Here is a 68,783-nt window from a genome sequence, read left to right on the forward strand (position 1 = left end):
TCAAATACCTTTTCGGTGGACTGGCTAATAATAGTCACATTCAACTGGACTTGTTCTGTAATGTTGAGGATGTTTCCCTGCCCATCAAAGTAGCTTCCTTGGCCCTGACCTCTCTGACGAAGCCCCAGTGGGTGGGGCAAAATGCATCAGAGGGTTGGTATCAGTGGGAGGAATAGTGCCCTATCGTTGGTGTCAGTGGGAGGAATAGTGCCCTATCGTTGGTGTCAGTGGGAGGAATAGTGCCCTATCGTTGGTGTCAGTGGGAGGAATAGTGCCCCATCGTTGGTGTCAGTGGGAGGAATAGTGCCCCATCATTGGTGTCAGTGGGAGGAATAGTGCCCTATCGTTGGTGTCAGTGGGAGGAATAGTGCCCTATCGTTGGTGTCAGTGGGAGGAATAGTGCCCTATCATTGGTATCAGTGGGAGGATTAGAACCATCATTGGTGTCACTGGGAGGAATAGCACCATCATTGGTGTCAGTGGGAGGAAGAGTGCCTCGTTGTCTTTGTCAGTGGCAGGAACTATGCCCCACTGTTGGTAACAGTGAGGGGAATAATGGCCCAAGGGCCAGATAAAAGCAGGCAAAGGGCTAAGGACCACTGCCTTAGACAACCTTGCCTTGTGTCTTGTTTCTAGTGAACCTTGAACTCTTTGCTCCTCCCATGAACTTTTTACTTCAGCCATGCCTTTGCACTTCCTGTTTGCCAGATTATTGTGTTCTCTCCAGCCAATATCTCGCTCTTGTCACTCCTGCTGCCATCCATATCTTCGCTACCACTCGTTACCGACATTTGGCTTGTTCCTCGACTATGCTTTCTCTTCTTGATCCTTACCTTCTATATCTGCTACTAGACCCCGGCTTGCCTTACTTCCTGGTTGGGCGATCCTGAGGACCGTGATCTGGTATGTTAATGTAGCAAAACCCATCTTCACCATCAGGAGCTCTGGTGAACACCGGTTAGTACTTAGACCCCCCGCACCTCAAGTGAGCCCGCCTCATCCGCCAGGGTGGCTTGGTTGTGTACTTATCCCACTGGTTGATGGGAGACTCTCTACTGCTATAGATACTGGTCTCCGAGCCTGACCCCTGACCATGATAAAACCACAGAATAGTGAAGCTTAAATTCTTACAACAAATTGAACAGCATCTGTTTGTGCCAATTAACTTGACTATAAAGCTACTGTATGACTTATCTGTCAGTCTGAGAACTAGGAAAGTACACAGGTGCGCATCCCTAGCATGGGACATTCAGCTTAAGGACTTAAAAAGTAGTGTTGCTGTCACAAAGTGGAAAATAAACTAGGCATTCTTTGGGTGGTTTTATCTTCCATAAATATTTTATTTTATGAGCAGTTTACAAGTAAAAAATAGGAAAAAACTGAAAATATATATGTATATATGAAACAGCTAAGATCTATAATACATACCTCTACCCCGCTCATCTCAGGGACCCCTGTTTTTGGGTAATCACTTTCCCATCTCCACCATTCATCGATAAAATTAGATAAGGGTTGACATTTTTCATCCCCAGAGGATATAAATGTAAAAATGTAAAGCCCAGCTCCAGTCCCAGCAGACCCCTCCCCCACCAAACTTTGAAACACTCATTAAAAAAAAATTCTATCTGTACCATTTTTTTAAGGTTCCTATGGCCAGGTCCTTTGGCCACACAGATCTTCTTCACCTTCCTCTTCCTCAGGCATTGGGTGACTTCAAAAGCTGTGAGAGTGGTGCAAGGTAAAAACATATTGCCTCTAAATGCAGCATTATCCTGGCAGTCCAGGACAGGAGGAGGAACATTGACTCCCTGGGCTCACAGGAAGTGGGATGATTGATGCTGGAAGTAAATAAGTAAAGAGGGGAGGGGGAGAGGCTGCAGAGACACAGACACAAAGGAGAGGGGAGGGGGAGAGGCTGCAGAGACACAGTAATACAGGAGAGGGGAGGGAGAGGCTGCAGAGACACAGTCACACAGGAGAGGGGAGGGGGAGAGGCTGCAGAGACACAGTAATACAGGAGAGGGGAGAGAGAGAGGCTGCAGAGACACAGTCACACAGGAGAGGGGAGGGAGAGGCTGCAGAGACACAGTCACACAGGAGAAGGGAGGGGGAGATGCTGCAGAGACACAGTCACACAGGAGAGGGGAGAGGCTGCAGAGACACAGTCACACAGGAGAGGGGAGGGGGTGGCTGCAGAGACACAGTAATACAGGAGAGGGAAGGGGGAGAGGCTGCAGAGACACAGTCACACAGGAGAGGGGAGGGGGAGAGGCTGCAGAGACACAGTCACACAGGAGAGGGGAGGGGGAGAGGCTGCAGAGACACAGTCACACAGGAGAAGGGAGGGGGAGATGCTGCAGAGACACAGTCACACAGGAGAGGGGAGAGGCTGCAGAGACACAGTCACACAGGAGAGGGGAGGGGGTGGCTGCAGAGACACAGTCACACAGAAGAGGGGAGGGGGAGAGGCTGCAGAGACACAGTCACACAGGAGAGGGGAGGGGGAGAGGCTGCAGAGACACAGTCACACAGGAGATGGGAGGGGGAGATGCTGCAGAGACATAGTCACATAGGAGAGGGGAGAGGCTGCAGAGACAGAGTCACACAGGAGAGGGGAGGGGGAGAGGCTGCAGAGACACAGTCACACAGGAGATGGGAGGGGTAGAGGCTGCAGAGACACAGTCAAACAGGAGAAGGGAGGGGGAGATGCTGCAGAGACACAGTCACACAGGAGAGGGGAGGGGGAGAGGCTGCAGAGACAGAGTCACATAGGAGAAGGGAGGGGGGAGAGGCTGCAGAGACACGGTCACACAGGAGAGGGGAGGGGGAGATGCTGCAGAGACACAGTCACACAGGAGAGGAGAGGGGAGAAGCTGCAGAGACACAGTCACACAGGAGAGGGGAGGGGGAGATGCTGCAGAGACACAGTCAAACAGGAGAAGGGAGGGGGAGATGCTGCAGAGACACAGTAATACAGGAGAGGGAAGGGGGAGAGGCTGCAGAGACACAGTCACACAGGAGAGGGGAGGGGGAGAGGCTGCAGAGACACAGTCACACAGGAGAGGGGAGGGGGAGAGGCTGCAGAGACACAGTCACACAGGAGAAGGGAGGGGGAGATGCTGCAGAGACACAGTCACACAGGAGAGGGGAGAGGCTGCAGAGACACAGTCACACAGGAGAGGGGAGGGGGTGGCTGCAGAGACACAGTCACACAGAAGAGGGGAGGGGGAGAGGCTGCAGAGACACAGTCACACAGGAGAGGGGAGGGGGAGAGGCTGCAGAGACACAGTCACACAGGAGATGGGAGGGGGAGATGCTGCAGAGACATAGTCACATAGGAGAGGGGAGAGGCTGCAGAGACAGAGTCACACAGGAGAGGGGAGGGGGAGAGGCTGCAGAGACACAGTCACACAGGAGATGGGAGGGGTAGAGGCTGCAGAGACACAGTCACGCACGAGAGGGGAGGGGGAGAGGCTGCAGAGACACAGTCAAACAGGAGAAGGGAGGGGGAGATGCTGCAGAGACACAGTCACACAGGAGAGGGGAGGGGGAGAGGCTGCAGAGACAGAGTCACATAGGAGAAGGGAGGGGGGAGAGGCTGCAGAGACACGGTCACACAGGAGAGGGGAGGGGGAGATGCTGCAGAGACACAGTCACACAGGAGAGGAGAGGGGAGAAGCTGCAGAGACACAGTCACACAGGAGAGGGGAGGGGGAGATGCTGCAGAGACACAGTCACACAGGAGAGGGGAGGGGGAGAGGCTGCAGAGACACAGTCACACAGGAGAAGGGAAGGGGAGAGGCTGCAGAGACACAGTCACACAGGAGAGGGGAGGGGGAGATGCTGCAGAGACACAGTAACACAGGAGAGGGGAGGGAGAGGCTGCAGAGACACAGTCACACAGGAGAAGGGAGGGGGAGAGGCTGCAGAGACACAGTAACACAGGAGAGGGGAGGAAGAGAGGCTGCAGAGACACAGTCACACAGGAGAGGGTAGGGGGAGAGGCTGCAGACACACAGTCACACAGGAGAGGGGAGGGGGAGAGGCTGCAGAGACACAGTCAGACAGGAGAGGGGAGGGGGGAGAGGCTGCAGAGACACAGTCACACAGGAGAGGGGAGGATGCAGAGACACAGTCACACAGCAGAGGGGAGGGGGGAGAGGCTGCAGAGACACAGTCACACAGGAGGGGGGAGAGGCTGCAGAGACACAGTCACACAGGAGGGGGGAGAGGCTGCAGAGACACAGTCACACAGGAGGGGGGAGAGGCTGCAGAGACACAGTCACACAGGAGAGGGGAGGGGGAGAGGCTGCAGAGACACAGTCACACAGGAGAGGGGAGGAGGAGAGGCTGCAGAGACACAGTCACACAGGAGGGGGGAGAGGCTGCAGAGACACAGTCACACAGGAGATGGGAGGGGGAGAGGCTGCAGAGACACAGTCACAAAGGAGAGGGGAGAGGCTGCAGAGACACAGTCACACAGGAGGGGGGAGAGGCTGCAGAGACACAGTCACACAGGAGGGGGGAGAGGCTGCAGAGACACAGTCACACAGGAGGGGGGAGAGGCTGCAGAGACACAGTCACACAGGAGAGGGGAGGGGGAGAGGCTGCAGAGACACAGTCACAAAGGAGAGGGGAGAGGCTGCAGAGACACAGTCACACATGAGAGGGGAGGAGGAGAGGATGCAGAGACACAGTCACACATGAGAGGGGAGGAGGGGAGGATGCAGAGACACAGTCACACAGCAGAGGGGAGGGGGGAGAGGCTGCAGAGACACAGTCACACTGAAGAGGGGAGGGGGAGAGGCTGCAGAGACACAGTCACACAGGGGAGGTGAAAGGTAAGGGCCAAGTGCTCACTCCACCTAACAAAATAAGTATCTGTATTTGTGGAAAACCCAGGGTGCTTAAATTAGAAGAGAAAAAAGGTGCTTGCAATTTGCAGATAGTCCCCCATGAGGTACATCACCTACACTCCAGGCTCTCTGGAACTATGTACCTCTCTCTAGCACTGTGATCTCTCAGGTATAGATCAAATTCAGATTTTGTTTTGAACGATTTCCCACAACTTGAGCATGAAAATGGAAATTTCCCCCTATGAGTTCTCATGAGATGATTGAGAAGGTGTGCTTTCTGCTTAAAGCATAACCCGCAGTCTGAACATGAAAAAGGACGCTCACCCGTGTGACCTCCCTGGTGTTTACAAAGGTCTCTTTCCTGACTAAAACATTTCCCACACTCTGAACATGCGAAAGATCCCTCAGGTCTGCTTCGTGTGAAGTCCAGATTCTTTAGGAACAATTTCTCACACTCTGTACATGAAGAGTTCTTTCTGTCCCTATGGGTTCGCTTGTGTTTTACAAGGGTGTCTTTACGGGAGAAACATTTCCCACACTCTAAACATGTAAAAGGTTTCTCACCCGTGTGAACCGGGAGGTGTCTCGTCAGCTGACTTTTGTCTTTAAAATACTTCCCGCACTCACACACAAAAATTTCTCCCATGTGACAGCTCAGATGCTTGGTGAGGTCCCATCTGTCCGTGAAAGATTTATCGCACTTTGGGCAGGGATATACTTCACTGTAGAGTTTTGTATGAGTGAAATTGTATCCATCTGCTGGAAAGAGATTTACTTTTACTTTGGTTAATGTAAAAACTATTTACCTCATTTGTTGGGAACATGATATTATATTGAGGAATGGAGATGGACCTTTCATATGGTGTACAGTATCTCCTCCTCATTTGTTGGGAACATGACATTATATTGAGGAATGGAGATGGACCTTTCATATGGTGTACAGTATCTCCTCCTCATTTGTTGGGAACATGACATTATATTGAGGAATGGAGATGGACCTCTCATATGGTGTACAGTATCTCCTCCTCATTTGTTGGGAACATGACATTATATTGAGGAATGGAGATGGACCTTTCATATGGTGTACAGTATCTCCTCCTCATTTGTTGGGAACATGACATTATATTGAGGAATGGAGATGGACCTTTCATATGGTGTACAGTATCTCTGCCTCATTTGGTGGGAACATGACATTATATTGAGGAATGGAGATGGACCTTTCATATGGTGTACAGTATCTCCTCCTCATTTGTTGGGAACATGACATTATAATGAGGAATGGAGATGGACCTTTCATATGGTGTACAGTATCTCCTCCTCATTTGTTGGGAACATGACGTTATATTGAGGAATGGAGATGGACCTTTCATATGGTGTACAGTATCTCCTCCTCATTTGTTGGGAACATGACGTTATATTGAGGAATGGAGATGGACCTTTCATATGATATTCAGGATTTCCACCTCATTTGTTGGCAACATGATGTCTGAAGATAGCAGACAAGTGTAATTGGAGGATGTGTAGAAAATTCTGACATTCCATTTTCAAATTCTTTTTTACTCAAGTTTAAAATCACTAGTGAGCTCTTCCTCTCAAGCTTTGCTGGCCTATCACTCCCATTCCAGATTCCTCTTACCTGGTGATGTGTTTGGCAGTTGATACTCCATCATGACGTCCTTGTAGAGATCCTTGTGTCCTTCTAAATACTCCCACTCCTCCATGGAGAAATAGACAGTGACATCCTGACACCTTATAGGAACCTGACACACACAATGATACAGTCACCATCCAGACACATCCCTTGTCTGTTACTGGATAATGTCCCAGAATTCCCGGCACCGCTCACCTCTCCTGTCAGCAGCTCAATTATCTTGTTGGTGACTTCTAGAATCTTCAGCATGTTGTTTCTCTCTAAGGTAAAAGAGTTAGGAGGAGGCACTGTGATGGTCACCTGGTCACCAGACTTCACAGGAGGAAAATTCTGTAAAGACCAAAGTTAATGTAAAATTACATTCCCAGAATCCTCCTCATCTGCCTAGTAGGAATTGTGCTTATTTAAGACTTTATTTGTCAAGTCTTTTTTTTAAATACCAAAATCTCTGTATTTTCTACCTTCACGATTAGGTCTATGTAAAAAAGATAAGTCATGTCATTGGACCCTCTGGGAAATCTCCTTACCTCTCCAATCAGAAGGTAGATGATCTCCAAGGACAACTTATGTATTTTCTTATTCAAGTGAATTTTCTTTTTTACACAACTTAAAATCTGCTGATTGTCCATCATGACGTCCTTGTAGAGATCCTTGTGTCGTTCTAAATACTCCCACTCCTCCATGGAGAAATAGACAGTGACATCCTGACACCTTATAGGAACCTGACACACACAATGATACAGTCACCATCCAGACACATCTCTTGTCTGTTACTGGATAATGTCCCAGAATTCCCGGCACCGCTCACCTCTCCTGTCAGCAGCTCCATCATCTTCTTGGTGACTTCTAGAATCTTCTTGCCATTGTTTAGTTTAATCATCAAAGAGCGAGGTGGAGGCACTGTAAAGGTAAGTTGGTCTTCATCCTTCAGAGGAGGAAAAATCTGTATGGAAAAAGCAACTGTGATGTTGGGTTCCTCCTAGAACTGTCCCCATCCCTCTGGTCAAGTCAAAGTTTTATTAAAAGGGATATTATGTGACTCTCCCAGATTCCTCCTCACCTCTCCAGTCAACAGAAAGATGACCTCAAGGGTGAGGTTTATTATCTTCTCAGTCATTTGACTCCACTGCTTCTCCATCCTGCTTGATCTTTGCTATATACAGGGCATATTTCTGTAGATGGATAATTACATGAGATATAAATCAGTAGAAAAAACAGCAGCTCTGGATGGACAGTTGGATAAATGGCTCAATATTTATAATGTATCTGGTCTATAAACCAGAGGCTCTTGATGGACAGTTAGATAAATGGTTCTATATTAAGGATGTATCCACTCTATAAACCAGAGGCTCTGGATGGACAGTTGTAGAAATGGTCCTATATTTAGGATGTATCCGGTCTATAAACCAGAGGCTCTGGATGGACAGTTGTAGAAATGGTCCTATATTTAGGATGTATCTGGTCTATAAACCAGAGGCTCTGGATAGACAGTTGGATAAATGGTTCTATATTTAGGATGTATCTGGTCTATAAACCAGAGGCTCTGGATAGACAGTTGGATAAGTGGCTCTATATTTAAAATGTATCCTGTCTATAAACCAGAGGCTCTAGATGGACACTCGGATAAATAACTCTACATTTAGGATGTATCTGTATGTACTGTACATATTATGACTATATATATATATATATATATATATATATATATATATATATTTTATTAGGTAGAGGACAGACCCAATGGGAAGATAACTGAGCCTAAATATAAAATAATAGCAAAATAAAGTAATATATTTTTTTTTACCTCCTCTGCTGCCAGTTCCAGCAATGTCTTTTCTTTACTTCCTCCCAACTCAACTTTAAACCAGAAATTACTATCTTTATGTTACGTCACTTCCTTTCTCTGTGCGGTCCACTTAAAATACCTGAGCTCTCCATCTTGTGGAGAGTACGATAGTTGCAGGCTTTGTAATTTCTCAGTTTTATCAGTGAGTCCTCTTCTGGCTAATGTTCTAATCTATGTTGACCCTTACATGGATTATAACTGTAGCCTCGAATAAAGAGAAATACCAAAAGAAACCCATAATGTCCTTCTTACCAGACTCTTCTGTCTAAGGAAGTTGTGTTACAGCTTTGTAACTTTATGGGAAAATCATTACTTTTTGCTTCTCTTGTAGCTTTCACTGCTCGTGTTTGAATGAAAACATAAAAAATACAACTTGTAAAAAAATAACTAAATCCAAAAATGGTGAAATCATGGACACGGATGGTTCTCCATTATGATGTGAATAGGTGTCCACAAACATCCTCATGGAGAACACAGTCTCTATCATCCTCAGAGGACATAGCTCTTATCCTCCTCATGAAGAACACAGTTTCTATCATCCTTAGGGAACACTGTCCCTGTCATCCTCATGGAAAACACAGTCCCTATCCTCATGGAAAACACAGTCCCCATCCTCATGGAAAACACAGTCCCCATCCTCATGGAAAACACAGTCCCCATCCTCATGGAGAACACAGTCTATATCATCTACATGAACACAGTCTATTATCCTTGGAGGACATAGCTCCTATCATCCTTGGAGATGATTGTCCCTGTCACCCTCATGGAGAACACAGTCCTCATCCTCATGGAGAACACAGTCACTATCACCCTCATCAAGAACACAGTTTCTATCATCCTCAGAGAACACTGTCCCTGTCATCCTCACGGAGAACACAGTCCTCAACTTCATTGTGAACACAGTCACCATGATCCTCATGGAGAACACAGTCTCTATCAACCTCACGGGAACGCAGTCTCCTCTTATCCTCATGGAGAACACAGTTTCTGTCATCCTCGGAGAACACTGTCCCTGTCAGCTTCATGGCGAACACAGTCCTCATCCTCATGGAGTACACAGTCTCTGTCATACTCATGGAGAACACAGTCCCTATCATCCTCATGGAGAACGCTTTCCTCAGCCTCAAGGAGAACACAGTCACTATCATCCTCATGGAAAACACAGGCTCTAACACACAGGCTCTAACATCCTCATGGAGAACACTGTCCCTATCATCCTCATGAAGAACACAGTCACTATCATCCTTGTGTAGAACACAGTCCTTATCCTCATGGAAAACACAGTCTATGTCATCTTCATGTAGAACACAGTTCCTATCTTCCTCGAAAAGAACAGTTTCTATCATCCTCGAAAAGAATACATTCCCTATCATCTTCATAGAGAACACAGTTCCTATCAACCTTCAAAAAGAACAGTCTCTATCATCCTCATGGTCACCACAGTGTTTTAAAGAGACCAGTCACACCACTGGAGGGACCCTGAACCCCTAGACTGCATGAGCATTTAACCCCCCACTACAAGGGTAGATTTTGGCTAATTGCTGGAGTTGGGCTTAAATATTGATGGTTATTTACCAGAACACTATTATCAGGTATGCTTGACTGATTGGGTTATCCAAGCACCATCTCCCAACCATATATAGGAAAAAAACAAACCATATATAAAGTATTTAAGAAGTATATATAGAGAATATGCCCATGATGATGTTACAGTTTATTTATGATCTGAATATAACCTAACAACTAAAGATTTTAACAAATTATAGAACTACCTACCCTTTCTAGAATAACCATAATCTTTTGTCACATTTTAATAGTTGTGGGTTCCTCTTGAGATATCCCAGACAGTTCCCTCTCCATGCTGGGTGTTAGTTCATATTTTTTAGTTACCCCTTGACCTTACTATGCTTTGCATGTAAACATGGCTAATGCTCCATATGCCTGATTATTATTTCTGAATATGACATTATAGATATCACTTTCTTTGGTAGTCTGTGAAACGCGTTGAGATGGTCACCCTCATCCCACTGCTGGAATCTGTGCAAATGGATTGCAAACATCTTTGAATGCTTCAGAATGGAACAATATGGATACATTTTATTGTAATATTGGGAAAAGGGGGAACAAGAACAGGGAGAAAATGTACTGAATGCATCTGAATTGGCCTTTTACTTATTCCAGCGTCAGCTCCTTCTTCAGTTTATGTGCAAATAAAGAGGTGTAGCACTATCATCAAATTAAACTAAAAGTGTAATTAAATAAAAAAAATCAACATGAAATATATTGTCTCTTGTGTCTTCTTTAACATCCCACGTCCATGAATATGCATTTCTATATTATATCCCCTTCACTCCTCCACCGTCTATGACCAACCACCACCAGTTGTGCTCTCACCTGAAGTATATGATCCTCATAAAATGTTTCTGTCCCCTTTAAATGGGATCCTCTTTTCCTGCAGCCCACTTATACTCCACCTCTCTGATCCAAAGGTATGGCCCCTTTAACCACTTCAATACTGGGCACTTTCACCCCCTTCCTGCCCAGGCCAATTTTCAGCTTTCAGCTCTGTCACACTTTGAATGACCATTGCGTGGCCATGCAGTGCTGCACCCAAACTACATTTTTATAATTTTTGTAATTAAGTTTTAAGTGTAATTATTAAATAAAAAAAATCAACATGAAATATATTGTCTCTTGTGTCTTCTTTAACATACCACATCCATGAATATGCATTTCTATGTTTTAACCCCTTCACTCCTCCACCGTCTGTGACCAACCACCACCAGTTGTGCTCTCACCTGAAGTATATGATCCTCATAAAATGTTTCCATCCTCTTTAAATGGGATCCTCTTTTCCTGCAGCCCACTTATACTCCACCTCTCTGATCCAAAGGTATGGCCCCTTTAACCACTTCAATACCGGGCACTTTCACCCCCTTCCTGCCCAGGCCAATTTTCAGCTTTCAGCGCTTTCACACTTTGAATGACCATGCAGTGGCCATGCAGTGCTGCACCCAAACTAAATTTGTATAACTTTTTTGGAGACAGAGCTTTCTTTTGGTGGTATTTAATCACCACTGGGTGTTTTTTTCGCTAAACAAATTTAAAAAGTCCAAAAATTTTGAAAAAAAACTGTTTTATTAGTTTCTGTTATCAAATTTTATAAATGCTGTAAGTATTTTTTCTCCTTCACTGATGGGCTCTGATAGGCTGCACTGATGAGGTGGCACTAATGGGCACTGATGAGGAGGCAGGCATATGCAGCACTGATGGGCTCTGATAGGCTGCACTTATGAGGTGGCACTAATGAGGAGGCACACATATGCAGCAAGGATGGGCACTGATAGGCAGCACTTGTGGGCACTCATAGTCTCCACTGATGAGGCAGCACTGATGAGGGACTAATATGCAGCACTGATGGGCACTAAAGAGGTGGCACTGATGAGGAGGCATGAATATGCAGCACTGATGGGCACTGATAGGCAGCAGTTATGGGCAGCACTGATGAGGTGGCACTAATGAGGAGGCGTGCATATGCAGCACGGATGGGCACTGATAGGCAGCACTGATAAGCAGCACTTATGGGCAGCACTGATAGTCTGCACTGATGAGGGACTAATATGCAGCACTGATGGGCACTGATAGGTAGCACTGAAGACGTGGCACTAATGGGAACTGATGAGGTGGCATGAATATGCAGCACTGATTGGCACTGATGAGGAAGCACTGATGAGGAGAGACTAATATGCAGCAATGATATGCAGCAGTAATGGGCATTGATAGGCAGCACTAATGGGCACTGATATGCAGCACTAATGGGCACTGATAGGCAGCACTGATGGGCAATTATAGGCACTGATGGATGGCACAAATAGGCAGCACTGATGAAGAGGCACTGACAGGCATCACTGATGGTCACTGATTGACATAAATGATGGGCACTGATTGGCATCACTGATCACTGTAAGGAAAGCCACTTATCGGCTGATAACTAGCACTTCCTATTTACACTGTGGTCACCTGTGATTGGACACAGCTGATCACATGGTAAAGAGCCTACGTCATTGGTTTTGTCCTTATTGCCACGCTGGGCACCCCCGGGGGGCATGTATGAGCTGCTCATTCTGAAGGACGTCATATGACGTCCACGCAGAATGGGAAAGCCACTGCCTGGCTGTCAATTTGCTATAGGCCAGGTGGGGAGTGGTCAAACGGCATTCATCCACCTTCAGGGTCCTTGGCTCTCCTCTCCTCCACATTATAGTGTCACCATAAAAACATTAAGTGCTTTATAATAAAATTAAAAACTTTCCCCCAAAGGAAGTCACATGTCCTGGTGACGAAACACGTCGGGCGGGGCTTTTGGATGACTTCAGCATGGTATTCATGCATACAGGAAGTTCCATACTAGCTACCAGCTGGATGATAGCTATCAATGTAGTCCTTGTGTTGTTATGCCATATTTTGTGGGTACGCTGTTGTACACCCTTGAATTTGGGGTTTTATTTATTTGATGGGTTAGAAATTTGCTTTAATTTGACGATAAAGCACTATGGAGCATTTATTGTTTTTATGGTGGAGGAGGAGAGGAGAGCAGAGGACACTAAAGGTGGATGACTACCATTTAAAGGGACCATAAGTCGAAAAATAGACGTTGAAGAGGGCGGGGGAAATGTTCAACCTGCATGACCCAAGAAATTTCTCAACAATAGATCACCAGGAAATGCTTGGGGCATATTTAAACCCAAGAACAAAATTGTAATATATATTGTAGATGACCGGTCCTTAGATGTGGTGGCTGCATTTTTTTTTTCAGTCTTTTCCCGGGGATCACGTTAGTAACACACTTCCTATCCTAGGGTGACAACGCTCCCTCACTGTACTGTGTCTATGAAGAAGCAGCGTTGTCACCCAAGGACTTCCCCCTCCAACCCTTATCATTGGGTCCTTGTACTTTTCTATGCAATGCAGGCAGATGATGGAAGGCGGGAGGGGGCCAGAAGAGTGCTGTACAGCTCCCTGCCTCAGTACTCCTCTCAGTCCTCATGCAAGCAGTAGGAGGAGTTATGTAAATATCAAAATATGGTGCCTTGAAAAAGTATTCATACCCCTTGAAATTTTCCACATTTTGTCATGTTACAACCAAAAAAAAACTTCAATGGGATTTTATGTGATAGACCAACACAAAGTGGCACATAATTGTGAAGTGGAAGGAAAATGATGAATGGTTTTCAACATTTTTTTACAAATATGTGAAAAGTGTGGGGGGGGGTATTTGTATTCAGCCCCCTTTACTCTGATACCCCTAACTAAAATCTAGTGGAACCAATTGCCTTCAGAAGTCACCTAATTAGTAAATAGAGTCCACCTGTGTGTCATTTAATCTCAGTATAAATACAGCTGTTCTGTGAAGCCCTCAGAGGTTTGTTAGAGAACCTTAGTGAACAAACAGCATCATGAAGGCCAAGGAACACACCAGACAGGTCAGTGATAAAGTTGTGGAGAAGTATAAAGCAGGGTTAGGTTATAAAAAAAATCTCCCAAGCTTTGAACATCTCACGGAGCTCTGTTCAATCCATCATCCGAAAATGGAAAGAGTATGGCACAACTGCAAACCTACCAAGACATGGCCGTCCACCTAAACCAGGGGTCTTCAAAGTACGGCCCTCCAGTTGTTCAAGAACTACAATTCCCATCATGCCTAGTCATGTCTGTGAATGTCAGAGTTTTACAATGCCTCATGGGACGTGTAGTTCTGCAACAGCTGGAGGGCCGTAGTTTGAGGATCCCTGACCTAAACTGACCGGCCGAGCAAGGAGAGCATTCATCAGAGAAGCAGCCAATAGGCCCATGATAACTCTGGAGGAGCTGCAGAGATCCACAGCTCAGGTGGGAGAATCTGTCCACAGGACAACTATTAGTCGTGTTCTCCACAAATCTGCCCTTTATGGAAGAGTGACAAGAAGAAAGACATTGTTGGAAGAAAGTCATAAGAAGTCCTGTTTATGAGAAGCCATGTGGAGGACACAGCGACCATGTGGAAGAAGGTGATCTGGTCAGATAAGACCAAAACTGTTTGGCCTAAAAGAAAAACGCTATGTGTGGCGGAAAACTAACACTGCACATCACCCTGAACACACCATCCCCACCGTGAAACATGGTGGTGGCAGCTTCATGTGGTGGGGATGAGTTTCTTCAGCAGGGACAGGGAAGCTGGTCAGAGTTGATGGGAAGATAGATGGAGACAAATACAGGACAATCTTAGAAGAAAACCTGTTAGAGTCTGCAAAAGACTTGAGACTGGGGCGGAGGTTCACCTTCCAGCAGGACAACGACCCGAAACATACAGCCAGAGCTACAATGGAATGGTTTACATCAAAGCATATTCATGTGTTAGAATGACCCAGTCACAGTCCAGACCTAAATCATATTGAGAATCTGTGGCAAGACTTGAAAATTGCTGTTCACAGACGTTCTCCATCCAATCTGACAGAGCTTGAGATATTTTACAAAGAAGAATGGGCAAAAATGTCCCTCTCTAGATGTGCAAAGCTGGTGGAGACATCCCCAAAAAGACTTGCAGCTGTAATTGCAGTGAAAGGGGGTCCTACAAAGTATTGACTCCGGGGGGCGCCATACAAATGTACCTCCCACACTTTTCACATATTTATTTGTAAAACATTTAGAAAACCATTTATCATTTTCCTTCCACTTCACAATTATGAGCCACTTTGTGTTGGTCTATCACATAAAATCCCAATAAAATACATTTACGTTCTTTTGGTTGTAACATGACAAAATGTGGGAAATCTCAAGGGGTATGAATACTTTTTCAAGGCACTGTACCTTAATGGTTGGAGGTCAGGCTGGAGGAGTGGGCGTTTCCAAAGCGACTGTATTTGCATGCAGACCGCCCCCCCCTTCCCCAGGTAACACCCACATGTGATGCTGGACATGTCTATTCTCTGGTGTAACAAGAGGACTTTATTTAAAAAAAAAAAAACATATTTTCCGCACTCCACACATGATTATGGCGTCTCTCTCGTGTGAATTCTCTCTCCTTTTCCCGAACTATAAAAAGAACGCTCACCCTCAGGTCACTTTACTGCCATTTAAAAAAAATATATCCTTTTTTTTTGTGACAGAAACCATTTCCTTCCCTCTTAACATGAAAAAAACTTGTCCACGTGGGTCCTCTGGTGTCTAAGAAGGTCTCCCCTCTGGGTGAAACCTTTCCCGCACACCGAACACGAATGCGGGCGCACTCCGTTGTGAAACTTCTTGTGCCTGATCAGGCTCTCCTTCCACGTGAAACTCTTCCCGCACTGCGAACACGAAAAAGGCCGCAAGCCAATGTGGTTTCTTTGATGGTTAACGAGGTACCTTTTCTCGTTGAAACGTTTCCCGCACTCTGGACACTTAAAAGGAAGCTCCCCGGTGTGAATTCTCTTGTGCGTAAGGAGGTGCCTTTTCTGACTGTAACTCTTCCCGCACTCTAAACACGAAAACGGCTTCTCTACAGCGCGGACTTTGATATGGGCGTGGGGGACGTGTTCCGAGGGTTCGTTGGCGGGGTGGACTCCCTGAGGTCCTACAAAGTCCGACATCTCGCTCTCCGACCATGGAAAGATCTTCTCAACCATGTCCACGCTTTGAAGCTCCCCACATTCAGATTTGGTTGGTTGCTCCCTTGAGTGGGTTCGCTGGTGTAGGATAAACATACTTCGGAGCGCAAAACCCTTCCCGCACTCCTTACACGTATATGATTTTTTGTCCATGTGGACCTGCAGGTGATTGATGTACGTATCCTTCCGGGGAAAACTTTTCCCACACTCCGCACACAAAAAGGGTTTCTCGCCCGTGTGAACTTTGAGGTGCCTGGTCAAGTGACCTTTCTGCATGAAATACAGGCCGCACTCCGAGCACACGTAAGGCCTCTCCCCCGTGTGGTGCCTCAGATGTCTGGCGAGGTCGCTTTTGTGCAAGAAAGATTTCCTGCACTCCGGGCAGCAGTAGTGCCGCGCCCCCGTGTGATGGATGGAATGTCTCGTGAGATGCGATTTCGAGGCAAAACTTTTCCCGCACTCCAAACACGGGTGGGGAGGCGCTCCGCCGTGAGCTTTTTTGTGGCCGTCGAGGTAGGGTTTTGTGTTGAAACATTTCCCACACTCGCAGCAGGAAAACGGACGCTCTCCCGCATTCGTTCGAGTTGAGGCCGACGTCAAGCCGTTATCGTCCATGGAGTATGGAAATATCTCCTCGATTTTCACTACAACAGCATCGAAATCATCAGGAGAAGGTTCCTCGGGATTATAAGGATCTCGTGTCCCATCTGCTAGGTGAATTCTTGGAAAAATATTCGGGGTAATAGCATGGAACTTATCTAAAGGATACTCAACGTTAGATAGATCTTCTGGTCCATCCACATTACGATCCCCAGGATAAAAATTTGGGGTATCAGTATGGAAATTGTAGGAAGTATCTGTAGGATATGGAGGGTCTACTGATATATCGGCACAGCAAACTATGCGGTGTAAATTTTGAGATGTGGGCTTTACTTCTGGAGAACATTGTATGATCCCGTTATCTATTGTGTTATAGTCTGGAGAGTACGCAAGATGTTCCTCTGAGGTATTCCGAACATTGTGTCCACCTGCTGGAAAGAGATTTTTATAATTATTATAGGAAACACATTAATTGTGTAAATGGTCTGCTCAGGTCTATCAACCAGTACATTAATGAATAATTAGTCACCATTGGGGAATCCTATTGTAGTTGATTCTCACTCCTGCAGACAACTATGAATAATGATGACAATACTGTGAAAAAGAATGGAGATGGACCATTCATATGGTGTACAGCATTTCTACCTCATTAGTTGGGAACATGACGTTCTATTGAGGAATGGAGATGGACCTTTCATATGGTGTACAGTATCTCCTCCTCATTTGTTGGGAACATGACATTATATTGAGGAATGGAGATGGACCTTTCATATGGTGTACAGTATCTCCTCCTCATTTGTTGGAAACATGACATTATATTGAGGAATGGAGATGGACCTTTCATATGGTGTACAGTATCTCCTCCTCATTTGTTGGGAACATGACGTTATATTGAGGAATGGAGATGGACCTTTCATACGGTGTACAGTATCTCCTCCTCATTTGTTGGGAACATGACGTTATATTGAGGAATGGAGATGGACCTTTCATATGGTGTACAGTATCTCCTCCTCATTTGTTGGGAACATGACATTATATTGAGGAATGGAGATGGACCTTTCATATGGTGTACAGTATCTCCACCTCATTTGTTGGAAACATGACGTTATATTGAGGAAAGGAGATGGACCTTTCATATGGTGTACAGTATCTCCACCTCATTTGTTGGAAACATGACGTTATATTGAGGAAAGGAGATGGACCTTTCATATGGTGTACAGTATCTCCTCCTCATTTGTTAGGAACATGACATTATATTGAGGAATGGAGATGGACCTTTCATATGGTGTACAGTATCTCCACCTCATTTGTTGGGAACATGACGTTATATTGAGGAATGGAGATGGACCTTTCATATAGTGTACAGTATCTCCTCCTCATTTGTTGGAAACATGACATTATATTGAGGAATGGAGATGGACCTTTCATATGGTGTACAGTATCTCCTCCTCATTTGTTGGAAACATGACATTATATTTAGGAATGGAGATGGACCTTTCATACGGTGTACAGTATCTCCTCCTCATTTATTGGAAACATGACGTTATATTGAGGAATGGAGATGGACCTTTCATACGGTGTACAGTATCTCCTCCTCATTTGTTGGGAACATGATGTTATATTGAGGAATGGAGATGGACCTTTCATATGGTGTACAGTATCTCCTCCTCATTTGTTGGGAACATGATGTTATATTGAGGAATGGAGATGGACCTTTCTTGTGGTCTACAGTATCTCCTCCTCATTTGTTGGGAACATGACGTTATATTGAGGAATGGAGATGGACCTTTTATATGGTGTACAGTATCTCCACCTCATTTGTTGGGAACATGTGGGTAGAACATGTTGACACACAATTTTCTCAGCTTCACTGGTCTACTATATAAATTACACTGTTCTCTTACCCGGTGATATGAGGGGCGGCTGATTGTCCATCATGACATCCTTGTAGAGATCCTTGTGTCCTTCTAAATACTCCCACTCCTCCATGGAGAAATAGACAGTGACATCCTGACACCTTATAGGAACCTGACACACACAATGATACAGTCACCATCCAGACATATCCCTTGTCTGTTACTGGATAATGTCCCAGAATTCCCAGAATCCTCCTCACCTCTCCTGTCAGAAGCTCCATCATCTTCTTGGTGACTTCTAGGATCTTCTTGTTGCTATATTTCTTAGGTATCTGCGTGTGAGATGGAGGAACTGTGATGGTCACCCGGTCACCAGACTTCACAGGGGGAAAACTCTGTTTAAAGATAAAGTTAATGTGAAATCCCAGAATGCCCATCACCTCGTGTGCTTTAGCGATAGAGATAATATTGCTTATCACGTGACGCTTCCATAGTTCTCCTCACCTCTCCAGTCAGAAGGTAGATGATCTCCAGGGTGAAGTTTAATAACCTCTCAGTCATCTGACTTCTGTCTTCGTCCATCGTCATTGGTGTGGCCACGTGGTCTCCACAGGCAGAGAATCTCAATAGAAGGTTATACACTTAATAGATAAATGGTTCTATATTTAGGATGTATCTGGTCTATAAACCAGGGGTTCTGGATGAACAGTTGGATAAATGGCTCTATATTTAGGATGTATCTGGTCTATAAACCAGAGGCTCTGGATGGACAGTTGGATAAATGGCTCTATATTTAGGATGTATCCGGTCTATAAACCAGAAGCTCTGGATGGACAGTTGGATAAATGGTTCTATATTTAGGATGTATCTGATCTATAAACCAGAGGTTCTGGATGAACAGTTGGATAAATGGCTCTATATTTAGGATGTATCTGGTCTATAAACCAGAGGCTCTGGATAGACAGTTGGATAAATGGCTCTATATTTAGGATGTATCCGGTCTATAAACCAGAGGCTCTGGATGGACAGTTGGATAAATGGTTCTATATTTAGGATGTATAAAGTCTATAAACCAGAGGCTTTGGATGGACAGTTGGATAAATGGTTCTATATTTAGGATGTATCTGGTCTATAAACCAGAGGCTCTGGATGGACAGTTGGATAAATGGTTCTATATTTAGGATGTATCCGGTCTATAAACCAGAGGCTCTGGCTGGACAGTTGGATAAATGGCTCTATATTTAGGATGTATCCGGTCTATAAACCAGAGGCTCTGGCTGGACAGTTGGATAAATGGCTCTATATTTAGGATGTATCCGGTCTATAAACCAGAGGCTCTGGCTGGACAGTTGGATAAATGGCTCTATATTTAGGATGTATCTGGTCTATAAACCAGAGGCTCTGGATGGACGGTTGGATAAATGGTTCTATATTTAGGATGTATCTGGTCTATAAACCAGAGGCTCTGGATGGACAGTTGGATAAATGGTTCTATATTTAGGATGTATCCGGTCTATAAACTATATCAGACATCACAGTGACTATGGAGGAAGAGGACGGAACATGACGGGAGGATTACTGGGTGTAAATAGAAAATAAGATCTTATTACCTCCTCTGCTGCCAGTTCCATCAATGTCTTCTCTCTACTTCCTCCCAATTTACCTCTCGCCCGGAACTTCCTGTTTATTCCTGACATCACTTCCTGTCTGTGTGCGTGCCACTGAGAATGGCCAAGATTGCCATCTTGTGAAAACTGTGATAGCTGCAGATTTCGTTATTTCTCACTAGTCTGACCACTAGATCTGTACATTATTTATATCCATAACTTTAACTAATCAAATATAACATTAGTAACCCATAGTGTCCTTTTTATCGGACGCAGTCTAAAGAGTTTTTCAAACGTTGCAGCTTTTGTTTTGTTTTTTTTAATAGAAGGAAGATTTGTGGTACAGTGTGGGTAAGTTCATGCGAAAGGTATGTAAAAAAGGGAAGGCAAAATTTAAGCAGAATAAAATTCAGCTTTAATTATGATACAAACAAGACATATACATTTTGTTTTACATAAACACCAGATACAAATTATATATAACAGGTAACACATATCCCCTGAACCATTCATTTTAATAGACTTAAAGGATCACTAAAAATATATATATATATTTTTTAAATAACAAACATGTTATACTTACCTCCACTGTGCAGCTCGTTTTGCACAGAGTGGCCCCAAACCTGGTCTTCCGGGGTCCCTTGGCGGCTGCCTCGGCTCCCCCCCCCCCCTGCAAGGACTCAACACCTTCATGCGAGCTCCCTCACATGGTGTTGAGTGCTTGCGGGCGCATTCCCGTGATACAGCCGGCGGCCATAGCCGCTCACAGTATCACTCGGCCACGCCCCCTCCCCCGGCGCGCCACGTCATTGGATGTGATTGACAGCAGCGCGAGCCAATGGCTGCGCTGCTTTCAATCCATCCACTCTAGCCAATCAACGGCCAGGCTGAGCAGTGAAGAGGATGTCCGGGGCGAGCACCGGACTTTGAGGGGTCAGGTAAATAAAACCGGAGGGGGGGGGGGTGGGCGGGTTTGTCAGATGTTTTTTCACCTTAATGCACCTTTACAACCCCTTTAAGGACCCTCGTTTTAGGGTGATTACTTTTCCATTTCCACACCTGCCAACTAAGAAGCAGTAAAGTGCAAGTTTGAGTCAGCGGAGACACAGTCACACAGGAGAGGGGAGGGGGAGAGGCTGCAGAGACACAGTCACACAGGAGAGGGGAGAGGGAGAGGCTGCAGAGACACAGTCACACAGGAGAGGGGAGGAGGAGAGGCTGCAGAGACACAGTCACACAGGAGAGGGGAGGAGGAGAGGCTGCAGAGACACAGTCACACAGGAGAGGGGAGAGGGAGAGGCTGCAGAGACACAGTCACACAGGAGAGGGGAGGAGGAGAGGCTGCAGAGACACAGTCCCAGAGAAGAGGGGAGGGGGAGAGGCTGCAGAGACACAGTCACACAGGAGAGGGGAGGGGGAGAGGCTGCAGAGACACAGTCACACAGGAGAGGGGAGGAGGAGAGGCTGCAGAGACACAGTCACACAGGAGAGGGGAGGAGGAGAGGCTGCAGAGACACAGTCACACAGGAGAGGGGAGGGGGAGAGGCTGCAGAGACACAGTCACACAGGAGAGGGGAGGAGGAGAGGCTGCAGAGACACAGTCACACAGGAGAGGAGAGAGGGAGAGGCTACAGAGACACAGTCACACAGGAGAGGGGAGAGGGGAGAGGGAGAGGCTACAGAGACACAGTCACACAGGAGAGGGGAGGAGGAGAGGCTACAGAGACACAGTCACACAGGAGAGGAGAGAGGGAGAGGCTACAGAGACACAGTCACACAGGAGAGGGGAGGAGGAGAGGCTGCAGAGACAGTCACACAGGAGAGGGGAGGGGGAGAGGCAGCAGAGACACAGTCACACAGGAGAGGGGAGGAGGAGAGGCTGCAGAGACACAGTTGCACAGGATAGGGGAGAGTCTGATTATAGGATTTCCCGCATTCTGAATAAGGAAAAGATAGCTCACCAGTGTGATATGTCTTTTGAACATTTCCCACACTAAATATATGAAAAGGAATGCTCACCCAGATATCTTCTCTAGTGTGAAAAGAGGTTTTGTTGAAACATGGCTATGTCTGCAATGCAATGTGAGATTTCCAATGCCTAATGAAACTATCTTTCCGAGAAAAAGATTTTTCACATTCCGAGCATGAAAAAGGCCGCTCCCCCGTGTGCTTCCTTTGGTGTGTGATAAGGTTTCTTTTATCACGGAAAGATTTCTGGCACTCTGAACATGAATATGGAAACTCATTCGTGTGAATTTTCAGGTGTCTAATAAGGTGCGCTTTCAGCGAGAAACTTTTTCCACACTCCCTGCAAGAATACGGACGCACGCCTGCATGAAATCTTTCATGTCTAATCAGGTTCTGTCTTCTTGTGAAACATTTCCCACACTGCAAACATGAAAAAGGACTCTCGCCCCTGTGAACAAACTGGTGTGTAAGAAGGTCTGCTCTTTCAGCAAAACATTTCCTGCACTCTAAACAACAATACGGCCGCGCTCCAGTGTGAACTTTATTGTGCCTTATTAGACACTCTTTAAATGTGAAACATTTCCCGCACTCTGCGCATGAAAAAGGTTTCTCGCCTGTGTGAGTTTTAAAGTGTCTCACTAAATGTTCTTTCTGCATAAAAGACTGGTTACATTCCGTGCACGGATAAGGTCTTTCACCCGTGTGGCATCTCAGATGCTTGCGAAGGTTGTATTTCTGTAAGAAAGATTTCCCGCACTCTGGGCAGGCGTAGGGGCGTGCTCCGGTGTGGTGACCTACGTGTCTTGTAAGATGGTATTTCGACATGAAACGTTTCCCGCACTCTGGACAGGCATAGGGCCGCACTCCACTGTGAACTTTTGTATGGCTGACAAGATGTGCTTTTGAATAGAAACACTTCCCGCAATCGGAACATGAAAACGGTCTCTCTTTTGAGTTCACCTTCTGGTGTACAGCAAGAATTGATGTCGAGGGTAAGCATTGATCATCCATAGAATAGGGAAATATTTCTTCAGTTTTGCATTTATCTTCCATAAAACAGGGAAATATCTCTTCAGTTTTGTATAGAACAGTATCTGAATTCTCAAGAGAAGATCCCTTAGGACTAGGAGGACCTGATTTCCCATCTCCAAAGTAAATTCTTGGAAGGATACTCGGGGTAAGAGTATGTAACTTATCATCAGGTTCTTTAGGATGAGGGGAACCTTCTGATTTTTCCATACTGAGGACTTCTGCCCAAATATTTGAGGTATCTGTACAGAACTTATCAGAAAGTTCCTCAGGATTAGAAGGATCCCCTGATCTCCCCACACTGTGAACTTCTGCATAAATATTTGGGGTATCGTTACAGAACTTATCAGAAGGTTCCTCAGGATTGGAGGGATCCCCTGATCTATCCACACTGAGAACTCCTGTATACATTTTTGAGGTATCAGGTCGTAACCCATCAGAGGGTTCCTCAGGTTTAGAGAGATCTGCTGATCTATCCACAACGTAAAATCTATGATCTAAATTTTGGGCATTGTGCTTTACTTCTGGGGAATATGGTACAATCCTATTATCTATTGTGTTATAATCTGGTGAGGACATAATACGATCCATCGAGGTATTCCAGATATCATGTTCATCTGTTGGAAAGAGATTTTCAGTGATTAATGTACAAATCACATTTATTTTTCATTGTCTGGCAGCAAGCACTTTCACAAACCTCTGTTGTAGAATTGGGTAGACCCATAAAGCCGATCCGATCTACGATGTTATATTGAGGAATGGAGAGGGACCTTTCATATGGTGTACAGTATCTCCTCCTCATTTGTTGGGAACATGACATTATATTGAGGAATGGAGATGGACCTTTCATATGGTGTACAGAATCTCCTCCTCATTTGTTGGGAACATGACATTATATTGAGGAATGGAGATGGACTTTTCTTATGGTGTACAGAATCTCCTCCTCATTTGTTGGGAACATGATGTTATAGTGAGGAATGGAGATGGACTTTTCTGATGGTGTCCACCTCATTTGTTGAGAACGTGACATTATATTGAGAAATGGAGATGGACCTTTCATATGATGTACAGTATCTCCTCCTCATTTGTTGGGAACATGACGTTATATTGAGGAATGGAGATGGACTTTTCTTATGGTGTACAGTATCTCCTCCTCATTTGTTGGGAACATGAAATGTAGGGAATTTCTCAATCTTTCTAAATCTTTTTAAAACAGAAGAATATTCTCTATGTTTGATAACACATTTCTGTTCTCAGTCATGGGATTGCATTGTATGGAATTACTAGTTATGCGGAAAATGCTTGTACTCAATTTTTAAATATTATTAATATAGTTTAAAGTCACAAGAACGTAACAACAACCTGGTACCATTAATAGTCCAGTCTTCTCTTACCTGGTGATGTGACGACCTCCTCATTTTCCACCTTAACATATCTGTAGAGATCCTTGTGTCCTTCTAAATACTCCCACTCCTCCATGGAGAAATAGACAGTGACATCCTGACACCTTATAGGAACCTGACACACACAATGATACAGTCACCATCCAGACACATCCCTTGTCTGTTACTGGATAATGTCCCAGAATTCCCAGCACTACTTACCTCTCCCGTCAGCAGCTCTGTGATCTTACTGGTGACTTCTACAATCTTCTGCTTACTGTTTTCCTCAGGTATCAGAGAGTGAATTGGAGGCACTGTGATGGTCACTTGGTCACCAGACTTCACCAGAGGAAAACTCTGTAAAGACCACGGTAAATGTCAGATCACGTTCCATGATTCCTCCTCACCTCTCCGGTCAGGTCTGTGTTTTAATAATAGAGATAAGAGTGATGTCATGTGACCTCCCAGAATCCTCCTCACCTCTCCGGTCAGGTCTGTGTTTTATTAATAGAGATAAGAGTGATGTCATGTGACCTCCCAGAATCCTCCTCACCTCTCCGGTCAGGTCTGTGTTTTATTAATAGAGATAAGAGTGATGTCATGTGACCTCCCAGAATCCTCCTCACCTCTCCGGTCAGGTCTGTGTTTTATTAATAGAGATAAGAGTGATGTCATGTGATCTCCCAGAATCCTCCTCACCTCTCCGGTCAGGTCTGTGTTTTATTAATAGAGATAAGAGTGATGTCATGTGACCTCCCAGAATCCTCCTCACCTCTCCGGTCAGCAGGTAGATGATCTCCAGGGTGAGGTTTATTATCCTCTCGGTCAACTGACTCCGTTTTTCATCCATCCTTGTTCATGCGGTCACGCAATCTACGATGGCATTTCCTTATAGCTTCGGAATAGTTTACATTTACCTGCCAAACCCCAAGAAAAAAAATTTGGGAAGATTTCAAGTAATTGACCCAGAGGAGCTGCTTTTCCCACTGCTGACTATTTGGCTTAGACTGTGGCCGATGGTTTTTGTATTTGGCCAAAGCAAAAGGGCGAAAACCCCAAAATATGTGTAAAAAAAAAGTTTACTATATTAAGAGTCTATTTTAAATTTGCATTTGATTTGAGTATAATGGGGTGTTGCTATATTTATATAGGTCTTTACTATATATGTGTGTATTGTCATCTGCTGGAGATAAAAGACGTTGCAATGACTATGGAGGAAGAGGACGGACATGACATGACGAGGGGTTACTGCGTGTAACTATAAAATAATATCTTATTACCTCCTCTGCTGCCACTTCCAACAATGTCTCCTCTCCACTTCCTCCCGACTCACCTTTAACCTGGAACTTCCTGTCTGTACCTGACACCACTTCCTGTCTGTGTGCATGCGCAGCTAAAGTAACCAAGATTACCATCTTGTGGAGAGCACGAAAACTGCAGAGTTCGTTATTTCTCGTTAGACTGACCACCAGCTGATAATGTTTTCTTCCATGATGGTCTGTAAATGATTTATATCCGTCGTTTCGACAGTAATAACCCATAATGTCCTTCTTACCTGGACTCTGTATGAAGAAGTCGTGAAATTTCGACAGCTTTGTCATCGCTACTTTTCCATAAGTCAGATTTGTTCTTCTTGATAAATGGACAACTCTTCGAAGTTTATTGTTTGTGAAATTTGGTGAAACGTTGTAAAGTATGTATCACACGCGTTCGTTATTTTGTTTTTCTAACCACATCAGCTCTATCACCCGGACATCCAAAAAATGAACCAGAACAAGTAAAAAATTTTGCCCATGGACTGTTTATGCCATGAGTAAGCACTTGGCATAAGTGCGAAACGCGTTAGCTGATTGCCTGTACCCTCTGCCACAGTGTCTTGTATGCTATATGCTTCTGAATTTACAATAAATGGTTTTTGAATTATATCTTCCTGGGGTGCGGCTGTCCGGATTTTCTCATCTACTTTCAACATGGACTGTTTATGCAGCAATAATTTTGTCATTAGTCAAGATACAGGATATATATATATATATATATATATATATATATATATATATATATCCTGTATATATGCACACACATGCTAAAAAAATGTATATATATATATATATATATATATATATATATATATATATATATATATATGTAGTGCACTACCCCCGTAGGAGCTGCTGAATTAGTTGTACAATTCACCCTGCTCCCATCCCCTTTTCAGTCCTTAGACAAACAACAGTCAATTAGTCCCTTTTCTTTGCTTTTATTGGTGGGATGAAACTTGGAGAGATATCAGGGATGTATGAGGCGCCCATGAAGAATTCAAAAGGATAGGTCATCATCCATGGCTTTGGCCTTAATGATGGATTTCCCCTGTCCAGTCCTTACTGCAGACTATTGCTTCCAGTTAACAGGACAAATCACTCTGAATAATTCCCCCTGTGTTGATTCTCACTGCAGACTGTTGCTTCTTCTGTTATCAATCTGGCTGAAGATTTACTACTCTGAATAGTTCCTCTGCCCGACTTGATATGCTTCCTTTGGGGTATTAATTCTTTAAGGTCGAAGGGCTGCACCACCTTCTTCATGACCCGCATACTAACACCCTTTGGTCTTTGGAAGTTATAGAAACGTGAATTTAACACATAACAAATGACTGATTATTGCTCCAGCCCATCCATTACTGTCCATACTGTGTTCCCCAGTCACACAGTTTGTTACGCTACTCTCTCCAGCGCTTCTACTTCTTCGAACGTTACACTGACCTTCTCCTTATATCAAAGTCCCGTGTTCCCCGGTCACAGGAATCCGATCAGCTGTTCTACTTCTGCCGCTGATGCACCCTGATGCACTCCATGGAAATGAAGATCCTCCACTTTAGCTCCTTCCCTTGCGGCTCCTCCATCCCTCCTCCATGCACACGGCACATCCCCCCCATGGGGATGCCCGGTATAGCACCTCAGCACGCCATGCTGTCTTTCCTGTGCTTCACAACTCCTCCTGGAAGCATGTGGCCCCCAACTTATATAGAAGGCCTGCCCCCTGCCAATACAAATTAATGATTGGTCAGAGCCCCCCGCATGAGCTAACTGACACTCAGGTCTCAAGTCCAACCTTCCCTTCCAGAACAATTCCAGTGAAAGCAGGAGTGGATCTCTGAGCCAGAATATAGGTGGCCACCCCCCCCCCCCCCACTATACTAACACTCCCAGATCAAAACAACTAGGCCTGGAATAGAAACACAGGCCCGGCTAAATTTCCCTGAAGCTGCATTCTGTCACTAAAACACTTCTAGATCACCTGCCTTTAGGTAGTAACCGCTACATATATATACACATACACTATATTACCAAAAGTATTGGGACACCTGCCTTTACACGCACATCAACTTTTTTTTTTTTTTTAAGATTATAGGTGTACAACATACAATACAGCCAGCTCCAACAAGAGGAACAGAACAGGAATTTACAATGGAAGAAATTATCACAAAAATGTTACAGTCGCCCCCCCGCAGGGGCCAAAAGTACTAGACATCTTCTCATCTGGAGCTAGGCAACAAACAAAAGGTAAAAGAAGGAGAGTTCTGGAGCGAGGCTATGAAAAGGACTAGCAAAGGGCCCGTGTTCTCACGAAAAGTGTCCCCCCATCGGATAGTGTCCACTCCGTACTGCGCAGGCGCCGCGCTTGCGCAGTAAGGAGGACAAAGGAGACGCCGAAAGTCTCCGAAGAAGAACAGCTGATGAAGAAGTATAAACGGCGCCTGCGCAATAGATGTAATATTCTGTCACAGGCTCCCGCACGCTCCAGATGCTCGAGGGGGCGGATTTATAAAATGTGTGGATGTTTGCGGGGCTTGTTTAGTAAGGTGAAGGGTGGGTTTAGCAATGTTTATGGGCGTATTTAAGCAAGTGACACAAACAAGTAGGCATAGTATCCCTTACAAAGTACAAAAGTATCTGCCCTTATCACCGCCCATCACACCGCCCCTTAGAAAGTTGTAAGAGCCTCGGGAGCGTGCGGGGGCATGTGACATGAAATCAAGTTATCAAGTGCGCATGCGCCCAGCTCAGCTGTTCATTTTCGTATATTTTTGGAGTGTCCCGCTGCGCTTGCGCAGTAGAGAGCGGACAGTATCCGATGGGCCACCTGCGCTTGCGCAGTAGAGGGCGGACACTATCCGATGGGGGACAAAATTCGATAGGACACCGGCATGACGAGGTAATAAGAGAACAGAAAGGGGTTAACAAAATAGAGCAAAGGTGGGGGATTAATGATTGGAGGAGAGATGGGAAGAGGTGGGGTTTAGTTTACTTAAGGAGTAGGTGGGGTGACCCAGACAAAACTGCAGGGGATCGTGTCAGAGGAGCCGTTTTCCACCCAACCTCCCTGTGTTTTGTGTTGTAATTTGACGATTATTAGTCAAATATACTCATTCTGTGTACGGGGTTTTGTATTGTCTGTTTTTCACCGCTCAATCTATTACAGTGGCTGTATTTACACAGCAACTCCCAGCTGTCATTTTGACAGCCGGGTATTACCAGCAAATGCAAGGCAGTGGCGGCTGGTGTTTTTTTGTTTGTGGGGTGGCAAAAAACCGAACCCTCCCCCGCTGCGGCAAATCACTTTTCCATGTCATCCCACTGACACCGGCAGTAACGTTGGCATTAGTTATAGTGCTAAATAGAGATTTACATTTATTTTCTTAATAAAAAAGGCTTTCTTGCAAAAAGTATTTTATTTTCTATACATTTACAGGGAAAAAAAAAGAAGTAAAAACAAGAAAAATATTATTTACATTTCTTTGTTCACTTATGACGATTTGTAGTTTATAAACTGCCCCTATCTATAATACATTTAAAGCCCATCCCTTGTTCCTCTGTATGGGCTCCAATTTTAGAACGAATTTTCCATTTTCCTCTCTAATCAATAAAAGAAGAGTGTACAGCAGGTAGAAGACAATAGAAGAAAAGAACACTTAGTAAAAAATATAATAAATTCCTGTTCTCGCAACTCTGTATAACTGAAACTGTTAGATGAGGGTTGAAGATTTGCACCTCCTGAGGATATAAATGTGAGTTCACTATTACATATAAACCTTCCTCCCCCATAGCCATGGGAGAGGGGAGGGGGGAGAGGCTGCAGAGACACAGTCACACAGGAGAGGGGAGGAGGAGAGGCTGCAGAGACACAGTCACACAGGAGAGGAGAGGGGGAGAGGCTGCAGAGACACAGTCACACAAGAGAGAGGAGGAGGAGAGGCTGCAGAGACACAGTCACGCAGGAGAGGAGAGGGGGAGAGGCTGCAGAGACACAGTCACACAGGAGAGAGGAGGGGGAGAGGCTGCAGAGACACAGTCACACAAGAGAGAGGAGGAGGAGAGGCTGCAGAGACACAGTCACACAGGAGAGGGGAGGGGGAGAGGCTGCAGAGACAGTCACACAGGAGAGGAGAGGGGGAGAGGCTGCAGAGACACAGTCACACAGGAGAGGAGAGGGGGAGAGGCTGCAGAGACACAGTCACACAAGAGAGAGGAGGAGGAGAGGCTGCAGAGACACAGTCACGCAGGAGAGGAGAGGGGGAGAGGCTGCAGAGACACAGTCACACAAGAGAGAGGAGGAGGAGAGGCTGCAGAGACACAGTCACACAGGAGAGGGGAGGGGGAGAGGCTGCAGAGACACAGTCACACAGGAAGGGGATAAGCTGCAGAGACACAGTCACACAGGAGAGGGGAGGGGGGAGAGGCTGCAGAGACACAGTCACACAGGAGAGGGGAGGGGGAGAGGCTGCAGAGACACAGTCACACAAGAGAGGGGAGGAGGAGAGGCTGCAGAGACACAGTCACATAGGAGAGGGGAGGAGGAGAGGCTGCAGAGACACAGTCACACAGGAGAGGGGAGGGAGAGGCTGCAGAGACACAGTCACACAGGAGAGGGGAGGGGGGGAGGCTGCAGAGACACAGTCACACAGGAGAGGGGAGGGGGAGAGGTTACGGAGACACAGTCACACAGGAGAGGGAGGGGAGGGGGGAGAGGCTGCAGAGACACAGTCACACAGGAGAGGGGAGGAGGAGAGGCTGCAGAGACACAGTCACACAGGAGAGGGGAGGGGGAGAGGTTACGGAGACACAGTCACACAGGAGAGGGAGGGGAGGGGGGAGAGGCTGCATAGACACAGTCACATAGGAGAGGGGAGGAGGAGAGGCTGCAGAGACACAGTCACACAGGAGAGGGGAGGGGGAGAGGTTACGGAGACACAGTCACACAGGAGAGGGAGGGGAGGGGGGAGAGGCTGCAGAGACACAGTCACACAGGAGAGGGAGGGGAGGGGGGAGAGGCTGCATAGACACAGTCACACAGGAAGGGGATAAGCTGCAGAGACACAGTCACACAGGAGAGGGGAGGGGGAGAGGCTGCAGAGACACAGTCACACAGGAGAGGGGAGGAGGAGAGGCTACAGAGACACAGTCACACAGGAGAGGGGAGGGGGAGAGGCTGCAGAGACACAGTCACACAGGAGAGGGGAGGAGGAGAGGCTACAGAGACACAGTCACACAGGAGAGGGGAGGGGGAGAGGCTGCAGAGACACAGTCACACAGGAGAGGGGAGGGGGAGAGGCTGCAGAAACACAGTCACACAGGAGATAGTTTCCCATGTGTCACCACCAATATGAAAGGAAGTATTTTTTATTGTAAAGTTTCCCGCACTCCATACATGACTATGGCTCTCCGTAGTGATTTCTGACGTGCCTATAGAGACTATCTCTGCGAGTGAAATATTTACCGCAATCTGAGCAAGAAAAAGGGCGCTCGCCCGAGTGACTTTTCTGATGCTTAATAAGATATTTTTTGAGGCGGAAAGACTTCCCGCACTCTGAACAGGAATGAAGAAGCTTGTCCGTGTGGGTTCTCTGGTGTCTAAGAAGGTCCCCTTTCAGGGTGAAACTTTTCCCGCAGTCTGAGCAGGCATACGGGCGAACTCCACTGTGAAATTTCTTGTGCCTTATAAGACTCTCTTTCCAGGTGAAACCTTTCCCGCACTCAGAGCACGAAAAAGCGCGCTCGCCCGTATGACTATTCTGATGATTCGTAAGGTATCTTTTCTCGTTGAAGCTCTTCCCGCACTCTGTGCACGTAAAGGGAACCGCACCCGTGTGAAGTCTCTGGTGGGTAAGGAGGTATCTTTTTTGACTGTAACATTTCCCGCACTCTGAACAGGAGTACGGCTTCTCCCCAATTTCGACTTTGACGTCGGTATCCGGGCTTTCCTTGTCCGGGAAACTGTTTTCTTGCTCAGAGGGCTTGTCGGGGGAATGAATTTCCTCCTGTTTAACAATGTCCAACGTCTTTATGAACATTTCCTCACTCTCGAAGCATGAGAAGGTCACCCCGGCCGCACCGGCGTTTTGATTCTCCTGAAGCTTCGGTTTTGATTTTAGGGGTTTCCCACACGCTGACTGTGTTGGCTGCTCCCCTGTATGGGTTCGTTGGTGTAGGATAAGCATACCTCTGAGCGCAAAGGTCTTCTCGCACGTCCTACACGTGTAGGTTTTTTTGCCCACGTGGGTTCGCTGGTGTTTGATAAGCGTATCTTTCCAAGAAAAACATTTCCCGCACTCGGAACACGAAAAAGGTTTCTCGCCCGTGTGGATTCTGAGATGTCTCCTCAGGTGGCCCCTCTGCATGAAAGACTGACCGCACTCTGTGCACACAAAGGGTCTTTCTCCCGTGTGGTATCTCAAGTGACTGACCAGGTCACCTTTGCCTATGAAAGATTTCCCGCACTCCGGACAGGGATAGGGGCGCATGCCTGTGTGCTGACTTACGTGTCTAGTAAGGTGGGATTTACAGATGAAGCGTTTTCCGCACTCCGAACACAGGTAGGGGCGCACCCCGCTGTGAATTTTTTTGTGAAAGACCAGATGTGATTTTGTGTTAAAACACTTCCCGCACTCGGAACATGAAAATGGCCGCTCTCCCGTGTTCATCTTCTGATGCCCAGTAAGAGTTGATGTTGACGTTAGGCATTTTTTATCATTAGTATATGGAATGATCTCTTCACCTTTGTGTATAAAGATATCTGAATTGCCGTAAGGAGATTCCTTGAGGATCAGCGCATCTGTTGTCTTACCTGCAACGGGAGTTCTTGGAAGGATATTCAAGGTAAAAGCATGTAACTTATCAAAAGGGTTCTCTGAGTTCAAGGGATCTGCTGGACTGTCTGGATATATATTTGGGGTAGCAGTATGGAATCGATGAGGAAGAACGTTGAAGGTGTCTGCACAGTTAGGTGTGTGAGCAGAGTACTTCACTTCTGGAGAACATTGTACGGTCCCGTTATCTACTCCATTATTATCTGGAGAGAAGAGAGGATATCTCTCTGAGGTATCGAAGATATCGTATTCATCTAATGAAAAGAGATTAAAAAAAAAACAAAAAACATTGACATTGGTTTGGTGAGGAATGTTGGGAACATGACATTATATTGAGGAATGGAGATGGACCTTTCATATGGTGTACAGTATCTCCTCCTCATTTGTTGGGAACATGACATTATATTGAGGAATGGAGATGGACCTTTCATATGGTGTACAGTATCTCCTCCTCATTTGTTGGTAACATGACATTATATTGAGGAATGGACATGGACCTTTCATATGGTGTACAGTATCTCCTCCTCATTTGTTGAGAACATGACGTTATATTGAGGAATGGAGATGGACCTTTCATATGGTGTACAGTATCTGCTCATTTGTTGGGAACATGACGTTCTATTGAGAAATGAAGATGGACCTTTCATATGGTGTACAGTATCTCCTCCTCATTTGTTGGTAACATGACATTATATTGAGGAATGGAGATGGACCTTTCATATGGTGTACAGTATCTCCTCCTCATTTGTTGGGAACATGACATTAAATCGAGGAATGGAGATGAGCCTTTCATATGGTGTACAGTATCTCCTCCTCATTTGTTGGGAACATGACGTTATATTGAGGAATGGAGATGGACCTTTCATATGGTGTATAGTATCTCCACCTCATTTGTTGGGAACATGACATTATATTGAGGAATGGAGATGGACCTTTCATATGGTGTACAGTATCTCCTCCTCATTTGTTGGGAACAGAATAGCATCCCTGCATTATTTGCTAGTAGCATTGGGTAGTGTCTTAAAATACCAAGATTACTGTATTGTATTAAGTACTGCAGATGTTTCACCTCTATGAGGTATGGCGATATATACATCTGCTGGGAGCATAAGATGGGGGTGTAGGTTTATTGATGATGTTATTAGTGACAGCAATGAGGGTTAGTAAATCATATTATAATTGATGAATGTGCTTTTATTTCATAATCCATATTCCTCTTACCCGGTGATATGAGGATCTCCTGATTCTCCATCTTGATTTCCGTGTAGAGATCCTTGTGTCCTTCTAAATACTCCCACTCCTCCATGGAGAAATAGACAGTGACATCCTGACACCTTATAGGAACCTGACACACACAATGATACAGTCACCATCCAGACACATCCCTTGTCTGTTACTGGATAATGTCCCAGAATTCCCGGCACCGCTCACCTCTCCTGTCAGCAGCTCGGTGATCCTACTAGTGATTTCTACAATCTTCTGCTTGCTGTTTTCCTCTGGTGTCAGGCAGTGTGGTGGAGGCACTGTGAAGGTCACCTGGTCACCAGACTTCACAGGAGGAAAACTCTGTATTGGAAAAACAAGTTTAAGACCAAATTATTCTCTATCCTCCTCACCTCTCCGGTCAGGTCTGTGTTTTATTAATAGAGATAAGAGTAATGTCATGTGACCTCCCAGAATCATCCTCACCTCTCCGGTCAGGTCTGAGTTTTATTAATAAAGATAAGAGTGATGTCATGTGACCTCCCAGAATCCTCCTCACCTCTCCGGTCAGCAGGTAGATGATCTCCAGGGTGAGGTTTATTATCTTCTCAGTCATGTGGCTCCGGTCCTCCTCCATCCTCATTGATGTGGTCATGTGATCCATACAGGATGCTTCTCTGTTTAAATGAATAATATTAAATTAAGAATTATCTGGATAGTACTGGTATGATTAAAGTGGAAGTCCAGGCTGAACCTATCTAATCTTAAATATGCTCCCTGCCTCTTTCTAACTATCCTGTAGAGGAAATATGTGTATACTTTCCCATTCTCAGGGATCTCCTTACACTTGTGGGCATTGGGAAGAATTCCCTCAATACAGATAACTAAAAAGATCAATGGTGTCAGTGGGAAATTATCTGAGAGGCAGAAATTGGCAATTGCTCAAGAAACCCCTGGCAACCTCTGGAGAAACCCTGGGGTTCCATGGAGACCTTGTTGAGAAACTCTACACTATACTATGAGTCTCAGTCATTGAGAACATTACATTGGTCTATTTCCACAGGAGTCAGAAATGTCTATTTTGGAAGCCTTGTCCTATTAGTGTCATTGGGAAGGGGATGCACCGTACCCATTGTTCTCACTCTGATATCAACTTCTTCAAAGTAACTTTGGAGGCATCTATGGTGGGAATAGTATTTCAGTGGTTTTGGATCTAATTTTAGGCTGTATCTGGACTATAAACCAACAATTCTGGATGGACACCTGGATAAATAGGTAAGACAGTGTCATGTATCAGCAAGAGAGGAGTGTGGAGGGTAGGACCTTGGGTATAGAGTTGCCACCTCATCCTTTTAAACCCAAACACCTTTGAATTACACAGGTTCTGAGGCTAATTAAATGCAGATAAGGCACCAAGTGAGTTTAATTACCACCTTAATCAGCCAAAGAACCTGTGTAATTAATATGTGTTCGGGTTTAAAGGGATGAGGTGGCAACCATACTTGGGTATTATGTGGAGGAGAGGTGTACGGAGGGTAGGGCATTGGGTAATGTGTGAAGGAGAGGAGTGTGGAGTTGGGTAGGACATTAGGTAGTATGTGAAGGAGAAGAGTACAGAGGGTAGTTAGGACGTTGGGTAGTATGTGAAGGAGAGGAGTGTGGAGGTAGGTAGTATGTGAAGGAGAGGAGTGTGGAGGGTAGGTAGGATCTTGGGTAGTATGTGAAGGAGAGGAGTGTGGAAGTAGGTAGGATATTTGGTAGTATGTGAAGGAGAGGGGTACGAAGGGTAGGTTGGACATTGGGTAGTATTTGAAGGAGAGGAGTGTGGAGGTAGGTAGTATGTTAAGGAGAGGAGTACGGAGGGTAGGTAGGACATTGAGTAGTATGTGAAGAGAAGAGTGTGGAGGTAGGTAGGCCAGTAGGTAGTATGTGAAGGAGAGGTGTATGGAGGGTAGGACATTGGGTAGTATGTGAAGGAGAGGAGTGTGGAGGGTAGGACATTGGGTAGTATGTGAAGGAGAGGAGTGTGGAGGGTAGGACATTGGGTAGTATGTGAAGGAGAGGAGTGTGGAGGGTAGGACATTGGGTAGTATGTGAAGGAGAGGAGTGTGGAGGGTAGGACATTGGGTAGTATGTGAAGGAGAGGAGTGTGGAGGGTAGGACATTGGGTAGTATGTGAAGGAGAGGAGTGTGGAGGGTAGGACATTGGGTAGTATGTGAAGGAGAGGAGTGTGGAGGGTAGGACATTGGGTAGTATGTGAAGGAGAGGTGTATGGAGGGTAGGACATTGGGTAGTATGTGAAGGAGAGGAGTGTGGAGGGTAGGACATTGGGTAGTATGTGAAGGAGAGGAGTGTGGAGGGTAGGGCATTGGGTAGTATGTGAAGGAGAGGAGTGTGGAGGGTAGGACATTGGGTAGTATGTGAAGGAGAGGTGCATGGAGGGTAGGACATTGGGTAGTATGTGAAGGAGAGGAGTGTGGAGGGTAGGACATTGGGTAGTATGTGAAGGAGAGGAGTGTGGAGGGTAGGGCATTGGGTAGTATGTGAAGGAGAGGAGTGTGGAGGGTAGGACATTGGGTAGTATGTGAAGGAGAGGAGTGTGGAGGGTAGGACATTGGGTAGTATGTGAAGGAGAGGAGTGTGGAGGGTAGGACATTGGGTAGTATGTGAAGGAGAGGAGTGTGGAGGGTAGGACATTGGGTAGTATGTGAAGGAGAGGTGTATGGAGGGTAGGACATTGGGTAGTATGTGAAGGAGAGGAGTGTGGAGGGTAGGACATTGGGTAGTATGTGAAGGAGAGGAGTGTGGAGGGTAGGACATTGGGTAGTATGTGAAGGAGAGGAGTGTGGAGGGTAGGACATTGGGTAGTATGTGAAGGAGAGGTGTATGGAGGGTAGGACATTGGGTAGTATGTGAAGGAGAGGAGTGTGGAGGGTAGGACATTGGGTAGTATGTGAAGGAGAGGAGTGTGGAGGGTAGGACATTGGGTAGTATGTGAAGGAGAGGGGTGTGGAGGGTAGGACATTGGGTAGTATGTGAAGGAGAGGAGTGTGGAGGGTAGGACATTGGGTAGTATGTGAAGGAGAGGGGTGCGAAGTCTATGACAGCAGAAGTACGGACAGTGTACACAATGTGAAGGCATGTGTTGGACACTGGGGGGTGAGTGAAACGTGTAGTTGGACTTGGTTAGGATGGGATAACTGTTCTCGAAATTAGATGCCTGTTGAACCCATGGTACCCCCTTACTGTCCATCATATACAGACCAATCTAAGCACACTAAGAGCCCCGTTACACGGAATAGAAAGCCCGGATTTACTCGTTGCTGGACATTTGTGGGTTGTTTGTGTGCATAGAACTGTGAATGGTTTATCATATTTTCATATCACTGAACTCTATATACGCATCTTCTGAAGATACAAGACGTCACAGTGACTATGGAGGAAGAGGACGGACATGACGGAGGGGTTACTGGGTGTAAATATAAAATAATATCTTATTACCTCCTCTACTGCCAGTTCCAGCAATGTCTCCTCTCTACTTCCTCCTGACTCACCTCTGACCCGGAATTTCCTGTCTGTAGGTTACATCACTTCCTGTCTGTGTGCGTTCCACTGAAAACGACGTAGTTCGCCACCCTGTGGCGAGTATGCTAGCTGAAGTCTTAATTATTTTATCAGTCGTCTGACCACTACCGGATGATGTTGGGAATAGTAAATTGAGTGAAACTAAGGCTGGTTTTCCTGATATAGAGGTGCAGGTTGGATAATTAAGACATTAAAGTCCCCGTCCTTAGATACGAAGAAGAATATGAAAAATTAGGGAAGAGGAACCTCTTGAACTTGACTTCCGGTGGTCATGTCCTGTCATGGCTTCCAAAAAAACACTACATTTTCAGTCTAGTCTTCCCGATTTAGAGGTGCAGGCTGGTTAATGAAGACATCAAATTTCTAGGGTTGCCACCTGTCCGGGATTTACCCGGACAGTTCGGGTTTTGAATCATGTGTTCGGGTTTCAGTCCACTTTAAACCCGGACACAATATTCAGACAGGAATGTGGCTCAGAACAGGGCCCCATAGGAGGGTGAGGGGGCACTATGCACGCCACATTACTATTCGCCCAAAGGTGTCCCGGGTCTGTTACAATCCTATAGTGTATGCTAAAAAATATATATTTTAGCTGTGCGCCGCTAAAGTGTTCGGGTTTGGCTTGAAGAAAAAGTGGCAGCCCTACAAATTTCCCATCCTTAAATAGCCAGAGAATATGGAAAATAAGGGTTGAGGAAACTCTTGGACCTGAATTCCGGTGGTCAAGTCCTGTCTTGGTGTCCAATAAACACTACATTTTTAGCTTGGTCTTTCTGATTTAGAGGTGCAAGTTGGTTAATGAAGACATAAAAGTACCCATCCTTAAATAGCCAGCGGATATGGAAAATTAAGGATGAGGGAACATTTAAACCTGACTTTAGGTGGTCATGTCCTGTCATGGCTTCCAAGAAAACACTACATTTTCAGCCCGGTCTTCCAGATTTAGAGGTGTGGGTTGGTTAATGAAGACATAAAAGTTTCCATCCTTAAATAGCCAGAGAATATGGAAAATTATGGATGAGGGAACTGTTGTGTTGAACCTGACTTCCGGTGGTCATGTCATCTCCTGGCTTTTAAATAACACTACAATTTCAGCCTGGTCTTCCTGATTCAGAGGTGCAGGTTGGTTAATGAAGACATAAAAGTACCCATCCTTAAATAACCAGAGAATATGTAAATAACAGATGAGGGAACTCTTGAACCTGACTTACGGTGGTCATGTCCTGTCATGGCTTCCAAAAAACAATACATTTTCTTTTTTTTTTAAATGTAAGTTTTGATAGCTTCAAGAAACTATTAGATAATCACCTGAATGACCGCAGCATACAGGGATATACAATGTAATACTGACACATAATCACACACATAGGTTGGACTTGATGGGCTTGTGTCTTTTTTCAACCTCACCTACTATGTAAGAACATATACAGTAACAAAACTAGTATTCGGTATACCCATCTATTAACCTTCAACTGGTCCCTCTTTATTGCATGGAATGTTTCATAGTTGATATATATGTGCCTCCTCCCCTCACCAACGAAGTTCTCAAGTGCAGTTTCTGGCTGACATTTTGGCTAGGCTGGTGTTGGCAGTGGGCAGTTTGAACAAATTCTGGCATTTCACACTTGAGAAACATGTTGGGGGTTGGACACCCCGTGTTGGATTTCGAAAGCTCACTGTGCTATGCGAAGAGCTTGGTTTGGTGAATCTTTGGCTCATGTTGCATCCCACTGATGGCAAGTATACATGTCATTGGTAAAACAGACCACACTCTTTTGGTTGTTCGACCAAGAAATTCTCTGCTCTATGCTGCTCCTCTCCAATGCCACTTGAGACCCGGGTGTCGGGGGCAATAGAAGCCGTCTCCACTCACAGATTACATGCTGGATGAAGGGGAAGCCACCGCACATCAGAAAGATCAGTGGTATTCACATTTATTGTGTAGGAAGTTCATGTGCAGCTTGCTACTTATCTTGGCCTGCTACTTGACTACGCTCTGCTTGCTTCCCTGGTAATGACCTCAGCCTACTACTTGACTACCCTTCCTCCTGCCCAACCATGTATGACCCTGGTTTGCATTGACACACATCTCTAATATCGTTTCCTTCTCCCATAGGGGTGACCTTTCAAACGAAGTGCAAACAGACCCAAGGATATTGGAAAGTGAACCCCTTCTGCTTGACCCTGATGATCTAGCACTCCCAGATCTCAACATGCCCTCTTTCACCTTCAGCTGGCCCATGTGGTGATCGGCAAATGTGGGAATGTCATGGTATTTCGAAATGATCACTTTATATTCAGAAAACACTCAATATACTGATATACCACCCACTGCCGGCCAGAACTGGCAACAACGGACAGGACAGATCCATGGATTCACACTTCGTACACCAAATTCTTACCTGGCTTTTGGCTTTGTTTCAGGTCATGGTAAAATTGAGATTCCTCAGACCAGCTGGTCATCCCATGTTGGTGATCTGGTAACCCCTGTAACCCCGTTTTCCTGTTCTTAGCAGAAAGGAGAAGACCCCGGTGCCGTCTTCTATTAATGGAGTGCATCTCTCTTAATGTTCTCCAGGTAGGGTGTTCAGAAACAACCTTTTGCAGCACTGCTGTAAAGAGGGCAGTTACTGGAGCAGCTTTAATGGACCAAAAAGAGGCAAATAGAAATGTATTTTTCGGTTTCACATAGACTTTAATGGATATGTCTTGCTTTAGTCTAAATCAAACCTAAATGAGCTCTTTGCTAATCTAAACATTTCAGAAAGTTTGACTTGAAGTGCAAAATGCGTTCTATTTCAGCATTTATCGCCATAGATATCTTTTTTTTTTTTTTTTAGTCAAGTATTGGAGTTTTATCTTTTTTTTTTATAAAACAGAAGCAACCCAAATACAAAACACCCATCCCCCACCCCAGTTACAACCCCTGTAACAGCCCTACATAGTTGGAAATAACATATCAAGAGCATAAGATGTTCCATACAATAAACATACTTATACATAGTCAGTGGTGTACCTATCATATCTGGCAACCAGGATATTAACACCCCTCCCCCTTCCCCCTACGCAATATAGCGGTGCAGACAGCATGCACGGTCAAGTTGTGGTTGTGTCCAAATGGCGTTAACAGTAGGAGGAGCCTAAAAGAGCATGGTTAAAAAAAACTAAGCCTTCTCGCTGTAGAGTATATACTATACTTAGAGTGCAGTGGTCAGGAGTATGTCATATAAAGCCCAGTGTACAGAGTGCTGTAGCCAGGAGTGTGTTATGTATAGCATAGTGTTTATAATGCAGGGGCTCGGGAGTGCGTAATGCAGAGAGTGAAGGGGTCAGGAGTGTGCAGCGAACAGAGTGCAGGGCACAGGAATGCATAATGCAGGGGGTGCAGGGTTTAGGTGTGCCTAACATAGTAAGTACAATGCTCAGGAGTGTGTTATGCAGATAGTGCAGGACTCAAGAGTGCGTAATGTAAAGAGTTCAAGGGTCAGGGGTACATAACGCATAGAGTGCAGGGGTCAGGAGTCAGTAACTGTCAGGGAAATCATATGCATAGTCATGCACGAAGGCATGCGCAAGGATGTGCACATGCTCATAATAGCTCTCGAGTGACAAGCATACATTCCCTGATTCACGCACATGCCTGTGCGCATGTGCATTAGCGCGAGCATGCATGAATACTTGGCGCTCACTTGCCTATTGCATAACGCAGAGAGTGCAGGGGTCAGAAATGGGTAATGTAGAGAGTGCAGGGGTCAGGACAGGGTAATGTAGAGAGTGCAGGGGTCGGGACAGGGTAACATAGAGAGTGCAGGGGTCAGGAGAGGGTAACACAGAGAGTGCAGGGGTCAAGAGTGGGTAACACAGAGTGTAGGGGTCAGAAGTGGATAACGCAGAGAGTGCAGGGGTCAGGAGTGGATAACGCAGAGAGTGCAGGGGTCAGGAGTTGGTAATGCAGAGAGTGCAGGGGTCAGGAGTGGGTAACACAAAGAGTTCAGAGGTCAGGAGTGCATAACGCAGAGAGTGCAGGGGTCAGGAATGGGTAATGCAGGGCTCAGGAAAGGGTACTGCAGAGAGTGCAGGGGTCAGGAGTGGGTAAAACAAAGAGTGCAGAGGACAGGAGTGGGTGACACAGAGAGTGCAGAGGACAGGAGTGGTAATACAAAGTGCAGGGCTCAGGAGTGCATAATGCAGAGAGTGCAGGGGTCAGGAGTAGGTAACACAGACAGTTCTTAGGCCAGGAGTGTGTAACACACAGGATGCAGCGACCAGGAGTGAATAATGCAAAGAGTGCAGGGGTCAGGAGTGGGTAACGCAGAGTGTGCAGGGGTCAGGAGTTTGTAACACACAGAAAGCAAGGGTCATGAGTGTGCAATGCAGGCCTCAGGAGCTTGCAACACAAAGAAGGCAGGGGCCAGGGGCATGAAACCCAGAGAGTGAAGAGGTCAGGAGTGGGTGATGCAGAAAGTGCAATGGTCAGCAGAGAGTGACAAAGAGAGTGCAGGGCTCAGGGGTGGGTTATGCACAGGATGCAGAGAATAGAAGCATGTAAAAGTGCAGGGCTTAGGAGTGCATAACACACCAGTACAATCCCCATCCCAGCCCACCCTCTCAGTACAGACCCTGAGACAGTGATATGTATGACCAGTCTGGTGTCTATGAAGGTGTCTGTAATGGTTCTAACATTTCCTGTCTAAGAAGGGAGAAGCTTCTCCATGTGGGTTCTCTAGTGTCTAAGAAGGAAGAAGCTTCTCCATTTGGGTGCTTCTCAGTTTGGATTCTCTGGTGTCTAAAAAGAAGAAGCTTCTCCATGTGGGTTCTCTGGTGTATAATAAAGAAGAAGCTTCTCCATTTGGGTGCTTCTCAGTTTTGATGCTCTGGTGTCTAAAAAGAAGAAGCTTCTCCATGTGGGTTCTCTGGTGTATAAGAAGGAAGAAGCCTGTCTGTGTGGTGTGGGTTCTCTGGTGTCTAAGAGGGAAGAAGCTTCTCCGTTTGGGTTGCCTGGTGTCTAAAAAGAAGAAGTTTCTCCATGTGGGTTCTCTGGTGTCTAAGAAGGAAGAAGCTTCTCCATGTGGGTTCTCTGGTGTCTAAAAAGGAAGAAGCTTGTCTGTGTGGGTTCTCTGGTGTCTGAGAAAAAGACAATTGTTGAAATGTTCTCTGGCGTTTGAGACAGAAAAAAACTTGCCCAAATGGTTTCTCTTGTGCCTAAGAGAGAACAAACTTGTCTGTGTGGGTTCTCTAGTGTCTAAAACTAAGAATATTCTCCATTTGGGTTCTCCGGTGTCTAACAGGGAAGAAGCTTATTCATGTGGGTTCTCTGGGATTTAAAAAGGGAGAAGCTTGTCTATGTGGGTTCTCTGGTGTCTAAAAAAAAAGAAGGTTCTCCATAGTAGGTTCTCTGGTGTCTAAAAAAGAAAGAAGCTTGTCCATGTGGATTCTCTGATGTCTAATAAGGAAGAAGCTTGTCCATGTGGGTTACCTAGTGTCTAAAAAGAAGAAGGTTCTCTGTGTGGGTTCTCTGGTGTCTAAAAAAGACGAAGCTTGTGCATATGGGGTGTCAGGTGTCTAAAAGGGAAGAAGCTTGTCGTTGTAGGTTCTCTGTAGTCTAAAAGCTAACAAGCTTATCTATGTGGGTTCTCTGGTGTCTGAGAGGGAAGAAGTGTGTCCATGTGGGTTGTCTGGTGTCTAGAAGGGAAGAAGCTTGTCCGTGTGGGTTCCCTGGTGTCTTAAAGGAAAGAAGTTTGTCCATGTGGGTTTTCTGGTGTCTACGAGTTAAGAAGCTTCTCCATGTGGGTTGTCTGGTGTCTAAAAAGGAATAAGCTTGCCCATGTAGGTTCTCTGGTGTCTAAGAGCTAAGAAGCTTGTCCATGTGGGGTGTCTGGTACCTAAAAGGGAATAAGCTTGTCTGTGTAAGTTCTCTAGTGTCTAAGAGCTAAGAAGCTTGTCCATGTGGGTAACCTGGTGTCTAGGAGGGAACAAAAACTTGTTCATATGGGTTGTCTGGTGTCTAAAAAGGAAGAAGCTTGTCCATGTGGGCTTTCTGGTGTCTAGGAGCTAAGAAGCTTGTCCATGTGGGTTCTCTGGTGTCTAAGAGGGAAGAAGCTTCTCTGTGTTGGTTGTCTGGTGTCTAAAAGGGAAGAAGCTTGTGTGTGGATTTTCTGGTGTCTTAAAAGGAAGAAGCTTGTCTTTTCTCTGGTGTCTAAGAAAGAGGAAACTGATGTCCAAGAAGAATGAAGCTTGTCCATGTGGGTTCTCTGGTGTTTAAAAGGGAAGAAGCTTGCAATGTGTATTCTCTGGTGTCTAAGAGGGAAGAAGATTCTCTGTTTGGGTTCTCTGGTGTCTAAGAGGGAAGAAGCTTGCCCATGTGGGTTGTATGATGTCTAAAAGAGAAGAAGCTTGTCTGTGTGGGTTCTCTGGTGCCTAAGCGCTAAGAAGCTTATCCATGTGGGTTCTCTACCGTCTAAGAGGGAAGAAGCTTGTCCATGTGGGTTGTCTAGTGTCTAAAAGGGAAAAAGCTTGTCCACGTGGGTTCTCTGGTATCTTAAATGGAAAAAGCTTGTCCATGTTTGTTCTCTGATGTCTAAAATGTAAGAAGCTTGTCCATGTGGGTTCTCTGGTGTCTAATGCCCTGTACACACGGTCGGACTTTCCGACGTAATATATGCAATCGGAGCTTGTTGTCGGAAATTCCGACCGTGTGTGGGCTCCATCGGACTTTTTCCATCGGAATTTCCGACACACAAAGTTTGAGAGCAGGCTATAAAATTTTCCGACAACAAAATCCGTTCGCGTAAATTCCGACCGTGTGTGAACAATTTCCGACACACAAAGTGCCACGCATGCTCAGAATAAATTAGGAGACGAAAGCTATTGGCTACTGCCCCGTTTATAGTCCCGACGTATGTGTTTTACGTCACCGCGTTCAGAACTATAGGATTTTCCAACAACTTTGTGCGACCGTGTGTATGCAAGACAAGTTTGACCCAACATCCGTCTGAAAAAATCCATGGATTTTGTTGTCGGAATCTCCGATCAATGTCCAATCGTGTGTACAGGGCATTAGAGGGAAGAAGCTTGTCCATCTAGGTTCTCTGGTGTCTAAGAGGGAAGAAGCGTGTACATGTGGGTTCCTTGGTGTCTAGGGTGTAAGAAGCTTGTTCATATGAGTTGTCTGGTGTCTAAAAAGGAAGAAGCTTGTCCATGTGGGTTGTCTGGTTTCTAAAAGGAAAGAAGCTTGTCCATGTGGGTTGTCTGGTTTCTAAAAGGAAAGAAGCTTGTTCATGTGGGTTTTCTGGTGTCTAAGAGCTAAGAAGCTTCTCCATGTGGGTTGTCTGGTGTCTAAAAAGGAAGAAGCTTGTCCATGTGGGTTGTCTAGTGTCTAAAAGGGAAGAAGCTTGTCTGTGTGGGTTCTCTGGTATCTTAAATGGAAGAATCTTGTCCATGTGGGTTCTCTGGTGTCTAAGAGGGAAGAAGCTTCTCTGTTTGGGTTGTCTGGTGTCTAAGAAGGAAGAAGCTTGTCTGTGTGGGTTGTCTGGTGTCTTAAAGCGAAGAAGTTTGTCTTTGGGGTTCTCTGGTGAAGGAGGAAACTGATGTCCAAGAAGGAAGAATCTTATCCATGTGGGTTCTCTTGTGTCTAAGAGGGAAGAAGTTTGTCCATCTGGGTTCTCTGGTGTTTAAGAGGGAAGAAGCTTCTCTGTTTGGGTTGTCTTGTGTCTTAAAGGGAAGAAGTTTGTCTTTGGGGTTCTCTGGAGAAGGAGGAAACTGATGTCCAAGAAGGAAGAAGCTTGTCCATGTGGGTTCTCTGGTGTCTAAGAGGGAAGAAGCTTGTCCATCTGGGTTCTCTGGTGTTTAAGAGGGAAGAAGCTTCTCTGTTTGGGTTGTCTTGTGTCTAAGAAGGAAGAAGCTTGTCTGTGTGGGTTGTCTGGTGTCTTAAAGGGAAGAAGTTTGTCTTTGGGGTTCTCTGGTGAAGGAGGAAACTGATGTCCAAGAAGGAAGAAGCTTGTCCATGTGGGTTATCTGGTGTCTTAGAAAGAACAAAATTGTCTATATGGGTTATCTAGTGTCTAAAAGGGAAAAGGTTGTCTGTGTGGGTTCTCTGTTATCTAAGAGGGAAGAACTTGTGCATGTCAGTTGTCTGATGTCAAGAAAGTATCTTGTCAGTGTGGACTCTCTCTAAGAAAGAAAAAGCCTGTTCAAGTGGACTCTCTGGTGTCTAAGAAAGATGAAGTTTGTTCATGTGAGCTTCTTTGTTGTCCTAAAGGGAAAAAAATTGACTCTGTAAGTTCTCAGATGTCTATGATGGAAGAACCTTGTCCATGTGAGTTCTTTGGTGTCTAAGAAGGTCTCCTTTCAGGGTGAAACGTTTTCCACAGCTTGAGCAGGCATGTGGGCGCACTCCACTGTGAAATTTCAAGTGTCTCATAAGACTCTCTTTCCAATTAAATCCTTTCCCGCACTCTGAACACGAAAAAGCAGGCTCGCCGGTGTGACTTCTCTGATGGTTAACGAGGTATCTTTTCTCATTAAAACTCTTCCCGCACTCAGAACATTTATACGGAAGCTCGCCTGTGTGAATTCTCTGGTGGGTTTTAAGGTGTCCTTTCTGGCTATAACATTTCCCGCACTCTGAACAGGAAAATGGCTTCTCTATGGTGTGGTTTTTAAAAAGGGCATCAGGGCGGTCCTTCTGTGAGGAACATTTTCCTTGCTCAGAGGGATCCTCGGTGGAGTGCGCTTCCTGATTACCAACAAGGTCTGGCTTCTTCCTGAACACTTCCTCGCTCTCAGAGCATGAAAGGGTCTTCTCGGCCGCGTGATCATCTTGATGTTCTTGAAAACTTGATTTTGCTTTTAAGGAATTCCCACATTCGGATTTTGCTTGCTGCTCATCTGTGAGGGTTCTTTGGTGTAGGATAAGCATGCTTCTAAATGGAAAAGTCTTTCCGCATGCCCTACACGTGTATGTTTTTTTGGCTATGTGGGTTCTCTGGTGTTTGTTAAGTGTATCTTTCCAAGAAAAACATTTCCCGCACTCAGAACAGTAAAAAGGTCGCTCACCCGTGTGAATTCTGAGATGCTTTTTCAGATGACCGCTCTGCATGAAGGACTGACCGCACTCTGTGCACACGTAAGGGCGCTCTCCTGTGTGAAATCTCAAATGGCTCAGAAGGTCGCTTTTCCCTACGAATGATTTTTCACATTCCGTACAAGGATAGGGCCGCACTCCAGTGTGCTGGCTTAAATGTCTAATAAGACCTGACTTCGATATAAAACGTCTCCCGCACTCTGAACACAGGTAGGGTCGCACCCCTGTGTGTATTTTTTTATGAAAGACGAGATGTCCTTTTGTCTTAAAACATTTCCCGCAGTCAGAACATGAAAATGGTCGCTCAGCTGTGTTTGCCTTCTGATGTATAGTAAAAGTGGATGACAACGTTGAACATTTTTTACCCTTAGAATGTGGAGAAATGGCTTTCTGGATAACATGAGAGGATTTCTCAGGATTTAGAGGATCTGGTGCCTTATCTGCAATGTGAGTTTTTGAAATGGTATTCTGGGTAATAGCATTTGACTTATCAGAAGGTTCCTCAGGAATAGAGGGATCTGCGGATGTGTCCACGCTGTGAATTATTGGATATGCATTTGGGGTGGTTGTATGTAATTGATGAGGAGTATTAAAAGGATTGGTTGATGTTTCTGCCCTGTAAATTCTGTGATGTATATTTGGAGCTATGGTCTTCACTTCTGGAAAATTTTGCATCATCCTGTTATCTTTTGTGTTATCTTCTGAGGAAGACAAAAGATGTTCTTCAGGGCTATTCCATGCATCATGTCCATCTGCTGTAAAGAGATTTCCATAAATAACCATTTAACTACAGCACACTGGGTTATCATGTATACACATTGATGACATTGTTTGGAAAGGAATGGAGATGGACCTTTCATATGGTGTACAGTATATCCACCTCATTTGTTGGGAACATGACGTTATATTGAGGAATGGAGATGGACATTTCATATGGTGTACAGTATCTCCTCCTCATTTGTTGGAAACATGAACTTACATTGAGGAATGGAGATGGAAATTTCATATGGTGTACAGTATCTTCTCCTCATTTGTTGGGAACATGACGTTATATTGAGGAATGGAGATTGACATTTCATATGGTGTAAAGTATCTCCTCCTCATTTGTTGGAAACATGAACTTATATTGAGGAATGGAGATGGAAATTTCATATGGTGTACAATATCTCCTCCTCAATCTTTGGCAACACGACATTATATTGAGGAATGGAAAACGACCATTCATATGGTGTACAGTGTCTCCTCTTCATTTGTTGGGAACATGACGTTATATTGAGGAATGTAGATGGACCTTTCATATGGTATACAGTATCTCCACCTCGCTTGGTCTTTAGTACTTACCTGAGCTGATATCTAGAGAAGAATCTTCCTCTTTAGCTGTCACCATCATCACGACCTTCTCTGTAGATTGTTGAATATCCTTTACATAAATCTTTTCTTCTGCTTTAACTTCAACCTTTGTATGAATTAAGTCTTCACTCTAAACCCAAAATAATAGAACATAACAACTGAAACTAAAAAAGATACATAACTGTATACAATTTGGGGCCTCTTCTGTGCTTTATACCTACAGTCCCATCTACCTGATGATGGTGAGGCATGGTGTGATCCTCTTGTGTGGAATTCCGGGAATACAGAGGACAGGGACATCTCTCTGGTGGGTTCCCATTACTGGATCCATCTGTAGGAAACACACACACTGACTGAATACATTGTTTCTATGTGTTTATCAGATGATGGGGGGTCTAGGTGGACCCTCCGTATAGCTCTCTCCTTTACAATAAAGTCTCCTCTTACCCGGTGATGTGAGGGGCGGCTGATTCTCCATCATGACGTCCTTATAGAGATCCTTGTGTCCTTCTAAATACTCCCACTCCTCCATGGAGAAATAGACAGTGACATCCTGACACCTTATAGGAACCTGACACACACAATGATACAGTCACTATCCAGACACATCCCTTGTCTGTTACTGGATAATGTCCCAGAATTCCCAGCACCGCTCACCTCTCCTGTCAGCAGCTCCATCATCTTCTTGGTGACTTCTAAAACCTTCTTCTTGATGTTTCTCTCAAGTGTGAGGGGGTGAAGTAGAGGCACTGTAATGGTCACATGGTCTCCAACCTTCACATAAGGTAAATTCTGTATTGAAAAACTGAAGGTAAGGTGAGGTGATACTCACAAAATCTTCCTTAACAAAAATAAGAGTGATGTCATGTGACCTCCCAGAATCCTCCTCACTTCTCCGGTCAGGTCTGTGTTTTATTGATAGAGGTAAGAGTGATGTCATGTGACCTCCCAGAATCCTCCTCACCTCTCTGGTCAGCAGGTAGATGATCTCCAGGGTGAGGTTCAAGATCTTCTCGGAAATGCGACCCTGGTCCTCCTCCATCCTCCCTAAGGTGGTCAGGTGGTCTAAACTGGATGCTTCTCTCTACAGATAGATAAAAATGTAGGAATCATCTGGATTTTTTTGCGAGTAATATTATCTGTACAGTTCTGTCAAAGTACTGGACCGGTACAGATGAATAGAAAGCCCAGATGTCCTCAGGATGCTGGACACTTATGTGTTCTTTGTGTGTAGAGGATATCACTGAATGGGTTATTATATTGACATATTATTGTACACTATATATGTTTGTATCATCATCTGCTGGAGATAAAAGACATCACAGTGACTATGGAGGAAGAGGACGGACATGACGGGGGGTTACTGTGTGTAAATAGAAAATAATATCTTATTACCTCCTCTGTTGCCAGTTCCAGCAATGTCTTCTCACTACTTCCTGTCTATGTGACATCACCTCCTGTCTGCGTTCGTTCTGCAGAAAAATAATGGAGATCGCCATCTTGTGGAGAGTATAGTAGCTGAAGGCTTCGTTATTTTCTTTAGACTACTACCGGCTGATGTTGGAATTAGTAATTCGAGTAAAGCTAAGCCTGGTCATCCTGATTTAGAAATGCAGTTTTGTTGCTGAAGACATAAAAAAGTCCCCCTTATTTTAAAGCAAGAGCAGCCTTTCTGAACCTTTTACACACAGATGAACCCATGAAATAACTTTCCTGTCTCAGGAAACCCCTGCTAAAAATGGCTACATCAACAACTCATGATACATTAGTGTGATGGTCAGTGGGAAGAATGCCCCTTACACTTGTGGTCATTTGGGAAGAATTATCCCCTTGCAGATAGCTAAAAAGACCAATGGTGTCATTAAGAACTTATCTGAGAGGTAGAAATTGCTCATTGCTCAAGGAACCCCTGGAAACCTCTGGAGGAACCCAAAGGTTGCATGGAACCCTGGTTGAGGAAGAACACTCCTTAAACATGTGGTCATTGGGAAAAATTGCTCATTGCTCAAGGAACCCCTGGAAACCTCTGTAGGAACCCAAAGGTTGCATGGAACCCTGGTTGAGGAAGAACACTCCTTAAACATGTGGTCATTGGGAAGAATTACCCCCTTACAGATAGCTACAAAGATCAGTGGTGTCCGTGGGAACTTATCTAAGAGGCAGAAATTGCTCATTGCTCAAGGAACCCCTAGCAACCTCTGGAGGAACCCTAGCATTCTGTGGAACCCTAGTTGAGGAAGAATGCTCCTTACACTTGTGATCATTGGGAAGTATTATCCCCTCACAGATAGCTAAAAAGATCAATGGTGTCAGTGGGAACTTATCTCAGAGGCAGAAATTGCTCATTGCTCAAAGAACCCCTATCAACTTCTGAAGGAACCCTGGTTGAGGACGAATACTCCTTACACTTGTGGTGATTGGGAAGAATTGCCCCCTTACAGATAGCTAAAAAGATCAATGGTGTCACTGAGAACTTATCTGAGAGGCAGAAATTTCTCATTGCTCAAGGAACCCCTACCAACCTCTGGAGGATCCCTTAAGTTCCATGGAACCCTGGATGAGGAAGAATGCTCCTCACACTAAGTTGTGATCATTAGGAAGAATTATCCCCTTACAGATGAGGAACAATGCTTCTTAGACTTGTGGAAGAATTATCCTCTTCCAGAGAGCTAAAAAGATCAATGGTGTCAGTGGGAACTTATCTGAGAGGCAGAAATTTCTCATTGCTCAACTAACCCTACCAACCTCTGGAGGAACCTTAGCATTCCGTGGAACCCTAGTTGGGGAAGAATGCTCCTCACACTTGTGATCATTGTGAAGTATTAACCCCTCACAGATAGCTAAAAAGATCAATGGTGTCAGTGGGAACTTATCTCAGAGGCAGAAATTGCTCATTGCTCAAAGAACCCCTATCAATTTCTGAAGGAACCCTGGTTGAGGACGAATACTCCTTACACTTGTGGTGATTGGAAAGAATTGCCCCCTTACAGATAGCTAAAAAGATCAATGGTGTCACTGAGAACTTAACTGAGAAGCAGAAATTTCTCATTGCTCAAGGAACCCCTACCAACCTCTGGAGGATTCCTAGAGTTCCATGGAACCCTGGATGAGAAAGAATGCTCCTCACACTTGTGATCATTGGGAAGAATTATCCCCTTACAGGTGAGGAAGAATGCTTTTTAGACTTGTGGAAGAATTATCCTCTCCAGAGAGCTAAAAAGATCAATGGTGTCAGTGGGAACTTATCTGAGAGGCAGAAATTGATCATTAATCAAGGAACCCCTAGCAACCTCTGGAGGAACCCTAGAGTTCCATGGAACCCTGGATGAGGAAGAATTATCCTTACACTTGTGGCGATTGGGAAAATAAACCCCTTACAGGTAGCTAAAAAGATCAATGCTGTCATTGAGAACTTATCTGAGAGGCAGAAATTTCTCATTGCTCAAGGAACCCCAACCAACCTCTGGAGGATCCCTAGAGTTCCATGGAACCCTAGATGAGGAAGAATGCTCCTCACACTTGTGATCATTGGGAAGAATTATCCCCTTACAGATAGCTAAAAAGATCAACAGTTTCAGTGGGAACTTATCTGAGAGGTAGAAATTGCTCATTGCCTGAGAAACCCTAGTTGAGGAAAAATGCTTCTTAGACTTGTGGAAGATTTATCCTCTTACAGAGAGCTAAAAAGACCAATGGTGTCAGTGTGAACTTATCTGAGAGGCAGAAATTGCTCATTGCTCAAGGAACCTCTAGCAACCTCTGGAAGAATCGAAGGGTTCCATGGAACCCAGGTTGAGAAACCCTGAGCCAGAGAATGTGAAAAGGGACGAGGGAACTCCATGCAACCTGACCTCAGATGGTCTCCATCTCCTTCTCCACTTCCAAGAAATGCTCCGGTTTTATTAAAAATAAATAAACATACATAGATTGTCCTGTTGTTCGGAACACCAATATTTAATAAAAAGAATAAGCACGGACTTTACTGGCACAGAAAGGGACTCACACTCCAATATATAAAACCATCAATAATTTTTATTTTGTAAAAAACTGCATATAGCTTAACAATAAAAACAATAGTCTGTATAGGGTTATCTATTGGTGCAACATACAGAAAACAGACACCCATGCATGTGACTGCTCTGGTGTAAGGAAAGTTCCCTTACTGAGTTAAACATGTCCCACACTCCAAACATGAAAATGGATGCTCATTTTTGTACCTACCCTGGTGTCTATAAAAGGTGTCTTTAATGACTGTAACAATTTCCTGCACAATGGACATTAACAGAAGACACCTGTCTTCTCTTGGGCAAAATAAGATTTTTTTTTTAACACATTTCCCACATTCCAAGCATGATTATGAAGGATCTCCGGAGTGAGTTCTCATATGCCTATGAAGCCCGTCTTTGCGTGCAAAATCTTTACCACACACTGAACAGGAAACCCGCTCACCCACGTGGTTTTTCTGATGTTTAACGAGATATTTTTGGAGACGGAACGATTTCCCGCACTCTGAACATGAAAAAAATAGGTTGTCCTTGTGTGTGTTCTTGTGTTCCAGGAGGTCCTCTTTCTGCGTGAAACGTTTCCCGCAGTCTGAACAGCAATGCAGACGCACCCCGCTGTGAAAATACATGTGCCTTATAAGACTCTCCTTCCTGGTGAAACCTTTCCCGCAGTCTGAGCAGGAAAAAGCGCGCTCGCCCGTGTGACTTTTCTGGTGTCTGCGGAGATCTGTTTTCTCAGCGAAACATTTCCCGCACTCTGAACACTTATGCGGCCGCACTCCGCTGTGAATTTTCTTGTGCCTCATAAGACTCTCTTGCCACGTGAAACTTTTCCCGCACTCTGAACATGAAAAAGCACGGTCACCTTTGTGGCTACCCTGATGGTTAATGAGGTAGCGTTTCTCGCAGAAACTCTTCCCGCACTCGGAGCAAATGAAAGGACGCTCGCCCGTGTGAACTCTCTGGTGGGTAAGAAGGTGCGTTCGCTGACTGAAACGTTTCCCGCACTCTGAACAAGAGAACGGTTTCTTTATCATTTGGACAATGACATGGGAATTGGGACAACATTTTTCGTGTTCTGAGGGCTCCTTAGTTGGGTGAACTTCATGTCTAATAAGGTTCAACTTCTCGCTCTCTGAGCTTGAAAAGATCTTCCCAACTGTGTCACCTTGACAATTCGATTTTGTTTTTAACGATTTCCCATCTTCAGATTTTGTCCCACATGTATATGTCTCTTTACCCACGTCAGTTTTCTGGTTTTTGATAGGCCCATCTGGTGTCATACCTGCATTGTGAATTCTTGAGGAGTTATTATGGCTGATAGCATGTAGCTTAGAAGAATTCTCACAATAATCAGAACCTCCTGATCTTTCCAAACTGTCAATTATTGGATATACGTTTGGGGTAGCAAAATGTAAATTCTCTGAAAGATTATCAAAAGGCTCCTCAGACCTATCCAGGCAGGAAATTCTATGAGCTGTGTACTTTACTTTGGGAGAATCTTGTACTATCCTTTCATTTATTAGGTTATCATCTGGAGAGGATGTAAGATGAGTTGATTCCTCCAAAGTATTCCAGACATCTGTGTGTCCATCTGCTGGAAAGAGATTTTTTTCATTATTGACCATTCAACTACAGAACCTCTTCATTTGTTGGGAACATGATGTTATATTGAGGAATGGAGATGGACCTTTCATATGGTGTACAGTATCTCCTCCTTATTTGTTGAGAACATGACGTTATATTGAGGAATGGAGATGGACCTTTCATATGGTGTACAGTATCTCCTCCTCATTTGTTGAGAACATGACGTTATATTGAGGAATGGAGATGGACCTTTCATATGGTATACAGTATCTCCTCCTCATTTGTTGGGAACATGACATTATATTGAGGAATGGAGATGGACCTTTCATATGGTGTACAGTATCTCCTCCTCATTTGTTGGGAACATGACGTTATATTGAGGAATGGAGATGGACCTTTCATAAGGTGTACAGTATCTCCTCATTTGTTGGGAACATGACGTTATATTGAGGAATGGAGGTGGAACTTTCATATGGTGTACAGGCTTTCCATTATTTTGCACAGGTGATTTAATCAGTTTCGCTGCCTTAGTAATTACCACAGCCGTTTCATCTGAGGGAAATCCTAAAACATGACCTGTTGGGGGTACTTGAGGAATGGAGTTGAGAAACATTGGTGTACAGTATCTCCTCCTCATTTGTTGGGAACATGACGTTATATTGAGGAATAGAGATGGACCTTTCATATGGTGTATAGTATCTCCTCCTCATTTGTTGGCAACATGACCTTATATTGAGGAATGGAGATGGACCTTTCATATGGTGTAGTATCTCCTCCTCATTTGTTGGGAACATGATGTTATATTGAGAAACACTGGGTAGTGTCCTAAATACCAAGACTACTTATATATTAAGGGCTGCATATTATTTAACTATATGCAATGATAAAATATCTATTAGGAATGTTAAATGGTGGGTTGGTTTTATTGAAGATTCTCCTATGAGCAGAAATGGTGATTTCTCAATCTTCTCATACATTAAAAATAAGCTTTCCTTTCATAATCCAGTCTCCTCTTACCTGGTGATGTGAGGGATGGCTGATTGTCCATCATGACGTCCTTGTAGAGATCCTTGTGTCCTTCTAAATACTCCCACTCCTCCATGGAGAAATAGACAGTGACATCCTGACACCTTATAGGAACCTGACACACACAATGATACAGTCACCATCCAGACACATCCCTTGTCTGTTACTGGATAATGTCCCAGAATTCCCGGCACCGCTCACCTCTCCTGTCAGCAGCTCCATCATCTTCTTGATGACTTCTAGAATCTTCTGCTTGTCAAATGTCCCGGGTGTCATAGAGTGAGGCTGAGGCACTGTGATGGTGACATGATCACCAGACGTCATAGAAGGAAACCTCTATATTGAAGAAACAAAGAGTTTAAGCCAAATGATACTCCAAGAATCCTCCTCACCTCTCCGGTCAGGTCTGTGTTTTATTAATAGAGATAAGAGTGATGTCATGTGACCTCCCAGAATCCTCACCTCTCCGGTCAGGTCTGTGTTTTATTAATAGAGATAAGAGTGATGTCATGTGACCTCCCAGATTCCTCCTCACCTCTCCGGTCAGGTCTGTGTTTTATTAATAGAGATAAGAGTGATGTCATGTGACCTCCCAGAATCCTCCTCACCTCTCAGGTCAGGTCTGTGTTTTATTAATAGAGATAAGAGTGATGTCATGTGACCTCCCAGAATCCTCCTCACCTCTCCGGTGGGGTCTGTGTTTTATTAATAGAGATAAGAGAATGATGTCATGTGACCTCCCAGAATCCTCCTCACCTCTCCGGTCAGGTCTGTGTTTTATTAATAGAGATAAGAGGGATGTCATGTGACCTCCCAGAATCCTCCTCACCTCTCCGGTCAGGTTTGTGTTTTATTAATAGAGATAAGAGTGATGTCATGTGACCTCCCAGAATCCTCCTCACCTCTCCGGTCAGCAGGTAGATGATCTCCAGGGTGAGGTTAATTAGCCTCTCAGTCATGTGACTCCTGTTTTTGTCCATTTTTCTTAAGTTGGCCATGTGATCTCTACAGGATGCGCCTTTCTATAAATTGATAATCAACTGAGAATTACCTGGACTGTACTGGGATGAATAATATCAGGACAGAGTTCTTCTATCATTTTGATATCTCAGACAGCTTCTTATACTATATTACAGACCTAATTAATTAAGAACATGATATCACAACAAATATGAAGGAAGAGGACGGACATGACGGGGGGGGGGGGGGGGATAGGTTTAAATATAAAATAATATCTTATTACCTCCTCTGCTGCCAGTTCCAGCAATGTCTCCTCTCTACTTCCTCCCAAATGACCTCTCACCCGCAACTTCCTGTCTTTATATGACGTGGCTTCCTGTTTTCGCCTTCCTTTACTTCCTGTCTATGTCACGCCACATCCTGCTAATTAGTGCGTTTCACTGAAATAATGGAGATCGCCATCTTGTGGAGGCTACACTAGCTGAATACATTCCTATTATTAGTAGCCTGGACATTACTGGCGAATGTGTGAAATTGTAATTTGAGTGAAGATAAACCTGGTCGTCCTGATATAGAGATGCTGTTTGGTTACTGAAAAAAATATAAAACTGTCCATACTTATGTAGCGCTGCCCTCTTAAGGGTCGCAAGATAGATCAATACCCCTCAGGCTGCCCTGACTCTGTGAGTCCTCTGCCACCTCTGACACCCTGGGTTAAAAATGTCCTTTAAATTACAGCAACAATAAGGAAATGCCCCACAATGAGTTAGATCATGACTATTTTACTCAGTAAGATAAATGATGACAATCATAGAACAAACTTGGATTTAGCCCCCAAAAAAGGGAAAAGAGTTGTCGTACAAGGAATATTATTAACTGTCGCCTTTATGATTCAAACATTTAACAGTGCATACTGTATTTCCTATACCCAAATAAGTATATGTATATTCTATGTGGGTGGGCTACAGGAGAGCAGAGGAATGACTCTTCTTCCTCCATCTCAGGACTCATGGGACCACGGCTGGAAGGCTCTTCCTCTGGATTTCCCACTTTCAGCAAGGGTATCACTTGGGCCTCCAACCCATCAGCTAAGCTCACCGTCTCTTTCTAAAATCCAGCCGAAACATTTTCTCGCCACTCTATCAGGGCTTAAGTGTATTCTTCCTCAAACTCAGGCTTCACATCCACCACATAGGATCCTTGCTCTGGAACAGCCCTTCTTATCAGCTGTCTCACCTCCCTTTCAGACAATCCAATTCTGGGCATCCTCACCACACATGCCAGTTCCAGTTGACTCCCTTGCTCTTGTGCCCAAATGGTGGCAGTGACTGAGTCCATCCTCTTCTTCTCTCTGGGTTGATCACAGGACTTGCTTGGGCTTGCCATGAGGGGTATCCCGGACGAGCCCCTCAAATGTAGCGCTGCACCTCTTGAGGGTTGCAAGATAGATCAATACCCCTCTTGTTTCCCTGACCCTGTGAGTCCTCTGCCACCTCTGACACTCTGGGTTCAAACATTTTTCCTTTAAATAACAGCAACAATAAGGAAATGCACCAAAATTAGTTAGATCAAGAATATTTTACTCAGTGAGATAAATGAGGAAAGAATCTTAGAACAAACTTGAATTTAACCCCAAAAAAAGGGAAGAGAGTTGTCTTACAAGGAATATTATTGATAGCAAAATAACTGTCACCTTTGTGATTCAAACATTCAACAGTGCATCTCCTATACCAAAATAAGTATATGTATCAGTGGCGGCCCGTGCATTAAGGGCGCACGGGCGCCGCCCCCCTCTCTCCTTAGGCTGCTAGGCAATAGGCTCTAATAGGCTTCAAAAAAGTTACCTGCAAGCGCCATGCTGGGCTCTCGCAGGTCACTCAGCTGTGTTAGAAAAGTGAATGACTATTCGCTTTACTAACACTAAACCGCCTCTCCGCCAATCAGGTGCTTGGGTCTGTTACCTGATTGGCTGAAACGACAGGCGCCGCTATTGGACGCCTATCAGGAGGAGAGGACGGGAGATGAGCATGGCAGGAGACGCATGGAGGACCCCGCTCGTCGTCGCCACCCGCTGCCCCACCAAGACAGGGTAAGTGCGGTTGTCAAACTTTTTTACTTATTAAAACTACTACACTATGAGACCTTCCTCTATAAGTAAAAAAGTTTGACAACAACAAATGGCGATTACACTCACATGTTACAGTGCCGATCCGGAAATGTAACAATTTCTATAAGATATACAGATTGAATCCCTGGACTTCCTGAAGACGCCAATATGGCAAAACATATGTCGGAGCAGAGGATCCGCCATTCCAGGTCCTGATCCCATATCCCATTTAGGCTTTGCCATTAAGAGAGACGCGGACTACACACCATCCTTCAAAGACTAGCCAGCTTGCACATGCTGATTACACCTGGTGCCCAGATCGGCACTGTAACATGTGAGTGTAATCGCCATTTGTTGTCAAACTTTTTCACTTATACACTATGAGACCTTCCTCTATGTCTCTTGTGGAGTCATTTTTCCCATCCTAGTTTCATCTCGAAGGGCCAGTGGAGTGGAACTGTGCTTTCAGTGGAATCAATTGGTATTCCAGACGTGCTGTTTGACCTTCCTGTAAAAAGGGGTCATACATTTCTGGTGAGTGGCCACCCATCTTTTGTACACTCGTGGTGAAGAACTAGAAGTTAATTTTTGAGCATCACATTTTGGTGTTGGGATTCATTCATTCACTTTCAAGCTTGCTATATTTTGAATATCTGTATTTTTCCGATTCACTGAACATCACTAGCACCTCATTCTTTAACCATTTGCCGACCGCTGCACGCCGATATACGTCGGCACAATGGCAGTGGTGGGCATATGGGCGTACCTGTACGTCCCCTTTAACTGGCCGGGCTAGTGGGTGCGCGCGCCCGCCGCGTACATCGTGACCGTGTCCGCGGATCCCGCGGACTCGATGTACGCCAGAGGCCCGCGATCGTGTCACAGAGCCGCACAGCAGGGAGATGCCTATGTATACAAGGCATTTCCCCTTTCTGCCTAGTGACATGACAGGGATCTACTGCTCCCTGTCATCAGAAGCAGTGATTGCTGTCATGTCAGTGGTAGCCCCTTCCCCCCACAGTTAGAATCACTAGCTAGGACACACTTAACAACTTGATCGGCCCCTAGTGTTTAACCCCCTTCCCTGCCAGTGTCATTTACACAGTAATCAGTGCACTTTTATAGCACTGATCGCTGTATAAATGTCAATGGTCCCAAAATAGTGTCAAAAGTGTCCGATGTGTCCTCCATAATGTCGCAGTCACGGTAAAAATCGCAGATCGCCGCCATTACTAATAATAAAAAAATAATAATAAAAATGCGATAAAACTATCCCCTATTTTGTAGACGCTATAACTTTTGCGCAAACCAATCAATATACTCTTATTGCTTATTTACCAAAAATATGTAGAAGAATACGTATCGGCCTAAACTGAGGAAAAAATTTGTTTTTTTTATATATTTTTGGGGGATATTTATTTTAGCAAAAAGTAAAAAATATTGCTTTTTTTCAAAATGGTTGCTCTTTTTTTGTTTATAGTACAAAAAATAAAAACAGCAGAGGTGATCAAATACCACCAAAAGAAAGCTCTCTTTGTGGGAAAAAAAAGGACGTTAATTTTGTTTGGGTGCAACTTTGCACGACCACGCAATTGTCAGTTAAAACGACGCAGTGCCGCATCGCTAAAAAATGCTCTGGTCAGGAAGGGGGTAAAATCTTCCGGGGCTGAAGTTGATAATCTGTGCATAAACCATTTGGAACTCTCAGTCCCATGATCCACTTAAAATGAAACTTTCCTCCTAAAGAGCTCACCACCATTCTTGGAAGTCTGCCCAGATCTTGACTGAAATCGCTTACTCCGATTTCACTGTACACTGTGAGCTTCCCGTAAAGTGCATCAGAGGCTGCAGCAAGTCAGATGGAGCCCGCCTCATTTCCTGGTGGAGGACATCCAGTGCCATCTAGCCTGGTTGTCCCTGGTCCTTCCCTTTCATTCATCGGTTTTGGGGCCCTTGGTTTGTGCCATATATGGAACCTGCAGTTCTTATTCAGAGGGTTGGAGTGTTTTGTGGGATGGGTTTTACCATAACCCCTTCCTCCTTGGCATGTAGCTTGAGGCTCTTTTGCTGCATACTTGTTGCAGCCTGGGTGGGACTATTAGCGTGCCGGAATTGCCTCTGTGCGCTCTGAAGTCACCTGAGCACCATATGGCACAGCAGATATGACTTCACCGCACCTGGAAATGATGGCAATCAATTGCCAGGTTGTAGGAAGCAATTGTCTTCCTCCCCACTGACATCCTTTTGGCACCAGTCTTGACATGTGGCACAAATGTTTGCTCCTCACCCATGGAAGAACTTTCCAAGGCGCTTCGTCCTTGTGGGGCTTAATCGTAGATTCATCTGATCAGGACAAATATTGGCTCTTCAAGCTCCATCAACCACAAGAAAACAGCACCCGTCCGCACTCAAAAGCCCAGCACACCGCAGACGATTAAGCCCCACATGGTTTATGGGCATCACATAAGTGTTGTCCCTCCCTATTTGCAGGGTATTTATGGTCTGAGACACAGGTAATGGCGCTGACTACAGACTGTCTCGGCTGGAATCATGGAACACCTATTTTCACCAGCATTATGGATAATATTTTACATGAAGAATATCGAGTGTTTTGCCTCTTGACCTCATTCAGGTGAGATTTTGCATGGGTTTTGAGTTGATAGTATGCCCATTGATATCTATTGGATATTAATTAGGAAGGGCTTGAACCAATGGGTTCTTTTGCAATATATTTTTTACAGATTACCCACCTGAGGGGACTCCATGGTGATCCTTGGGTTTTGTCCCTGGGTAGAACCTGTGACAACTTACTGGACTATTGTTTTTATGGGTTGGCCGACTTCATGTGTATATCTTGTCTGTGCTACGTAAAGCTGTTTCTGTATCATTATGCATTCAAGGTGACCCATTTTATTGTATTGGAAGTATATGAGATTAATAAATCTATATGTAGCAGATCTAGCGCTTCTTCACCCCTGCAGAAAATTTTTGCTATAATTGAAACGCGTCGGTTTTCCACATGTGATCATCTTTCATAATTTGGCATATTATGGTGAAAAACTGTTAACACGTGTGACTAGAGGAGCAGGTAGACCTTTATATTTCAATACAGAGAAAGAAAAAACTTCAAAATAATACATCAGCCAATGTTTTTTAAATGTTCGGTTTTATGGATATTTTTGATCAAATTTATACTTTTTATGCATATTTATTTAAATTTAAGATTAGCACACCACCAGTATGTAATTCATGAGAAATAGCTTCAGCTCGGCTCGCCACCTGTGGAAGAACCCCCCCCATACGTTTCACGCTTGTGGGGCTTAACCATAGATTTGTCTAGTCAGGACCAATATTGTCTCTTCAAGCTCCATCCAGACCACAAGAAAATGGTGGCTATCTGAACCCAAAAGCTCAGCACAATGCAAGTATGTAATTAATGAGAAATGGCTTCACTTCGACTCTTCATTCATGCAAAAAAGCTCCCCCAATGTGTTTTGCGGAATATGGGGCTTAATCATAGGTGATTAAGCCCCACAAGAACGAAATGTGTTAACAGGTTCTTTAATGGGTACGTAGTTAATAATAAATGGCTTTAGCCTGGCTCTCCACCCATGGATGTAATTAAGGAGAAATGGCTTCACCTTGGCTCTCTATTCGTGCAAGAGCCCTCTCTCAACATGTTTCGCCCAATGTGGAGCTTAATCACCCCACAAGGGCGAAACACTTTAGCGGGTTCAGCCTGGCTCTCCAACCATGGAAGAACCCCCCCAGCATGTTTTGCCCTTGTGGGGCCTAATCATAGGTGTTCAGCTCGGCTCTCCACCCATTAGAGGAACACCTGCCCAACATGTTTTGCTCAATGTGGAGCTTAATTATAGGCGATTAAGCCCCACAAGGGCAAAACGTTTAGCAGGTTCTTCCATGGGTATGTAAATAATAAGAAATGGCTTCAGCTTCGCTCTCCACCAGTGGAAGACCCCTCCCCCAATGTATTTTGCCCTTGTTCGGCTTAATTCACATTTGTGGGGCTTACCTGTAGATGATTGGGCCCCAAAAGGGTGAAAAACTTTAGCAGATCCTTCCATGGGTATGTAAGTAATAAGAAATGGCTTCAGCTCAGCTGTCCACCCATGGAATACAAACCCCCCGATGTGTTTCACCCTTGTGGGACTTATGCGTAGGCGACTAAGCCCCACAAGGGCGAAACATGTTAGCAGGTTCTTCCATGGGTATGTAATTAATAAGAAATGGCTTCAGCTCAGTTCTCGACACATGGATGTAATTAAGGAGAAATAGCCTCACCTTGGCTCTCTATTTGTGCAAGAACCCCCTCCCCCAACATGTTTTATCCAAAGTGGGGCTTAATCGCCTATGATTAAGCCCCACATTGGGTGAAACATGTTGGGAGAGATTCTTGCACGAATAGAGAGCCAAGGTAAAGCCATTTCTCCTTAACTATATTTAAGCTTCATCCAGACCACAAGAAAATGGCGCCCGTCCACACTCAAAAGCTCAGCACACCGCAAGTATGTAATTAATGATAAATGGCTTCAGCTCGGTTCTCCACCCATGGATGTAATTAAGGAGAAATGGCTTCACCTTGGCTCTCTACTCATGTAAGAACCCCCCCCCCTTAATCATAGGCGATTAAGCCCCTAAAGAGCGAAACGCTTTAGCAGGCTCTTCCATAGGTATGTAAATAATAGGAAGTGGTTTTAGCTTGGCTCTCCAACCTTGGAAGAACTCCCCAACGTGTTTTGCCCTTGTGGGGCTTAATCATAGGTCTGCTCAGCTCCCCACCCATGGAAGAACAGCCCCCTCCTCCTCCTCCAATGAATTTCGTCCTTGTGAAGCTTAATTTACCCTTGTGGGGCTAACGTGTAGTTGATTAATCACCACAAGGGGGAAGTGGGTTCTTCCGTGGGTATGTAATATGTAATTCATAAGAAATTACTTAATCTCGGCACTCCACCTATGGAAGAACTCTACCCCCCCCAACATGTTTTGTTTCTTAATCGAGAGAAATTAAGCCCCACAAGGGTGAAATGCATTGGGGGGGGGGGGGGGGTCTTCCACGGGTGAAGCTATTTCACAAATAGAGAGCCAAGGTGAAGCAATTTCTCCCTAATTACATCCATGGGTGGAGAACCGAGCTGAAGCCAAGGTGAAGCCATTTCTCATTAATTACATACTTGCGGTGTGCTGAGCTTTTGAGTGTGGACGGGCGCCATTTTCTTGTGGTCAGGAATCACAGGAGGACGCTGTGTGGCCCCACTTTAATTAATTACATACTTGTAGTGTGCTGAGCTTTTGAGTGTGAAGGGGCGGCATTTTTTTGTGGTCAGTACTCACAGGAGGACGCTGTGTGGCCCCACTTTGGATGAAACATGTTGGGGGAGAGGGTTCTTGCACAAATAGAGAGCCAAGGCGAAGCCATTTCTCCTTAATTACATCCATGTGTGGAGAACCGAGCTGAAGCAATTTCTTATTAATTACATACCCATGGAATAACCCGCTAACATGTTTCGTCCCTTGTGGGGCTTAATCGCCTACAAGTAAGGGTGAAACACGTCAGTGGGGTGGGGGTTTGTATTCCATGGGTGGACAGCTGAGCTGAAGCCATTTCTGGAGCCTTTGGAGTCCACTTCCTTTTTTTATAGGTTTTGTTGCACTGAGCTGCATTTTTGCAAATCTACAGATCAGAACTTTCAATGAAAACTGATCTGAGGGTTAGATGGATCAGCTATGCAAGTCGCACTCCCTGTTTGCTGCAACTATGTAACCCCCCCATCAGAGATCGTGATCTCTCTGGTGAAGATCGAGTTCGGATTTTTTGCTGAACGACTTCTCACAGTTCAAGCACGAAAAAGGAAATTTTTTTCCCGTATGAACTTTCTGGTGTTTAAGAAGATGTCCTCTTTGATTAAAACATTTCCCGCACTCTGAACAAGAATACGGGCGCTCTCCCGTGTGAACTCTCTCATGCGTCATGAGAGTCGCTTTTATGCGAAAAGATTTCCCGCACTCGGAGCAAGAATAAGGAAGCTCACCCGTGTGCCTTCTCTGATGTGCAACAAGGTGCTCCTTCCGACTGAAACTTATCCTACACTCCGAGCACGAATACGGACGCACCCCAGCATGAATCCTCTTATGCGCTATGAGGTTTCCTTTCCGTGAAAAACATTTCCCGCACTCCGAACATACGATAGGACACTCTTTCATGTGACTCAGGAGACGGCTGTTGTCCTTGAAACATTTCCCGCACTCTGGGCAGGAGAAAGAACTTTCCTCTGTGTGACTTCTCTGGTGTTGAAGCAATTCTTCTTCCCGAGCGAAACATTTCCCGCACTCCGAACAGGAGAAAGGACGTGCCTCCTTGTGAATTCTCAGGTGCTGAAGGAAGTCTTTTTTTAGGGCGAAACTTTTCCCGCACTCTGGGCAGGAAAAGGGCTTCTCGCCGGTGTGGCGCTTCAGGTGGTCGCGCAGGCTTCCCTTTTCTGAAAAGCTTGCGCCGCATTCAGGACACTGGAAGGGCTTTTCACCGGTGTGGGTTCTCTGGTGCATGGCAAGTTTCCATTTCTTCGGGAAGGATTTCCCACACTCCGAACATGAAAAAGGTTTTTTGTGGGGATGAAGTTTTTGGTGCTCCACCAGCTGTGACACGTCTGTGAATGATTTCCCGCACTCCGAGCACGAAAAGATCCCCTCCACGGCATGAACGATCTGGTGTGTACGGAGCTCGGATTCCGTTTCAAAACGTTTCCCACACACCAAACACGATGTTGACCTCTTGCCAATGTGACATTGCAAATGCTTAGTAAGACACGAGTTCCTCCTGAAACGTTTTCCGCACTCGTCACAAGAAAACGGTCGCTCGCCCGTGTCAGATGCTCGGTGCGCGACGAGGTCAGATTTTCGCGCGTTTGGCATTTTATCCATGTGTGTCCTCTGGTGTATTCTGAGGGTGGCTCTCCGAGCGAAACATTTCCCGCACTCTGAACACGAGAAGGGTCTCTCACCCGTGTGACACCTGAGGTGTATCGTTAGGTTAGCTTTGTTAGTAAAGGACTGGCCGCACTCTGTGCACACATGAGGTCTCAGACCTATGTGACCCTTCACGTGGGTCACCAAATCCGATTTGGTTATGAAAGATTTGCCGCATTGAGAACATGAGAAGGGGCGCTCTCCAGAATGGGAACGTTGATGTCTAAGGAGGAGCGACTTCGAACTGAAGCGTTTCCCGCACTCCGAACACGAAAAGCGATAATACCCGGTGTGATATCTTTGATGGTGCAGAAGATCCGATTTCCACATAAAAGCTTTCCCACATTCTGAACATGAAAACGGACGCTTCCTGGATTGCTTGGGATTAGACATATCTGGAGATCTATCTACACTGTGAAAACCTGGAGGGACATTTGTCTCAATAGCGTGTGCCCTAATAGACAACTCCTCAGCGTTAAAGGGGGGCGCTAATTCTTCCGTAGGGTAATGGCTGTGAGGTAAACTGTAAGAAACGGGTTTTACATCCAGAGAGAATTGTGTAAGGTCATCTTCTTCTTCTTCTTCTTTACATTCAAGGGGTAAAATGGGATGACTTTCTGAGGTATTCAAAACATCAGGTGCATCTGTTGGCCAAAAAACATTTATTCATAAAAAAAAGGGCAATTATTCAAAGTCAGAAGTCATGTGTGTTAGTCTAGGAGTTAATGTTTTACAAGATCTTTATTATGGAATCGGGAGCAGTAGTAACATTAACATAAGAGAAAAAGTATACATACAACGATTGCATCATTTTATTGAGGAATACCTCCATCTCATTTGTTGGGAACATGACGTTATATTGAGGAAAGGAGATGGTCCTTTCATATGGTGTACAGTATCTTCTCCTCATTTGTTGGGAACATGACATTATATTGAGGAATGGAGATGGACCTTTCATATGGTGTACAGTATCTCCTCCTCATTTGTTGGGAACATGACGTTATATTGAGGAAAGGAGATGGTCCTTTCATATGGTGTACAGTATCTTCTCCTCATTTGTTGGGAACATGACATTATATTGAGGAATGGAGATGGACCTTTCATATGGTGTACAGTATCTCCTCTTCATTTGTTGGGAACATGACATTATATTGAGGAATGGAGATGGACCTTTCATATGGTGTACAGTGTCTCCTCCTCATTTGTTGGGAACATGACATTATATTGAGGAAAGGAGATGGACCTTTCATATGGTGTACAGTATCTCCTCTTCATTTGTTGGGAACATGACGTTATATTGAGGAATGGAGATGGACCTTTCATATGGTGTACAGTATCTCCTCCTCATTTGTTGGGAACATGACATTATATTGAGGAAAGGAGATGGACCTTTCATATGGTGTACAGTATCTCCTCTTCATTTGTTGGGAACATGACGTTATATTGAGGAATGGAGATGGACCTTTCATATGGTGTACAGTATCTCTTCCTCATTTATTGGGAACATGATCTTATATTGAGGAATGGAGATGGACCTTTCATATGGTGTACAGTATCTCTTCCTCATTTATTGGGAACATGACGTTATATTGAGGAATGGAGATGGACCTTTCATATGGTGTACAGTATCTCCTCCTCATTTGTTGGGAACATGATGTTATGTTAAAGTGGATGTAAACCCACTCTCATCGTTTCTAAATTACTTCCATAGTGCTGATCTATAAGGATATACATGCCTCCTGCATGTATCCTTACCTGTCAAATATCTCCCATTTAGCTGTTTGGAGCCCTGCAGTACTCCGGATGCTCTGGACAGGTCTGTTGTCCAGGGCTTGGTGGGTGGAGTCGTGATGTCAGTAGAGACCCCGCCCACCACTACACTCCCCTTGGCCAGGCATTGATATTTCTTACACTGAACTTCTGCTGGTCTCGTGGATTATGCCCCATGATCACTAACATCCAGTAAAAACCCAGGAAAGTCACCACATGACTTCAGCAAGCCCAATCATGCTGAGGTGTGGAGCAGCCAATTCTGGGAGAGCTTGAGAAGAAAGGAGGGGGGATGTGAAGTACACAGAATGCCTCTCTCACACTTGTGCATGAGATAAGGAAATCACTTGTCTGTCACAGCAAGGGGGAAGAACAGACACCTATTTCTCTGTGTGTCTGTTTTTATCTTACTGAAGAAAGATAAAAGGATTGCTCAGAGCTGGATTAACTCTTCTTGCCAAAACTGGGCACAGATGATATGACATCCTCTGCTCTAACAGATATGAGTCTTAATGAAAATTTTTTTGGGGGGGTTTACATCCACTTTAAGGAATGGAGATGGATCTTTCATATGGTGTACAGTATCTCCTCCTCATTTGTTGGGAACATGACGTTATATTGAGGAATGGAGATGGACCTTTCCTATGGTGTACAGTATCTCCTCCTCATTTGTTGGGAACATGACGTTATATTGAGGAATGGAGATGGACCTTTCCTATGGTGTACAGTATCTCCTCCTCATTTGTTGGGAACATGACGTTATATTGAGGAATGGAGGTGGACCTTTCATATGGTGTACAGTATCTCCTCCTCATTTGTTGGGAACATGACGTTATATTGAGGAATGGAGATGGACCTTTCATATGATGTACAGTATCTCCTCCTCATTTGTTGGGAACATGACATTATATTGAGGAATGGAGATGGACCTTTCATATGGTGTACGGTATCTCCTCATTTGTTGGGAACATGACATTATATTGAGGAATGGAGATGGACCTTTCATATGGTGTACAGTATCTCCTCCTCATTTGTTGAAAACATTGGATAGTGTGGCAAATACAAAGAATACATTCCCCACGTAAGGACTGTATACCAAATGTTATAATTATTCCTCTTTATGCGTTTGTCACATTAGATGCATTACCACATTAGGTTATAGATAAATCTACAATGTTTTGTATGGGCAGAAATGTCCTTATGTTGATAAGACATTAAATGTTTCTATCCAACTGCTTAAACATGGACAAATTATTTATTCAAGTAAAATTTTTCTGGTTACTCTTTTGGTTGTTTCAGCTTTAAAGTAGTCTCCTCTTACCCGGTGATGTGAGGGGCGGCTGATTGTCCATCATGACGTCCTTGTAGAGATCCTTGTGTCCTTCTAAATACTCCCACTCCTCCATGGAGAAATAGACAGTGACATCCTGACACCTTATAGGAACCTGACACACACAATGATACAGTCACCATCCAGACACATCCCTTGTCTGTTACTGGATAATTTCCCAGAATTCCCGGCACCGCTCACCTCTCCTGTCAGCAGCTCCATCATCTTCTTGGTGACTTCTACAATCTCTCTGTGGATGTTTCTCTCGGGTTTCGGGGAGTTAGGTGAAGGCACTGTGATGGTCACCTTGTCACCAGACTTCACAGGAGAAAAACTCTATATTAAAAGATAAAGAGTAATATTGTGACCCTCCCAGAATCCTCCTCACCTCTCCAGTCAGGTCTGTTTTATTAATAGAGATAAGATTGATATCATGTAACCTCCCAGAATCCTCCTCACCTCTCCAGTCAGGTCTGTGTTTTATTAATAGAGATAAGAGTGATGTCATGTGACCTCCCAGAATCCTCCTCACCTCTCCGGTCAGGTCTGTGTTTTATTAATAGAGATAAGAGTGATGTCATGTGACCTCCCAGAATCCTCCTCACCTCTCCGGTCAGGTCTGTGTTTTATTAATAGAGATAAGAGTGATGTCATGTGACCTCCCAGAATCCTCCTCACCTCTCCGGTCAGCAGGTAGATGATCTCCAGGGTGAGGTTTATTATCCTCTTGGTCATGTGACTCTGGTCCTCATCCATTTTTGATGTGGTCACGTTGTCTATATAAGATGTTTCTCTCTGTAGACGGATTATAAACTGAGAATTATCTGGACTGTACTGGGATGAAAAATGTCCTCCATAGTTCCAACATCTCAGATTGCTTCCTTTACTACATTACTGTAGCACCCTCCTTGTTAGTGCAGGTTTCTAGGCAAATTGAGTGTAGCTCCTCTGTACTCAGTGGAGCAGAGGTTGATTGCTCTAGCCTGCTAAGTGTTACACAGGCTGCTGGTCTGATTGCTTCCCCCTGCATTCTGGAAGGTTCTAGAATTACAGCGGGAGGAGGAATGGGAGAGCAGCTTGAATATTTACGGGAACCCAGCCAATTCCTGGAAAGGTCTGTCCAGAAGGCAGTTGGAGAACCCATAAATACCCTGAAGCACTAGAGCGGAGGGGTCTTGGATCTCGTGTTAGCCCTGCCAGAAGAGTCCCCTCTGGGCAGTCTACTGAGATA

General features: G+C 44.9%; 7 protein-coding genes across 14 annotated transcripts in view; all 7 read right to left on the reverse strand.

The window, feature by feature from the left end:
- Window positions 1–4,086: 4,086 nt before the first annotated feature.
- On the reverse strand, window positions 4,087–13,496 carry LOC141104732 (uncharacterized). Of its 2 annotated transcripts, none has more exons than XM_073594432.1 (6): window positions 8,312–13,496; window positions 7,568–7,679; window positions 7,035–7,450; window positions 6,703–6,837; window positions 6,493–6,616; window positions 4,087–5,612 (listed from the first exon to the last, which is right to left on the reverse strand). In XM_073594432.1, exons 3-6 carry the CDS (start codon window positions 7,188–7,190, stop codon window positions 4,966–4,968), a joined length of 1,062 nt encoding a protein of 353 aa, XP_073450533.1. In that variant the 5' UTR covers window positions 7,191–7,450; window positions 7,568–7,679; window positions 8,312–13,496; the 3' UTR covers window positions 4,087–4,965. The 2 variants fall into 2 exon arrangements, with proteins under 2 accessions (XP_073450533.1, XP_073450532.1); XM_073594431.1 differs by having other exon boundaries at window positions 4,087–5,615; window positions 8,312–13,495.
- A 1,818-nt stretch (window positions 13,497–15,314) lies between these two features.
- LOC141104750 (uncharacterized) lies at window positions 15,315–20,135 on the reverse strand. 2 transcript variants are annotated; one of them, XM_073594457.1, is made up of 5 exons: window positions 20,045–20,135; window positions 18,939–19,056; window positions 18,695–18,829; window positions 18,483–18,606; window positions 15,315–17,006 (listed from the first exon to the last, which is right to left on the reverse strand). In XM_073594457.1, the coding sequence occupies exons 2-5, from the start codon at window positions 19,020–19,022 to the stop codon at window positions 15,517–15,519; spliced, it is 1,833 nt and encodes a 610-aa protein (XP_073450558.1). In that variant the 5' UTR covers window positions 19,023–19,056; window positions 20,045–20,135; the 3' UTR covers window positions 15,315–15,516. The 2 variants fall into 2 exon arrangements, with proteins under 2 accessions (XP_073450558.1, XP_073450557.1); XM_073594456.1 differs by having other exon boundaries at window positions 15,315–17,009.
- Window positions 20,136–20,454: 319 nt separating this feature from the next.
- On the reverse strand, window positions 20,455–25,776 carry LOC141104749 (uncharacterized). The gene is made up of 5 exons (XM_073594454.1): window positions 25,701–25,776; window positions 25,193–25,337; window positions 24,643–24,777; window positions 24,433–24,556; window positions 20,455–23,655 (listed from the first exon to the last, which is right to left on the reverse strand). Exons 2-5 carry the CDS (start codon window positions 25,268–25,270, stop codon window positions 22,106–22,108), a joined length of 1,887 nt encoding a protein of 628 aa, XP_073450555.1. The 5' UTR covers window positions 25,271–25,337; window positions 25,701–25,776; the 3' UTR covers window positions 20,455–22,105.
- A 5,019-nt stretch (window positions 25,777–30,795) lies between these two features.
- Window positions 30,796–37,428, reverse strand: LOC141104751 (uncharacterized). The gene is made up of 5 exons (XM_073594458.1): window positions 37,269–37,428; window positions 34,326–34,443; window positions 33,995–34,129; window positions 33,785–33,908; window positions 30,796–32,817 (listed from the first exon to the last, which is right to left on the reverse strand). Exons 2-5 carry the CDS (start codon window positions 34,428–34,430, stop codon window positions 31,130–31,132), a joined length of 2,052 nt encoding a protein of 683 aa, XP_073450559.1. The 5' UTR covers window positions 34,431–34,443; window positions 37,269–37,428; the 3' UTR covers window positions 30,796–31,129.
- Window positions 37,429–41,475: 4,047 nt separating this feature from the next.
- On the reverse strand, window positions 41,476–49,254 carry LOC141104752 (uncharacterized). Of its 4 annotated transcripts, XM_073594459.1 has the most exons (7): window positions 49,180–49,254; window positions 48,749–48,868; window positions 48,442–48,576; window positions 48,232–48,355; window positions 48,006–48,115; window positions 47,776–47,914; window positions 41,476–47,189 (listed from the first exon to the last, which is right to left on the reverse strand). In XM_073594459.1, exons 2-7 carry the CDS (start codon window positions 48,824–48,826, stop codon window positions 45,643–45,645), a joined length of 2,133 nt encoding a protein of 710 aa, XP_073450560.1. In that variant the 5' UTR covers window positions 48,827–48,868; window positions 49,180–49,254; the 3' UTR covers window positions 41,476–45,642. The 4 variants fall into 4 exon arrangements, with proteins under 4 accessions (XP_073450560.1, XP_073450563.1, XP_073450562.1 ...); XM_073594462.1 differs by lacking the exon at window positions 49,180–49,254 and having other exon boundaries at window positions 48,442–48,558; window positions 48,749–49,145; XM_073594461.1 differs by lacking the exon at window positions 49,180–49,254 and having other exon boundaries at window positions 48,018–48,115; window positions 48,749–49,145.
- Window positions 49,255–51,796: 2,542 nt separating this feature from the next.
- Window positions 51,797–55,735, reverse strand: LOC141104753 (oocyte zinc finger protein XlCOF7.1-like). The gene is made up of 5 exons (XM_073594463.1): window positions 55,645–55,735; window positions 55,304–55,423; window positions 54,603–54,737; window positions 54,393–54,516; window positions 51,797–53,382 (listed from the first exon to the last, which is right to left on the reverse strand). Exons 2-5 carry the CDS (start codon window positions 55,397–55,399, stop codon window positions 52,139–52,141), a joined length of 1,599 nt encoding a protein of 532 aa, XP_073450564.1. The 5' UTR covers window positions 55,400–55,423; window positions 55,645–55,735; the 3' UTR covers window positions 51,797–52,138.
- A 4,880-nt stretch (window positions 55,736–60,615) lies between these two features.
- LOC141104755 (uncharacterized) overlaps window positions 60,616–68,783 on the reverse strand; it is a 9,196-nt gene continuing 1,028 nt past the window's right edge. For all 3 annotated transcript variants that reach the window (XM_073594464.1, XM_073594466.1, XM_073594465.1), the window contains 4 exons: window positions 68,231–68,347; window positions 67,754–67,888; window positions 67,544–67,667; window positions 60,616–65,096 (listed from right to left, as the gene is read on the reverse strand). In XM_073594464.1, coding sequence (XP_073450565.1) covers window positions 63,259–65,096; window positions 67,544–67,667; window positions 67,754–67,888; window positions 68,231–68,347 — 2,214 coding nt within the window. In that variant the 3' untranslated portion in view covers window positions 60,616–63,258. The remainder of the gene's footprint in view (window positions 65,097–67,543; window positions 67,668–67,753; window positions 67,889–68,230; window positions 68,348–68,783) is intronic.

Source organism: Aquarana catesbeiana, linkage group LG08 (assembly GCF_042186555.1).
Source record: "Aquarana catesbeiana isolate 2022-GZ linkage group LG08, ASM4218655v1, whole genome shotgun sequence".
In the NCBI taxonomy this organism is placed as follows: domain Eukaryota; kingdom Metazoa; phylum Chordata; class Amphibia; order Anura; family Ranidae; genus Aquarana; species Aquarana catesbeiana.

Coding starts and splice junctions, on each gene's coding strand:
- LOC141104732 (XM_073594431.1), bottom strand. CDS start 7,190: ATGGAGGAGTGGGAGTATTTAGAACGACACAAGGATCTCTACAAGGAC. Junction 6,617..6,702: donor TTGAGCTGCTGACAGGAGAG/GTGAGCGGTGCC, acceptor TGTGTGTGTCAG/GTTCCTATAAGGTGTCAGGA. Junction 5,616..6,492: donor ACTGCCAAACACATCACCAG/GTAAGAGGAATC, acceptor ATCTCTTTCCAG/CAGATGGATACAATTTCACT.
- LOC141104750 (XM_073594456.1), bottom strand. CDS start 19,022: ATGACGATGGACGAAGACAGAAGTCAGATGACTGAGAGGTTATTAAAC. Junction 18,830..18,938: donor TCTACCTTCTGACTGGAGAG/GTGAGGAGAACT, acceptor ATCTTTAAACAG/AGTTTTCCCCCTGTGAAGTC. Junction 18,607..18,694: donor TGGAGCTTCTGACAGGAGAG/GTGAGGAGGATT, acceptor TGTGTGTGTCAG/GTTCCTATAAGGTGTCAGGA.
- LOC141104749 (XM_073594454.1), bottom strand. CDS start 25,270: ATGGATGAAAAACGGAGTCAGTTGACCGAGAGGATAATAAACCTCACC. Junction 24,778..25,192: donor TCTACCTGCTGACCGGAGAG/GTGAGGAGGATT, acceptor TGGTCTTTACAG/AGTTTTCCTCTGGTGAAGTC. Junction 24,557..24,642: donor CAGAGCTGCTGACGGGAGAG/GTAAGTAGTGCT, acceptor TGTGTGTGTCAG/GTTCCTATAAGGTGTCAGGA.
- LOC141104751 (XM_073594458.1), bottom strand. CDS start 34,430: ATGGATCACATGACCACATCAATGAGGATGGAGGAGGACCGGAGCCAC. Junction 34,130..34,325: donor TCTACCTGCTGACCGGAGAG/GTGAGGAGGATT, acceptor TTTCCAATACAG/AGTTTTCCTCCTGTGAAGTC. Junction 33,909..33,994: donor CCGAGCTGCTGACAGGAGAG/GTGAGCGGTGCC, acceptor TGTGTGTGTCAG/GTTCCTATAAGGTGTCAGGA.
- LOC141104752 (XM_073594459.1), bottom strand. CDS start 48,826: ATGGAGGAGGACCAGGGTCGCATTTCCGAGAAGATCTTGAACCTCACC. Junction 48,356..48,441: donor TGGAGCTGCTGACAGGAGAG/GTGAGCGGTGCT, acceptor TGTGTGTGTCAG/GTTCCTATAAGGTGTCAGGA. Junction 48,116..48,231: donor GCCGCCCCTCACATCACCGG/GTAAGAGGAGAC, acceptor TGTTTCCTACAG/ATGGATCCAGTAATGGGAAC.
- LOC141104753 (XM_073594463.1), bottom strand. CDS start 55,399: ATGGCCAACTTAAGAAAAATGGACAAAAACAGGAGTCACATGACTGAG. Junction 54,738..55,303: donor TCTACCTGCTGACCGGAGAG/GTGAGGAGGATT, acceptor TCTTCAATATAG/AGGTTTCCTTCTATGACGTC. Junction 54,517..54,602: donor TGGAGCTGCTGACAGGAGAG/GTGAGCGGTGCC, acceptor TGTGTGTGTCAG/GTTCCTATAAGGTGTCAGGA.